The 60,948-nt window shown below is 37.3% G+C and overlaps 1 protein-coding gene across 1 annotated transcript; it reads left to right on the top strand.

Moving 5' to 3' along the window:
• Positions 1–789: 789 nt before the first annotated feature.
• Positions 790–24,680, top strand: LOC115858352 (interferon-induced protein 44). Its single transcript, XM_030866161.2, is given in 6 exon segments — positions 790–981; positions 12,037–12,113; positions 19,084–19,279; positions 19,437–19,586; positions 24,493–24,520; positions 24,523–24,680. Coding segments are annotated over 6 exon segments (801 nt in total).
• The last annotated feature ends 36,268 nt before the right edge of the window (positions 24,681–60,948 follow it).

The following is a 60,948-nucleotide window of genomic DNA, read 5'->3' as shown; positions in this document are numbered from 1 at the left end:
GAAGCACTCATTTTTCTGTTGGTTTGTCTCTCCTGATTTGTACCTGTTCTTGAAATATTCTGGATATGAATTCTCTGTTGCATATACGAATTGGGAATCTCCTCTCCAAATTTGTGAGATGTATTTTCATTCCTACAGGTGTGTCTTTTGATAAGAAATCCTTAATTTTAATATTTTTCACTTTATCAGATTTTATAGTTACTGCTTTTTGCACCCTATTTAAGAATGCTTTGCCTACTCCAAAGTCTGGAAATGTTCCATATAGTTTTCTACTAAAAATGTGGTTTTACCTTTTACATTCAGATTTGTAATCCATTTAGAATTAATTTTTGAGTAGGGTCAAAATTAATTTTTTTCTGTTTGGTCTTCTAATTGACTCAGAACCATTTATTGAATGAATTATCCTTTCTTCACTGTACTGCAGTGTGTGTTTATCATTAATCAGGCGACTGTGTATGTGTGAATCTGTCTCTATAGACTCTATTCTGTTCAACTGGTCAATTTCTCTATCTTTCATCAATCACACACTATCTTAATGATGGTTTTATAACAGTTTTATAATAGTGAGTCCTCCAGTTTGGGTGGTGTTCTTCTTCTGTTCCAGTTATCAATTTATTGCCTCCTGGCTCCAAATTCACTCTTTATTGCCCAGTCTCTGATGAAAATTGTCCTTTTAAATGTTTTCCCTTTGTCAGTTGGTATGAAGTTGAGCATTGTTAGTAGAGGGCACTGGAGAGACATTGCAAGAGAAGGGTTTTGCTTCCCGGTTCTGCAAATGCTGGAGCGTGCATGGCTTCTCCAGGTCCAGCTCCTGCAGCATGCGCAGCTGGCTATTCCAGTAACAGGCTCCTGCAGTACATGGCAGCCAGAAGCACCCAGCAGCCTGCGGCGTTCCCCAATACCCCACCTCGGGTAGTTTTGTGCCAGCATGACTCCAGTGAGACACCGCTGTCTGAGCAACTTTCCCCAGCACCCCAGAGAGTAAATTTCCAGCAATTTCCACCAATGCACGCAACAGGCATTTCTTTGCCATTTAGAAAGCCACTGCCATACTTAAGATCTGGGGTTCTTTGCCCTACTGGGACGTCTGGCTTGTGTTCTAACTCGTCCTAAGGGTATGACTGTTCCTTATATCTGCTATTTATGAAGTTTTTAGTTCTTACTTCTAGACAATCTGTCATTGTTACAACCCTCTGTTACTATAAATAGTTCTTTGTATTAAACTTTCCCAGATTAAATTACAGTGTGGTTTCTTTCTCCTGATTTTATCCAGGTTGACATAATATCTTTAAAATAAAGTCTTCCACTCTGAACATGGTACGTTTTTCCATTTAGTTAGTTCTATTCTTGTACAACATTTGATAGATTTATTACTTTTTTAAACATGCATTGATGTTATTGTAAATGGTATCTTTTATATTTAGTATTAATTTTGTTATTGTTATATAGGAATCTAACTGATTTTTCACAATTTGCCTTTTATTCACTGAACTTGCTAAATTCACATATTATTGCTAACAGTGTGCCTGCACAGTCTTCTGTATTTTTCCACATACACATTTAACACTTATGCAAATCCCTGAATTTACTTTTTCCTTCTAATTCTTATGCCTTTTATTTCTGTAGCTTGACTTATTGCATGTTTACATTTAACACCTTCAATACGAGGTTAAATGGAACTGGTAATAGCAGATACTCTTTCTCCTGGAAAAAAAATTCAGTATTACACCATTAAGGGTGATGCATGCTGTAGTTATTTATCATTAGATACTCTTTATTAGATTAGGAAGGTTCTTTCTATTCCTAGTTTGTTAAGGATTTTATTATTGTTTTAAAATCATGAGTGGGTGTCAAATTTTATTAAGTATTTTCTCTTTGTGTAGATCTTGTTTCAAAACTTTTTGTTTATTAATACGTCAAATTAGTTGCTTTTCTAATGTAAAAACACTCTGCATTACTGCAATGAACCGAAGTCGTTGGGATGTACTATCTTTTTTATTCACTGATAGATTCAATTTCCTAAATACTGTTTAAGATTTTTGTATATATGTTGATAGTGGTTTATAGTTTTCCTTTCTTGTCTTATAATGTCCCTGTCAAGTTTTGTACATAGGTTACTCTGATCTCAAGTTTTGTATCTACGTTAACTGATCTCAAGATTTGGGAAGTGTTCTTGAAAGTTTTGTATAATGTTTGTATTATTCATTCTTCTTATATTTAAAAGATTTCACTAACAGAACTACCTGCGTTTGGGGTTTTCTTTGTGAGATTTTTCTTTTAATTTTTATTTTGCAGTAGTTTAGACTTACAGAAAAGTTGCAGACATAGTACAGAGAGTTCCTATAAAGTTCCTACATACTCTCAACTCAGTTTCCCTTAATATTAACATTTCCCATAATCATAATACAATTATCAAAACTAGGAAATTAACATTGGTATTATACTATTAACTAAATTACAGACATCATTCAAATTTTGTCAGTTTTTCTACTAATACCTTTGTCCCAGGATCCATCTAAGATCACACATTGTATTTAGTTGTCTTCTTAGTCTCCTTCAGTCTGTGACAGTTCTTAATTCTTAATTCTTGTCTTTTATGACCTTGACACTTTTGAAGATTTCTGTTCAGCTTTTTTTTGTAAAATGGCCTTCGATACGACTTTGTCTGATATTTTCTTATGAGTAGATGAAAGTTATGCATTTTACCAAGAATACCATAAAAGTTATATGTTCTTCTCAGTGCATGATAACTAGGAGTACATAATAGCAATATATTTATCCTGTTAATGTTAACCTCAATTACCTAGTTAAGGTGGTGTCTGCAGAATTTGTCTACTTAAGTTACTATTTTTTCCTTCAAAATTAATAAATATCTTGGGGGAGATACTTTGAGACTCTGTAAATGTCCTATTTCTCCTCAAACTTACAACTCATTAATTTTAGCATACATTGATGCATCTTACGGAATTTACCTAATATTGATTTTCTATTTCCCTCATTTTTCCTACACTTATTAATTGGAATTCAGAGCTGTACTTTGTCATTCATTTATTTACATATTAAATTATTTATATCAGGATGAGTTCATGGCTATTTATTTTATTCTATGTGTTATAAACTAATATGATTATTATTTATTTTGCTTCTCAAATTATTTCCCCTTCAGTCATCCTGTGTCTTTTTGACATTTTTTTGGAGCACTGTCTCACGTTCTGGCACCGCAAGATAGTCATTTCTTAGTTGACGGATCTAGGAATATATGTTGCATACTAATCCACACATACACATACATCTATATTTCTGTATCTATCTATTTGTATGTGTGCTTATACCAATTCCTGCAATTCTAATACAGCACTACAGGATTCCTGCTAGCCTTCTTCCTTTTCTTATTTGTAATTTCTTTGGCAAAAAGAAGCATAGTTATTATTATTTATAATATATTTAATTTTCCTTCAATTCTAGTTGGAACAAACATTAATTTATTTCAAAACTGCTAACCCAAACCCCTATTGCTAACACATTTAGTAACTGGAACAAGGTGTTTTACAGTTCTTTTTGTCCTTAGCATTAGAGTATTTAGTCAAAGTACTGTTTTTCTCAGTTACCTAGGTTAGTTCTTTTCTTCTCCCTCCCTCTCCTTCAATGTGGTTCCATCATTTCTGGACACATGGTTAGGTTAAGTTCCTTTGCTACAGTTCATATTGTATTTTGGGTTCCTCCCACATCTTGATTGATTTAAATTGTTTATTTATTTGTTTTGGCATGTGAAACATTACTATAGTTCTACGAGTAAGAGGCAAACCAAAGGACATACTTAGAGAAGTGACGTTCCTTCCTCATACCTACTACTCCTTTTTCAGTCCCCCTTTTACTCTACACCTTCCCCACCCCATTAGTAATCAATCTCTTTAGTTTCTGGTTTAGCATTCCTGTACAGTCATCCCTTGGTATCCCTGGGAGGATTGGTTTCTGGACCCCCAGTAGATACCCAAATCCACAGATGCTCATGTCCTATATATAAAATGGAGTAATATTTGTATATAGCCTATGCACATTCTCTGGAATACTTTAAATCATATCTAGATTACTTATAATAACTAATACAATATAAATGCTATGTAAATAGTAGTAAATACAGTGTAAACACTATGTTGCTGGTGTGTGGCAAGTTCAAGTTTTGTTTTTTGGAACTTTCTGGAATTTGTTTCTGCATATTTTCAATCGACATTTGGTTGAATCTGTGGATGTGGAACCCATGAATATGGAAGGCTGACTATTTCTTTTGCACAAATGAGTGGATACATGTATATTTTCTTACATTCTTTCTTACATGAAAAGTAGATGACTATAGATACTTTTATTTGCACTTACTTTTTTCACTTAATAGTAAATTCTGGAAATTACTTCATATCAGTTCATAGAGATCTTTTTATACAGCATAATTCTCCATTGTGTATTGTACCATTTCTTCACCTGATCTCCTATATATAGGCATTTATGTTGTTTCTAACATTTTGCAATTACAAAGAATGCTGTAATGAATAACCCTGTGTATATGTATTTTTGCATTGTTGGAAGCATATCTTCATGGTAGATTCCTAGAGGTGGGATTGTTGGCCGAAAGGTAAGGACATATGTACTTTTCTTACCTATTGTTCAATTCCCCTCCTGAAAGGCTGTACCAGCTTGCATTCCCACCAGTAATATATGAGTGCTTGTTTCCCTCTAGTTTCACCAACAGAATGTGCCATAATTTAAATTAAAAAAATTTAAATACAAGTGAGAAACGGTATAGCAGCGCTTTCTACATTTTCATTTCTCTAATTATGAGTGTTTTTGAACATCTTTTCATGTGTTCGATGGATATTTTTATAACTTTTTGTCTGTTCATAATTCTTTGTGGAAAGATTTTAAATAAAAGATTTAATTTCTTTATTAGAGAGTGGAAATTTTAAATTTTCTGTTTTTTCTTCTATCAGTTTTAAGTTGGGTTTTTCTAGAAAAATTTCCATTTTATATAGTCAAATATGTTGACGTAAGCTGCTAATAATATCTTTATTATATTTTTAATGTCTTTAGGATTAGGTAAGTAGTGATAGTGATGCCTACTCTTTCATATCTAATGTTGATCATTTGTGTTCTCTACCTCTCATTCTCTCTCTCTCTCATTCTCTTGATCTGTCTTGCTAGGAGTTTATCAGTTTTGTCTTTGCAAAGAATCAACTTATGGCTCATTATACTGTGAGAAAGCCAAGCTACCATGTCAGAGAAAATCAAGACTTCTAGCCAACAGTCCCAGGAAAGCTACTAACCAGCAGCCAGAAACAACTTCCAGCCTTGGGAGTGAGGTCATTTTGGACTTCTGGCTGTTCTACACCCCAGCCAAAATCAAGTGAAGCAGAAGCACTTAATGGTGAATGCATAGAATCCTGATAAATAATTGTCATTGTTTTAACTCAGTAAATGTTAGAGGTACTTTGTTATGCAACAACAGGTAACTGAAACACCAAAACAGAGCTTGTATCACTATCTAAGTTAAATAAGATAATAGTCTACACTAGGGATATTAGAGAGAAAAATATTTTGTAGTGACAGCTTTGCTCATAATTTGGATATGGAGTGAAACAAAAAAGAGAAATTAAGAAGAATTCCTAGGCTTTGTCTGAATAAAGCTAGATGGGTATTGGTATCCTTAACTAAAACAGGAACTACTAGGGGAGAAGTGAGGTCATGTTTGAAGGCAGGTTTTGGTGTAGGCCTGTTAAAAACTTAAATGCTTTTTAGACATCCAGTAGAGATATCAAGTGGTCAGCCTGATGTTCTGGGAAGAGGTCAGGACTGAAGACATGCATTTAAGAGTCCTTGGCATATCAACATAGGTGGTATTTAAAGTAAGGGACTGTTTGTTTTTTTGGTATTGAGTTGTATGTGCTGTTTGTGTATTTTGGAATTTAAGCCCTTGTCATTTGCTCATTTGTGAATATTTTCTCCCAGTCTGTAGGTTGTCTTTTCAACTTGTTTATGGTTTTCTTTGCTGTGCAAAAACTTATAAGTTTGATTAGGTCCTATTTGTTTATTCTTGCTTTTATTTCTTTTGCCTTGGGAGACTGACCTAAGAAAACATTGTTACAATTTATGTCAGAGAATGTTTTGCCTATGTTCTCTTCTAGGAATTTTATGATGTCATGTCTTATATTTAAGTCTTTAAGCCATTTGGAGTTTATTTTTGTGTATGGTGTGAGGGAGTGTTCTAACTTCATTGATTTACATGCGGCTATCCAGCTTTACCAACACCACTTGCTGAAGAGACTGTCTTTTGACCATTGTATATTCTTGCCTCCTTTGTTGAAGATTCATTGACTGTAGGTGTGTGGGTTTATTTCTGGGCTCTCTATTCTGTTCCATTAATCCATATGTCTGTTTTCTGTGCCAATATCATGCTGTTTTGATTACTGTAGCTTTGTAGTATTGTCTGAAGTCTGAGATGGTTATACCTCTAGCTTTGTTGTTTTGGCAATTCTGGGTTTTTTATGGTTCCATATGAATTTTTTGATTATTTGTTCTAGTTCTATGAAAAATGTCATGAGTAAATTGATAGGGATTGAATTAAAGCTGTAGATTGCTTTGGGTAGTATGTCCATTTTAACAATATTAATTCTTTCAGTCCAAGAACATGGGATATCTTTCCATTTCTCTGAATCACCTTCAGTTTCCTTTACCAATGTTTTATAGTTTGCAGCATATAAGTCATTCACCTTTTTGGTCAGATTTATTCCTAAGTATTTTATTTTTTTGATGCAATTTTAAAAGGGATTTTAAAAAATTTTCTCTTTCTGATATTGCATTGTTAGTGTAAAGAACTGCAACAGATTTCTGTGTGTTAATCTTGTATCCTGCTACCTTGCTGAACTTGTTTATCAGTTCTAATAGTTTTTGTGCGGAGTCTTAAGGTTTCATCAAATCAAAAAATGAGCAGAAGACTTAAATACACATTTCTCCAAAGAAGACATAGAGATCTCCAAGAGGCACATGCAAAGATGCTCAACATTGCTAATTATTAGAGAAATACACATTAAAACTACAATGAGGTATCACTTCACACTGGTCAGAATGGCCATCATCAAAAAGTCTACAAATAATGAATGCTGGAGAGGGTGTGGAGAAAAGGGAAACCTCCTACACTGTTGGTGGGAATGTAAATTGATGTAAACACTAAGGAAAACAGTGTGGAGATTCCTTAAAAAAACTAAAAATAGAGTTACCACATGGTCCAGCAATCCCATTCCTGGGCTTATATCTAGAAAAGAGGAACACTCTAATTTGAAAAGATACATGTGCCCCAATGTTCACAGAGGCACTATTTACAATAGCCAAGACATGGAAGCAACCTAAGTGTCCATAGACAGATGAATAGATAATGAAGAGGTGATATATATATATACACAATGGGATATTATTCTGCCTTAAAAAATAATGAAATAATGCTTTTTTCAGCAACATGGATGGACCTAGAGATTATCATACTAAGTGAAGTACGTCAGGCAGAGAAAGACAAATATCATGATATCACTTATTTGTGGAATCTAAAAAAACCGATACAGATTAGCTTATTTACAAAACAGAAACAGACTCACAGACGTAGAAAACAATCTTATGGTTACCAAAGGGGAAAGGGGGCAGGGGAGGGATAAATTAGAAGTTTGGGATTAACAGATACACACTACTATATATAAAATACATAAATAATAAGCACTGACTGTAGAGCATAGGGAACTATACTCAATATCTTGTAATAATCTTTAATGGAAAAAATCTGAAAAAGAATATATTTTTTATATATATATATATATATCACTGAATCACTTTGCTGTGCACTTGAAACTGACACAACATTGTAAATTAACTGTATTTCAATAAAAACACTAATTGTACCATATACAAAAAAAAAAAAAATAGAGTATGGGACCAAATCAAATCATCCAGGATGTGAGAGTGTTAATAGAGAAGTAAATGCAGGTTTGTTAGGGTTCTATTGTTATAAGCAACAATAGTCAATGCTCATTGACTTAAAGAACAGGAATGTGTTACATGGATATCAACAGGGAAACTGGAAGTAGTTTTGTCCAGGAGTCAAGGGAGAAGGGGCCCAGTCAAGCTCCTGTCACGGGGATAGTTTGCTTAGGACACATGCCCTAACTGCTTCAGGACATGTACTGTCCTGCTGCTGGATTCAATGTCCTTGGTCCAATTCTGAAAGTGAAGAGTTCCCCAAATGCCAGAGCATAAATTCCCAACACTCTGGGAGAGGGATTCAGAAATGAATAAATCGATTTAAAGAAAACGATGATTTAACATACTTGAGTTGGAAGAGTGAAATTTGTATCTCTTTTAAATATATTTCTATTTTATGCTCATGATTACTGTGAAAATTTTATTATGCAATATTCTTTTTCATTTAATAATAAAAATATTAAATGTAGTAAAACTGGTAAATTTGACATTTTTCATACCACAGTTTATTGTAGCCCCAAATGTGAAATTACATAAGCATTGTAGACTGTTCTTCCTGAGCCTAAGTCTGAGTATCATATTAAAATCAGTTCACTGTTCATCTACAATGCAGAATAATAAGAAATCAATAAATGAACAGTTGTGTGTTTAATCATAAGGAAAGGAAATTATTTAATCATAGGAAAATATTTTTCATTATTTTTATTTTCTCAAAGAGACATTTTTCTTTAAATATGCTCTACTTTCTCTTTAGAAAATGGGTCACAATGGTCATGACCAGGCTCTTCTTTAACCTTGGGGGTTTCTAAATTGTCATTCACCTGTTTAATTTAATTCATTCTTCAAATGTATATTAAGCAGCTGAGGAATAACAAGCAGAAGTGGAGACTAACCACAGAGGAGAAGGAAGAAAGCCAAGGAAGGAAAAATGCTAAGGAGGAAGAAAATAGAAAAGGAAGGCATTATGGGATGAGGAAGCAAAATAAGTGGAAAGAAAACAAAATGTTCAAAGCAAGACAGTACTGGGAAGCTAGAGACTCTGAGTCTGTGTCTGGAAGAGGCTGCAGAACAACAGGAAGCACGAAGAAGGAGAAGGAAGGCAGGGTCATAACTTTCTGTCCCCCGGGTGAGGCAGCCGTGGCTCTCTGGTCTTCCTAACTACACACAGTGTGGGGGATGCTCACTGCTTTTGGAGGTGGCCCCCCTATTCAGCTACAGGAATAACTCAAGTGACAAAACACTTTGGCCATTTCAGTCTTTAAGGCCTGAGTCTAGGATTTAGAGTCTTACTCTAGGCAGACCTGGGAATCTTTTTTTTTTTCCTGTTTGACTAAAATTTTTTTTAAATTGAAGTATAATTGGCTTACAATGTTATGATAGTTTCAGGTATACAACACAGGAATAAGAAGAGTAAATGGGCAGCAATATGGATGGACCTAGAGAGTAATATACTTAATGAAGTAAGTCAGACAGAGAAAGACAAATATTACATGATATCACTTATATGTGGAATATAAAAAATAAAACTATATGCAAAACTGAAAAAGACTCACAGACATAGAAAATAAACTTGGGGTTACCAAAGGGGAGAGGGAAGAGAGGGTGGACAAAGTAGGGTTATGGGAATAACAGATACAAACTACTATACATAAAATAGATACACAACAAGGATTTACTGTATAGCTCAGGGAATCATACCCCTTATCTTATAATAATCTATAATGGAACATAATCCGCAAAAATACTGAATCACTATACTGTATATCTGAAACTAACACAGTACTGTAAATCAGTTATACTTCAAAAAAAAAAGAAAAAAAAAGGACTGATAGATGAATGGACAAATGATTGAATAAATAAATAAATGCAAAAGGCTAAAAAGTGGTCTCTTTGATCTCAGTCTTGCCCTTTGTGATAGTCAGAAATCTATGATGGCCCCCCCATGACCTACACCCTTGTGTAACTCTCTACCCTTGAGTGTGAGAGAGATCTGAAAATGATGGGATACCACTTCCATGATTAATTTATTGGCTTTAAAAGAGAGATTATCTTCAGTGGGTGGGCTTGATGCAATCAGGTAAACCCTTAAAAGAAAGGGGCTCTCTCTGAAGGAGATTTGACATGAGGGACATTCTGCTGCTGGCCTTGGAGGATTCTGTTGCCACCATGTCTTGTAAGCCTCAGATGAGTGAGACCATTGGCAAGGAACTGGGAGCATCCTCTTGGAGCTGAGAGTGGCCTCAGGCTGGCAGCGAGTAAAGAACAGGGGACCTCAGTCTTACACTTTTTCGGAACTGAATTCTGCCGTAACCGGAAAGAGCTTTCCCAGAGAAAGATGAGACCACTCCTGGCCAACACCTTGAGTGAGAGACCCTGAGGAGAGAATCCACTTGAGCCATACTGGTCTCCTGATCCATGGAAAAACTGTGCCATAATAAATGTGAGTTGTTTCAAAGCCTCTAGGTTTATGGTATTTGTTACAAAGCAAGAAACAACAAATACACTTTTCTTTCTAAGACGTTCAATTTTGACCATGCCACCCCCTGCTTTTAGAGTGTGAATGTTGTCTTCCTGATAAAAATTCAATTTAAATAAGACTTTCCCCCCCCCCCAGGTGTGTATATATATTTTTTATTTTGTACAGTTTATTTATTTTTTTAAACAACTTTATTGGAGTATAACTGCTTTACAATGGTTTGTTAGTTTCTGCTGTATAACAAAGTGAATCAGCTATACATACATACATATATATATATATATATATATATATATCCCTGTATCTCCTCCCTCCTGCGTCTCCCTCCCACCCTCCCTATCCCACCCCTCTAGGTGGACACAAGGCACTGAGCCGATCTCCCTGTGCTATGTGGCTGCTTCCCATCAGCTATCTATTTTACATTTGGTAGTGTATATAACTACATGCCACTCTCTCACTTCGTTCCAGCTTACCCTGCCCCCTCCCCGTGTCCTCAAGTCCATTCTCTATGTCTGCGTCTTTTAAAACCCTGATCACCTCCCTAGCCTCATTGCCTGCCAATCTGATGTTGTCACTCCATTCCAGTCAGACTAAAATAATTGGAGGTCTCATAACACTGTGCTCTCTCTTGCTTCACTTCTTCCTTGTAATTCATGTCTCAGTCTAAACTTTGATCTTTTAGCAAGCTTTTTCCTAGTGCACTAAGACTGGGTGAGGCCACCATCATCCTGGTCCCCAGACAATCTCGTTCTTTCTCCACTTGTAGCCCTCGGCACACTAACATAATTGTCTGTGTACCCGACTGTCTCCCTAACATAATTGTCTGTGTACCCGACTGTCTCCCTGAGTACACAGCATGGTCCCTGAGGGCAGTGGTTTTATCTTACTCAGCATTTTCCTTCCCAGGATCTAAGTCTGTATTGAATGAATGAATGTATAAACAGGAAAAGAGGCCGTACACTGCCTTACGTATGCATTCAGGAAAAGCCAAATCATAAACTGTTTGTTCCAGTGCAGAGTCTGGGTTTTGAATACCAGATGGCTGCACCACTCTATCAGCTCCATTACTTTGGGCAAAGTCTCTTAATGTCCTTAAGTTTTATTTTCATACTCTGAGAAATAGGGATGCTAATAGTGTTTACTGTATGAGATTGTTTTGAGCAGAAACTAGGAAAATGCAGGTAGGTGCACAGTGCCAAATACATAGTTATATGCACAAGAAATTATTAACTATTAATTTTATCGCAATTTTTAATTAATAATTGCCATTTCATGCATGTCTAGATGTGGGCTGCAGAGGGGACCAAAGATCTTTTTCCTGTGCTCAACAGGAATCTTTTTATTTTTTTCTTGTTTTCTGTCTCTTTTTTACTAGAGAAAAAGAAACTTAACAGCAGGTGGCTTGCTGTCTCCTGATTGTTTGCTGCTGTCTCTTTTTTACTAGAGAAAAAGAAACTTAACAGCAGGTGGCTTGCTGTCTCCTGATTTTTTGCTGCTGTGAGTTTCACTTTCCTTTCTTATGAACAGGAAGCCACTGATCTCAGCAGAACCTTCAGTGTCCCAACTGTGGCGGTTCCATAAATCAGAGAGAGCAGTTGAAGCCTCGTCCAACTCTGAAAAACCGGTAAGTGACTTGCTGCCATCCAATGTTTCCTAGCTGTGTGCGAAGAAAGTTGCCCGTTTTTCTTTCTTTGAAAAAAGTTTCAGAGTGAAATCACTGCTAATGATCATGCTTTTCTCTTTCACTGGTTTTGTTTTTTAATTAATATTTCAAAAACAGGGAACTATAGAGAATAAATGAACTCTACTGTAATCTTATACAGTTCTATCTGATTTTTCGAATGATTTGCTTTATTTAATTAGAATGTGGAACTTTTTTTTTCTTTTCTTTTTTTTTTTTTTTGTGCGGTACGCGGGCCTCTCACCGTTGTGGCCTCTCCCGTTGCAGAGCACGGGCTCCGGACGTGCAGGCTCAGCGGCCATGGCTCACGGGCCCAGCCGCTCCGTGGCATCGTTCTCAAGATTGATTTGGCTATTCGGGGTCTTTTGTGTTTCCATACAAATTGCGAAATTTTTTGTTCTACTGCTGTGAAAAATGCCAGTGGTAGTTTGATAGGGATTGCATTGAATCTATAGATTGCTTTGGGTAGTAGAGTCATTTTCACAATGTTGATTCTTCCAGTCCAAGAACATGGTATATCTCTCCATCTATTTGCATCATCTTTAATTTCTTTCATCAGTGTCTTATAATTTTCTGCATACAGGTCTTTTGTCTCCTTAGGTAGGTTTATTCCTAGATATTTTATTCTTTTTCTTGCAATGGTAAATGGGAGTGTTTTCTTGATTTCACTTTCAGATTTTTCATCATTAGTGTATAGGAATGCAAGAGATTTCTGTGCATTAATTTTGTATCCTGCTACTTTACCAAATTCATTGATTAGCTCTAGGAGTTTTCTGGTAGCATCTTTAGGATGCTCTATGTATAGTATCATGTCATCTGCAAAGAGTGACAGCTTTACTTCTTCTTTTCCAATTTGGATTCACTTTATTTCCTTTTCTTCTCTGATTGCTGTGGCTAAAAATTCCAAAACTATGTTGAATAAGAGTGGTGAGAGTGGGCAACCTTGTCTTGTTCCTGGTCTTAGTGGAAATGCTTTCAGTTTTTCACCATTGAGGATGATGTTTGCTGTGGGCTTGTCATATATGGCCTTTATTATGTTGAGGAAAGTTCCCTCTATGCCTACTTTCTGCAGGGTTTTTTTTTATCATAAATGGGTGTTGAATTTTGTCAAAAGCTTTCTCTGCATCTATTGAGATGATCATATGGTTTTTCTCCTTCAATTTGTTAATATGGTTTATCACATTGATAGATTTGCATATATTGAAGAATCCTTGCATTCCTGGAATAAACCCCACTTGATCATGGTGTATGATCCTTTTAATGTGCGGTTGGATTCTGTTTGCCAGTATTTTGTTGAGGATTTTTGCATCTATGTTCATCAGTGATATTGGCCTGTAGTTTTCTTTCTTTGTGACATCCTTGTCTGGTTTTGGTATCAAGGTGATGGTGGCCTCGTAGAAGGAATTTGGGAGTGTTCCTCCCTCTGCTATATTTTGGAAGAGTTTGAGAAGGATAAGTGTTAGCTCTTCTCTAAATGTTTGATAGAATTCGCCTGTGAAGCCATCTGGTCCTGGGCTTTTCTTTGTTGGAAGATTTTTAATCACAGTCTCAATTTCAGTGCTTGTGATTGGCCTGTTTATATTTTCTGTTTCTTCCTGGTTCAGTCTTGGCAGGTTGTGCATTTCTAAGAATTTGTCCATTTCTTCCAGATTGTCCATTTTATTGGCATAGAGTTGCTTGTAGTAATCTCTCATGATCTTTTTTATTTCTGCAGTGTCAGTTGTTACTTCTCCTTTTTCATTTCTAATTCTATTGATTTGAGTCTTCTCCCTTTTCTTCTTGATAAGTCTGGCTAATGGTTTATCTATTTTGTTTATCTTCTCAAAGAACCAGCTTTTAGTTTTATTGATCTTTGCTATTGTTTCCTTCATTTCTTTTTCATTTATTTCTGATCTGATCTTTATGATTTCTTTCCTTCTGCTAGCTTTGGGTTTTTTTTTTTTTTGTTGTTCTTCTTTCTCTAATTGCTTGAAGTGCAAGGTTAGGTTGTTTATTCGAGATGTTTCCTGCTTCTTAAGGTGGGCTTGTATTGCTATAAACTTCCCCCTTAGAACTGCTTTTGCTGCATCCCATAGGTTTTGGGTAGTTGTGTCTCCATTGTCATTTGTTTCTAGGTATGTTTTTATTTCCTCTTTGATTTCCTCAGTGAGCACTTCGTTATTAAGTAGTGTATTGTTTAGCCTCCATGTGTTTGTATTTTTTACAGATCTTTTCCTGTAATTGATATCTAGTCTCATGGCGTTGTGGTCAGAAAAGATACTTGATACAATTTAAATTTTCTTAAATTTACCAAGGCTTGATTTGTGACCCAAGATATGATCTATCCTGGAGAATGTTCCATGAGCACTTGAGAAAAATGTGTATTCTGTTGTTTTTGGATGGAGTGTCCTATAAATATCAATTAAGTTCATCTTGTTTAATGTATCATTTAAAGCTTGTGTTTCCTTATTTATTTTCATTTTGAATGATCTGTCCATTGGTGAAAGTGGGGTGTTAAAGTCCCCTACTATGAATGTGTTACTGTCGATTTCCCCTTTTATGGCTGTTCGTATTTGCCTTATGTATTGAGGTGCTCCTATGTTGGGTGCATAAATATTTACAATTGTTATATCTTCTTCTTGGATCGATCCCTTGATCATTATGTAGTGTCCTTCTTTGTCTCTTTTAATAGTCCTTATTTTAAAGTCTATTTTGTCTGATATGAGAATTGCTACTCCAGCTTTCTTTTGGTTTCCATTTGCATGGAATCTTTTTCCATCCCCTTACTTTCAGTCTGTATGTGTCTCTAGGTCTGAAGTGGGTCTCTTGTAGACAGCATATATAAGGGTCTTGTTTTTGTATCCATTCAGCCAATCTGTGTCTTTTGGTGGGAGAATTTAGTCCATTTACATTTAAGGTAATTATCGATATGTATGTTCCTATTCCTATTTTCTAAATTGTTTTGGGTTCGTTATTGTAGGTCTTTTCCTTCTCTTGTGTTTCTTGTCTAGAGAAGTTTCTTTAGCATTTGTTGTAAAGCTGGTTTGGTGGTGCTGAACTCTCTCAGCTTTTGCTTGTCTGTAAAGGTTTTAATTTCTCCATCAAATCTGAATGAGATCCTTGCTGGGTAGAGTAGTCTTGGTTGCAGGTTTTTCTCCTTCATCACTTTCAGTATGTCCTGCCACTCCCTTCTGGCTTGTAGGGTTTCTGCTGAGAGATCAGCTGTTAACCTTATGGGGATTCCCTTGTGTGTTATTTGGTTTCTTTCCCTTGCTGCTTTTAATATGCTTTCTTTGTATTTAATTTTTGACAGTTTGATTAATATGTGTCTTGGCATATTTCTCCTTGTTTTTATCCTGTATGGGACTCGCTGTGCTTCCTGGACTTGACTAACTATTTCCTTTCCCATATTAGGGAAGTTTTCAACTATAATCTCTTCAAATATTTTCTCAGTCCCTTTCTTTTTCTCTTCTTCTTCTGGAACCCTTATAATTCGAATGTTGGTGCGTTTAATGTTGTCCCAGAGGTCTCTGAGACTGTCCTCAGTTCTTTTCATTCTTTTTTCTTTATTCTGCTCTGCAGTAGTTATTTCCACTATTTTATCTTCCAGGTCACTTATCCGTTCTTCTGCCTCAGTTATTCTGCTATTGATCCCATCTAGAGTACTTTTAATTTCATTTATTGTGTTGTTCATCGTTGCTTGTTTCATCTTTATTTCTTCTAGGTCCTTGTTAACTGTTTCTTGCATTTTGTCCATTCTATTTCCAAGATTTTGGATCATCCTTACTATCATTATTCTGAATTCTTTTTCAGGTAGACTGCCTATTTCCTCTTCATTTGTTAGGTCTGGTGCATTTTTATCTTGCTCCTTTATCTGCTGTGTGTTTTTCTGTCTTCTCATTTTGCTTATCTTACTGTGTTTGGGGTCTCCTTTTTGCAGGCTGCAGGTTCGTAGTTCCCGCTGTTTTTGATGTCTGTCTCCAGTGGCTAAGGTTGGTTCAGTGGGTTGTGTAGGCTTCCTGGTGGAGGGGACTAGTGCCTGTGTTGTGGTGGATGAGGCTGGATCTTGTCTCTCTAGTGGGCAGGTTCACGTCTGGTGGTGTGTTTTGGGGTGTCTGTGGCCTTATTATGATTTTAGGCAGCCTCTCTGCTAATGGGTGGGGTTGTGTTCCTGTTTTGCTAGTTGTTTGGCATAGGTTGTCCAGCACTGTGGCTTGCTGGTCGTTGAGTGAAGCTGGGTGCTGGTGTTAAGATGGAGGTCTCTGGGAGATTTTCACTGTTTGATATTGTGTGGAGCTGGGAGGTCTCTTGTTGACCAATGTCCTGAAGTTGGCTCTCCTACCTCAGAGGCAGAGCCCTGACTCCTGGCTGGAGCACCAAGAGCCTTTCATCCACACGGCTCAGAATAAAAGGGAGAAAAAGTAGAGGGAATTAGTAGAAGTATGAGGAAAGAAAGAAGGAAAGGAGGGAAGGAAGGAAGGAAGGAAGAAAGAAAGAAGCAAAGAAGGAAAGAAGGCAAGAAGGAAGGAAAGGAGGGAGGGAGGAAGGAAGGAAGGAGGGAAAGAAGGAAAAAAGACAGAAAGAAGATACAGTAAAAATAAAATAAAGTATAATAAAGTTATTGAATTAAAAAGGGACGGATAGAACCTTAGGACAAATGTTGGAAGCAAAGCTATACAGACAAAATCTTACACAGAAGCATACACATACACCCTCACAAAAAGAGGTAAAGGGGGAAAAATCATAAATCTTGCTGTCAGAGACCACCTCCTCAATTTGGGGTGATTCATTGTCTAAAGGAGGGAAGGAAGGAAGGAAGGAAAGAAAGAAAGAAAGAAAGAAAGAAAGAAAGAAAGAAAGAAAGAAAGAAAGTAAAGTATAATAAAGTTATTAAAATTAAAATTAATTATTAAAAAATTTTTTTAAAAAAACCATGGACGGATAGAACCCTAGGACAAATGGGGGAAGCAAGACTATACAGACAAGATCTCACACAGGAGCATACACATACACATTCACAAAAAGAGGAAAAGGGAAAAAATCATAGATCTTGCTCCTAAAGTCCACCTCCTCAATTTGGGATCATTCCTTGTCTATTCAGGTATTCCACAGATGAGGGTATATCAAGTTGATTGTGGAGCTTTAATCCGCTGCTTCTGAGGCTGCTGGGAGAGATTTCCCTTTGTCTTCTTTGTTCTCACAGCTCACAGGGGCTCAGCTTTGGATTTGGCCCTGCCTCTGCGTGTAGGTCGCTGGAGGGCGTCTGTTTTTTGTTCAGACAGGACGGGGTTAAAGGAGCCGCTGATTCGGGGGCTCTGGCGCACTCAGGCCGGGGGGGGGGGGGAGGGAGGGGCACGGAGTGCGGGGCGGGCCTGCGGCGGCAGAGGCCGGCGTGACGCCGCACCAGCCCGAGGCCCGCCGTGCGTTCTCCCGGGGAAGTTGTCCCTGGATCCCGGGAACCCGGCAGTGGCGGGCTGCACAGGCTCCGCGGAAGAGAGGTGTGGAGAGTGACCTGTGCTCGCACACAGGCCCCTTGGTGGCGGCAGCAGCAGCCCCAGCGTCTCCCGCCCGTCTCTGAGGTTCGCGCTTTCAGCCGCGGCTCGCGCCCGTCTCTGGGGTTCCTTTAAGCAGCGCTCTTAAACCCCTCTCCTCGCGCACCAGGAAACAAAGAGGGAAGAAAAAGTCTCTTGCCTCTTCGGCATGTGCAGACTTTCCCGCGGACTCCCTCCCGGCTAGCCGTGGCGCACTAACCCCTTCAGGCTATGTTCAAGCCGCCAACCCCAGTCCTCTCCCTGCGCTCCGTCTGAAACCGAAACCCGAACCTCAGCTCGCAGCCCCGCCCACCCCGGCGGGTGAGCAGACAAGGCTCTCGGGCTGGTGAGTGCCCGGTCGGCACCGATCCTCTGTGCGGGAATCTCCCCACTTTGCCCTCCGCAGCCCTGTTGCTGTGCTCTCCTCCGCGGCCCCGAAGCTCCCCGCTCCGCCTCCCGCAGTCTCCGCCCGCGAAGGGGCTTCTAGTGTGTGGAAACTTTTCCTCCTTCACAGCTCCCTCCCACTGGTGCAGGTGCCGTCCCTATTCTTTTGTCTCTGTTTTTTCTTTTTTTCTTTTGCCCTACCCAGGTACATGGGGAGTTTCCTGCCTTTTGGGAGGTCTGAGGTCTTCTGCCAGCGTTCAGTAGGTGTTCTGTAGGAGTTGTTCCACGTGTAGATGTATTTCTGGTGTATCTGTGGGGAGGAAGGTGATCTCCGCGTCTTACTCTTCCGCCATCTTCAAGGTCCCCCCTCTCTACTATAGGTTTTGTCAATAAAATTCGTAGTGCAAATTACAGCAGGTAACTTGTGGATCACCAAGAACAAGTTATATTTATAATCATAAAATATTTCATAATAGTAATGTTAAAACAAAAATAGCACTGAGTGGATGAAAGACATTTCTAATGTTTTTATATACTTGAAAGGAAATAATTATTTGGCTGAATGTCTACACTTTTGCTTAGAATTCTTACAGCTATGGCTGGTTTCAACTACTTCAGGGCAGGGGTGGTTGGCAGGTGGGGAATACCTATCATGAACTTCAAGAACATGTTAGAAATTTTCTACCTCTATAAACCTCAAAAGTCACATATTATGTTGTGGTTTTTGAAGTTTATTATTGATAATTTATTTTCATGTTTAACATAATTGCTCTTTATTCCAAGGTTTATATATGCTTAAATCTGAAAGGTTTTATGTCTGATTGTCTTTAGTTAAAACTGTTACTCTTACTTCTTTTACAATAGGATTTGAGATAAGATATTTTCGTGTCTTTTTAAACAAGATACTAATCAAAAATAAATAATAACATATGAGAAAAAAGACTGAATTCTTGGAAAATTTATGGTAGAGTCTTGTGACCTAACCTTAGTCAACTGTTTAACTTGTCTTGTCTAAACAGGCTCAAGGAGAACTTATTGTCTGCTATAAGAACTTCCGAACCATATGGAGGCCTGGTTCACCAAATACGAATTCTGCTTTTGGGTCCAATTGGAGCTGGGAAGTCTAGCTTTTTCAACTCAGTGAACTCTGTTTTCCGAGGCCGTGTAACAAACCAGGCCTTGGTGGGGTCTAAGACAACTGGGGTATCTGAAAACGTGAGTCTGTTCTAGGTCACTCAGCCTTTGCTTCTTTGTTCAAGTTAATTATATTTGAAAAGTCTTTTGCTGATCAATTTCATTACATGTAGACTTCATTTCAATTCACAGTTTTTTAGAAAATGAACTTTTAAAGTTACTTTTTTTTCCTCTGCAGTACAGAACATATTTCATTAAGGATGGGAAGGATGGCAACACCCGGCCATTTATTCTGTGTGACTCAATGGGGCTGAGTGAGAAAGGAGAAGGGTTGTGCATGGATGACATACCCTATATCTTAGAAGGCTGAATTCCTGACAGATACCAGGTAAGATTTGGCTAATTATTGAGAAAGTATAATTGATACTTGAAATGTTTATTTTTGCCCACTATCGACAATATTAGACTCTAGTGCACTGGCATTTATTTTATTAAACTACACTTGTTCAAGATATTTTTCTGTTTTTTGACATTTTATTTTATAAAGAATTAAAACATCCATAGGGTTCTTCTGTCATAGTTGTTATAACAACTCTGAATGTTGTTATACATTCAATTGCTTTTGGCTATGTGAAACAGAAGTCTAACTACATCAATTTACTCACAAGGGTGATTTTTCTTATGTAACAGAAAGTTTGAAGGTAGGCCGCTTTGGGCAAGTGTGGAAAGTTATTAATTTCATGTGTCCTTCTGACTTTCTGTTCTGAGATCCTCAGCATAAGGCTATGGATGTAATGTTTGCCCCCCACCCTCCATTCACATGTTGAAGCCTTAATCCATAGTGTGATGATGTTTGGAGACAGAGCAAGTTTGGGAGGTGATTAGGTCATGACGGTGAAGCCCTCATGAATGCAATTAGTGCCCTTGTGAGAAAGAACACAAGAGAGATGACCTCTCTTGCAGCCATATGAGGATACAGCAAGAAGTTGGCTGTCTACACACCAGGGTCTAACCACACACAAAATTTACCAGCACCTTGATCTTGGATTTCCTAGCTTCCAGAACTATGAGAAATAAAAGTTTGTTGTTTAAGTAAACCAATACGGTAACTTGTTATAGCAGCCCAAGCTGACTAAGACATGTGGTTTTCATCTTTATATTCTCAAGATGTTCATGCTAAGCACTGTTGGTATTCCAGGCAAGAGGAAGGAAGAGATGAAAGAGAAAAGCTACTTTAGTCTGCCTTTTAAAAAAACTTTCCGGTTCCTTTTTATAAACATTTAGATCTTAAGTTAATTATTAATTCACCTTGTTCCAAATGAATAGGCGAATGTGCTAACATATTTTATTGAAAGTTGTATCTTTCCCTTCTAAATATGGGTATTTAGTTTTGCAATCTATAGTTTGTCCTATTAATGTATTTTTCAATTCCTTTATAATATTGCTTTTATTACCATATTGTCTAATTGTTTTAATTGCCATAACAATCAGTTATGTCTTGATAACCAACTGGATGTCATATTCATTATTCATTTCTCACATGTTTTGGACTATTTTATACATATACTTTTCCTTTTCTAAATGAACTTGTTAGTGTTTTATTTGATTGTTTGTATTTGTGTTTGACTTGTTGGTGCTTTGATTGAAATTACATTAAAATTATATATTGAGTGTTGATATACATCTTTACATATCCAGTGTTTTTATCCAGAAACAGAGCATGCTTTATTTTTATATTCATGCAAACTTCTTTCATTCTTTAAAGTTATCTTGTAGAGGTAGTTAAGTTTATTTTAAAATATTCTTTAAAAGAAATATTTATTTAGAGAATGTTAAACCTATGCAAAAGTGGACAAAACAATTTAATGAATTTGCATTTACATAGCTTCAACAATTTTTTATTTATAGCCAATCTTGTTTCATCTGTGCCTACCCACTTTCTCCTCTCCTGTATTATTTGGAAGAAGATCTGAGAAGTCATAATATTTCATCCATAAATGAATATGCATTTAAATATATATATTTAAATTAAATATATATACACATAAGGTCATATGTGTCTTTTATTAAATATAGGCATGATATGCTTATCACATTTAAAAGTAATAGCTGCTCTTAATGTATCAAATATTACCCATTTCTATTTCTCTTTTAAGTATCATGCACCTTTTATAACAGTTTGTTCAAAAAATTATTCAAATAAATCTATACAGCCTCTTTTCCTTTTTTATTTCTTTTATTTTTTTGAAGGAACATGCTAGGTTTATTAAAAGGGTGACAAGAACAGAATACATAATTACATTTGTTTAAACGTTTTAATTGGAGTATAATTGCTTTACAATGATGAGTTAGTTTCTGCTTTATAACAAAGTGAATCAGTTATACATATATACATATCCCCATATCTCTTCCCTCTTGCATCTCCCTTCCTCCCACACACCCTATCCCACCCCTCTAGGTGGTCACAAACCACCTAGCTGATCTCCCTGTACTATGTGTCTGCTTCCCACTAGCTATCTATTTTACATTTGGTACTGTATATATATCTATATATACACTATCACTCTCTCACTTTGTCCCAGCTTACCCTTCCCTCTCCCCATGTCCTCAAGTCCATTCTCTAGTAGGTATGCATCTTTATTCCCGTCTTGCCCCTAAGTTCTTCATGACCATTTTTTTTTTTTTGATTCCATATATATATGTGTTAGCATACGGTATTTGTTTTTCTCTTTCTGACTTACTTCACTCTGTATGAGAGACTCTATGTCCATCCACCTCACTACAAATAACTCAGTTTCGTTTCTTTTTATGGCTGGGTAATATTCCATTGTATATATGTGCCACATCTTCTTTATCCATTCATCTGTCAGTGGACACTTAGGTTGCTTCCATGTCCTGGCTATTGTAAATAGAGCTACAATGAACATTGTAGTACATGACTCTTTTTGAATTATGGTTTTCTCAGGGTATGTGCCCAGTAGTGGGATTGCTGGGTCATATGGTAGTTCTATTTTTAGTTTTTTAAGGAACCTCCATACTGTTCTCCATAGTGGCTGTATCAATTTACATTCCCACTAACAGTGTATGAGGGTTCACTTTTCTCCACACCCTCTCCAGCATTTATTGTTTGTAGATTTTTTGATGATGCCCATTCTGACTGATGTGAGATGATATCACATTGTAGTTTTGATTTGCATTTCTCTAATGATTAATGATGTTGAGCATTCTTTCATGTGTTAGTTGGCAATCTGTATATCTTCATCGGAGAAATGTCTATTTAGGCCTTCTGCCCATTTTTGGATTGGGTTGTTTGTTTTTTTGATATTGAGCTCCATGAGCTGCTTGTAATTTTTGGAGATTGATCCTTTGTCAGTTGCTTCATTTGCAAATATTTTCTCCCATTCTGAGGGTTGTCTTTTCATCTTGTTTATGGTTTCCTTTGTTGTGCGAAAGCTTTTAGGTTTCATTAGGTCCCATTTGTTTACTTTCATTTTTATTTCCATTTCTCTAGGAGGTGGGTCAAAAAGGATCTTGCGTGATTTATGTCATTGAGTGTTCTGCCTATGTTTTTCTCTGAGTGTTTGATAGTGTCTGGACTTACATTTAGGTCTATAATCCATTTTGAGTTTATTTTTGTGTATGGTCTTGTGGAGTATTCTAATTTCATTCTTTTACATGTAGCTGTCCAGTTTTCCCAGCACCACTTATTGAAGAGGCTGTCTTTTCTCTATTGTATATTCTTGCCTCCTTTATCAAAGATAAGGTGACCATATGTGGGTGGGTTTATCTCTGGGCTTTCTATCCTGTCCTTTGATCTATATTTCTGTTTTTGTGCCAGTACCATACTGTCTTGATTACTGTAGCTTTGTAGTACAGTCGGAAGTCTGAGAGCCTGATTCCTCCAGCTCCGTTTTTCTTTCTCAAGTATGATAAATAGAAATGATTAAAAATAATATGCTTTGAAAGTTTAGAGAAGGAAAAAATTGTATTAAAGTGGATGGGGAAGATTTCATTCCTGGGGTGGTACTGGGAAATGGCTTTCAAGGAGGAGGACTACTTCAGTAAGTGAAGGGACAAAAAGGCGAAAATATTGAGGCCCTGGGGGCAACATAAATCAATACATCAATGAAGGAAAAGGCAGCGTGTATGGGAAGCATGGAGTCATTTAGTTTAGCGGAGGGCTGGATCTTTGGAGGGAGAGAGAAAGTGAGAAAGTTACATTTGCATGAAGTGGTTTTATTAATTAGGTGCATTATGTGGAATCACAGCAATGTTTTTTGAAAGAGTAATGATGTGACCAAAGTTAAGCTTCACAAAAATTAATTAATTAATCTGCTGCCCATGTGCACAATAGACTGGAGTCAAAAAGAACCTGGAGGTGGAAACAACAGTTGGGAGGATATAATGATAGCTAATATTAGTTGAGCACTAAATATGTGATAGATTTTCTTTTTTTTTTTACATCTTTATTGGAGTATAATTGCTTTACAATGGTGTGTTAGTTTCTGCTTTATAACAAAGTGAATCAGTTATACATATACATTATGTTCCCATATCTCTTCCCTCTTGCATCTCCCTCCTTCCCACCCTCCCTATCCCACCCCTCTAGTGGTCACAAAGCACCGAGGTGATCTCCCTGTGCTATGCAGCTGCTTCCCACTAGCTATCTATTTTACGTTTGGTAGTGTATATACGTCCATGCCACTCTGTGATAGATTTTCTTATTCAATACTTATAACAACCTTATGAGATGGATACTGTCATTACCACGTTTGATAGATAAACAAAAACACACAGAGTAAAGCATTTGCCAGTTTACTGACAATGTTAGGAAGTGACAGAGCCCTACTTTGAACCCAGGCAGTGTGGTTCCACAAATAAACTAGTCTAAGCATGAATTAAACATCAACATTAAACTAGTCTAGTAAAATAGACTTATCCTGAGAATAACCTTTAAAAGGAAGCTGAAGGAAATGATAGATTCTAATATAAGGGTGTTAAAAATTCTTCAATTTCAGAGTAGTTTGTATGGATCTATTAGTTATCTTTAGTTTGTAACTCATATTGAATCTATTATGTGTGTTCTAAATGAAAATTAGCAGTGATATTAGAACTTGACTTGCGAAGTTCTTGAAGAAATTCCTTTATGGGGCCAGATCTCTGTCTCCACATTCTCCAACAGGACAAGTATTGCCAAGCTCCTACTTTTTGATATTACTTTCATAATTTATATCAACATAAAATTGTATTTTCCACTGTTTTAAGATTTCTGGGTTTTAAATTCTGTATTGCAGCTAGAGGCAGTTCACAGAGAACTTGGATTTGTTCTTCTGACATCTTTGTGGTTAGTAATTATACGTCAGAGTGGGAGCTGGAGCCTGTCATGGACGTTCTGAACCTCTCTGCATTGAGACAGATGCTGTGGGCTGCAGATGACTTCTTAGAGGATTTGCCTCTTGAGGAAACAAGTAGATGTTTTTGAGGTGTAGAAGCTTGAAGGTGTCAGCTACATGGCTACTTCCGGTTTGGGTACATCCTAGAGGATCTATACTACTTCTCATCCCCCTTGTCTTATTTTAAAATGAAATATTTGAAATGATTGACCTCTGTCATTCCCACTGTCTGAACATCCCAAGTAGTATCCTTGCCCTCTTCTGTTAAAATGGGCTTTGCTGCTTGGGACCCAGAATGGGATTTGCTCAGCATTGTTTCTGATCAGATGTGATCTTTGATTATCGGTTCTTCCTTCAGACCTTATACTTCCACTGTTATTGACTTGACTTTTCAATGCCTCTCCCTTGTCAAAGTCCCTCTTAATGCAGTGTGGTCAGTTCTGGGTAGAGGTGTGTGCCTTTCCTGTTTATGACCTCAGATTTTAGTGTTATGTGTATTTTCTCTTATCAGCCTGTGCATAGTACACACTGCACTGTTCCAATCAAAGATCAGACAGAAGTATCAATCTAAACTCAAATCTTATTTTAGCTTGTGGGAAATCAGAGTATCATATCATCTCTAGTTCTCTCTCACTCACAAACTCCTGGGAAACTCTCACACTACTACTTTTGCTGTCCTGACTCTGCCATCTTGGTTTTTCTATTCCTTCTCTTCCTCATTGTGCATGCATTCCCAAAGTCAGGGTTGGCTTAGACCTCCTGTAGCCCAATGTTTCTTCTTCCTATTGGTTGATTTTCCCCAAATAATCCATCAAGAATACTTTGTTTCTCTTTACTAAGAGATCAGAGGAAAGAAATGATCAGGTGTAAGTAAAGAAAATAAGTGAATGCTTTGCATATTAAAAAGTTTTTAATCTCATCATAGAAGAGTAAACAGTGCAAGATGAGAAAACATAGGAAAAAGAGAAGTAGTTGAACCTGAGGGGGGTATTTTATTTAAGTCTGGAATGAAGTTACACATACAAGATCATAATACCTACAAAGAGGAACAGGACCATTTAAAGTCATTAATTGTAAAAAAAAATTATAATTTATTTTAAAATTATGTTCTGTATCTGTGAAAAATTAAAGTTTCTTTTTGTAAAAACCGAGTCTAACTTGAGTGTGTGCATGTGTGTGTGTGTGGTATGTGCATGTGATTCTGGCAAAGCTTATTTTAATATGACTTGTCAGCATCTTCTGATCTTCACCCAGGTCATCTTAATTTTGCTTTCTTATGTTACTTCTAACGTGCTTGATTTTATTCTCTTTGGGCCCCAGTTAACATTGTATTCTTTAACCTAAAGCCATTTTTATTTGAATATCTGAACACTTCTTCAAGGATGTGGCAATTAATATTAATGAGTTCCAGAGGACTAAAACTGAGAGGGACTATAGTTTGATTACTCTGTGAATTACGACTATTTTAATTTCAAGTGACAAAACTCAACCTAAACTACATGAATAAAAAAGAGGACTATAGTACTGGATCAAGTAATCCAACAATAGAAAAGGCTGGGATTGAATTGAATTGGCCTCAGGAATTGTTGAATCTAGGGATTCAAAAGCTATTCTTTCTCTCTTTCTCTCTTTCACACACACACATACACACACACATACACCACAGCCTTTTGAGTCCTTCTTTCTGTGATAGCTGTCATTCTCTCACGCTAGCAATCTTGATAAATCCTTCATCTTTTGAGTCCAAGCTTCAGCAGGCTGGCATTCATTCAGTCTTGTGACCTGAAAAGAAAGGACTTTTCTAGTTTCATTGTGAAATACTCCCCCAAAACGACTGCAATTGATCCAGCTCAAGTCATACACCTAACCTCCCTCCCCCAGGAATAATTACTTTACCAAGAAGAGCAAGGAAGTATGATCAGCCCATCTTAGGTCATGTCTGCCCAGGAAGAGTGATTTATTATTATTAGAAGAAAGTTAATCATGGACATGGCTACTGTTGGATTAACTGAGCTGGAGAGACACTGTAATATGTATCTCATAGATCAGGAAGTTTTGTATCTAGTTCCTCATTTAGATTAAAAAGTTTGCTAAAAAATCTTATTAGTAAGTCTAAAATGGTTAAATTAAGAAAAACTTTTTAAACTTTAATAAAAAGCATTTTGTTGAAGTACCATATACACATAAAAAGTGCATGGTTCAAAAGTACAATATATAGCTGGATTTATTTTTACAAACTTTACAAATCCATGAAATTAGAACTCACATTAAAAATAGAACATCACCAGCATCAAATAAGTCCCGTTTATGCCAGGTCTAGTTATCTAGGATATCCACTGTTCAGACCTTTAATTGCAACATTATCTACGATCATACCTAGAATACCCACTATTCTGACTTCTAATTGGGTAGATTGGTCTTGTTCTTATTTATCCCTCACATAAATAGTATTATGCACTATTTATTCTTCTGGTCTGATTTTAATATGATAATGTATTATTGCACAATGATAAAGATTATTCATTCTCATCTATTCTACCTTTGATGGGCAGCTGGGTAGTTTCCAGTTTGGCACTATTACAAATAGTGTTACTACAAACATTCCAGCATATGCCTTTGTAGAACATATGGAAACATTTCTGTTGGATATATATCTAGGACAGAATTGCTGTGTCATGGAGTGTGTACATGTTTAGCTTTACTCGATAATACCAGCCCCTTTTTAAAAGATATTTGAAAAATGTTTTGATTTTATCTAAAAATTTAATGAGTCAAGACTTCCAAATTTTTAAAACTTCATCTCAAATTTAATATATTTAATTTCTGATTTTATCAATTCTATTGTTTGACTAAACCTTCCTGAGTATTGAAAGATTCTTACAGATCTAGTATCTTGATCTTAGAATCATAGTGAACCTAAAGTTATTCTAAATTTCCAAATATATGATGAAAATGTATTAAGATTTCAACTTAAATCCACAAGTTCAAATTAAGTACTTAATTAGATATTTTAAATGAGAGATATAAGAAATTTGACCTATCAGTACTTTATTTTTGGTTAACTCTTGCTGCCTAAGAAGCCATGTCAAACTTTAGTGCCTTCAATAAGAATCACTTATTATCATCTGTGTCTGAGTCTGGCTAAAGTTTGGTTATCCCAGCTTGGGATCAGCTGAAAGGTTATACTTCAGGCTATGGCTGCCGGGGTATGTTGACTAGGGCTGTTCCACTCCATATCGGTGCATTCTGAAACTGATAAGACAGTAGCTTCCTAGGGACAGCTCTTCCTGTTGTGTGGCAGAATTGCAAGAAGGCAAGGGGAGCCATGCAATGTCCCTTAAAGCCTAAGTGTACAACTAACACATCATCACTTCTGCCCACTTGCCATTGGCCAAAGCGAGTTATATGGGCAAACCAAAACCAAGGGGCTGAAAAATTCACCCCTCTCTCCCAGTGAGGTCATGGCAAGTGTGTGACTGCAGAAGAGAGTGAAGAATTGAGACCAATAATTATGTATGTATATGTCTATCTAGTATATACATATAATATACCATATTATACAATTTGTTTTCCATTCCCATATCAAAAGAAAGCCAGGATTAGTTTACTTGCTCATGGGACTAACAACAGTATACATTCTCTATCCTCCCTCAAAGATACTTATATTCTCTAGTATACTGTCATAACCTAATAAGACAAGATTTATACTTGATCATTATCAAAAGTCAGTTGCTTCATAACGATGATACTACCATGATAGCTTCCCTAAAGGAAAAGAAAGCCAGGGAAAAAATGAGAATTGTGATAGTTTATTCAGTTCAATTTTGAGTGAAAAACATGGGCTGTAATCAGAAGAGACTTTCCAAAGACAGTACATAATATATGCCAGGGCTTACTACTTAGAATGAGGCTCAATGGCTTTTAAGGCTATTTGAATCTTGGAGGGTACATATGTTGACCTAAGTTGTTATTATCCTTTATATATCAAGTGACCAAAGAGAAATCTGAGTTTGAATGGGATCTGGAACAAAAGAGACTTTGATATATTTACAAAGGAAGAGCTATAGCTCAAGTAGCAAAATCAAGTCCATGTAATGTTGTCACATGGATTATTTTGAAAATATCTGCTATGCAGACATATGCAGACTAAATTCTCAGGAAGAAGTCTATAACTGCTCTCACTTGGTGACTACTGAGATATTTGGACCTGCAAGTAACCTGATGGCAATAGCTAGATGTAGTCACTCCAAGAGACCTTTGTTGTCCTGAAATTGGGCTTTGATAGAAATAGCTCCCATCACTGAAAGACATCAAATATCCATTATATTATAGGTAATGACAGAGAGCTATTCCAATAATGATGGATCAGATCCAATGATGGATAACATAGAAATGGAATAGTAACTAGATGTGACTCTGGGAAAGTACATGGTATCCATGAACAGGATACAGCCCCACCTTTGGAATAGAGGACAGAACCACCAGAAGAATTCTTAGTTTCTTGTTAAAAAGGGTGAACCTATGACTTTTCTCCTACTAAAGTAACACTTTAGGATTGGACAATTACAAATACCACTGTGAGGAGAATTAAATTATGGAAATATGTGGAAATTCTGTGGAAGAATTACAGTGGGTCATATCAATGACCACCAGATAAAACCTGGCTGCTGGCTCATACGAGGTTAGAATACAAAGACTGATGCATTGGTCTATTCCTTGGATGTTATCTCCTTGGGTACATAAAATAAATGGGGATATTTTTACTTGAGCTATAAATATTGGATGGAACAATGACATCCTCCTTTACGGAAATTACTGATGTGATAATATGCTATCCGGATTGTGAATGGGAAAAGAATTTCCAAAAGATGACTTTGGGTAAGATTCCTCAAGGGCAGGGAATAGCAGTTGACAACACTGGACCCTTACTGGTAGCCCAGGTGGCTTCAACTGGGTCCTGACTAGAATAACCACATATTAGACTTTGACTTTGCTTATCCTTTGGGTGTAACTATGGCTGAGGATACTATTAAAGATTTGGAACAATACAACGTGAATAAACTCAGTCTCCTAAGTTACATTTTATCAGTCAAAGTATACTTTTCACTGTTGCCTGTGTACAAAAATGAGCTAAGAGACATAACATCATATGGACTTACCAAATTCCATATCACACATATAGCAGCAGTTTGAAAAATACCTGGAATGGGTAATTAAAATATATGTTGATAAAGACTGGTGATGCTAAGGGAATGAAGAAATGGCTGCCATGACTGGGTCAATCTAACATAGAAAAACCATTGGGGGGTAGTTCCTATGTGAATGTAGGGGTAAAGATAACAGTGATGATGCAATCACACAACTCCAACAGAAATTTTTTTTCTTTTCTTTCTTTTCTCTTCTCTTCTCTTCCCTTCTCTTCTTTTCTTTTCTTTAATATGGAATGCTTCACAAATTTGCCTGTCGTACTTGCACAGGGGCCATCCTAATGTCCAATTTTAGTTGGAACAGAAAATTTATTTTATCTTGCCAGATTCACCTGTATTGTGTTCAAGACTACACTACCATATCCCAGCAAAGGGAGGCATTGATACTCAGAAAACTAGTTCAATTTCTCTGAATTTGACTGGCATCTTGGTAAAAAACACAATGGACTTGACAGTGACGCCCCTCATGTGTCCTTAACTAGGACTGACTGTAAGTGCTGCCCTGTTGGTGACACGTAGGATGGTCCCATCACTACTTGTCTTTCCTTCTTGCTGGGAGTGGACAGAAGGGGAAGCCTTGGCAGAGTGATTCCAGCTATCTGCCCTTGAGGTAAACAGTATAGAGACACACCCAGGGAATGAAATATGGTAATAAGTAAGTAACAAATGAAAGCAAAGGGGGAATTGTGGCAGATGGAAAGAAAGTACATAAAATCTACAGTGTTGCATCACTTTTTTCCTGAGTGTCTCAGAGCGAGAGAAAAACACTTTTAACTGTTTCTCCCAGATATAATACCAAGTTATTGCTAATTCAGAGAGAAGAGCCTGGATTTTCTCCCCTCTCTGGGAAATAGAATGACACTGAAGCCAAACTACAAGACTAACCTAAGAACTCTGGTTTAGTTATTTACTGAAAAGACATCAACTACCCTTGATGATCCACCTCAATAGGAGTTAGTTGCAATTCTAATTTGAGTCACATTTTGTTGATTATATTCATCATATTGGTTTTATCATGTCTTGGAGAAGGAGCCTACCTTCAAACTGAGAAGGATATGTTGTGACTCTAAGCTCGGTGTGGGTCTGAAGGGAGATATGTCACCACTGGATTTCCAGTAGGTCAGAGTCTCCTTTTCTCTTTTGACTAAATCAGATATAAATGTGGAAGGAACATTAAATAAGTAGGGTAGTCAGGAAATCAGAATGGTGTCCAAAAGAGTGAATTATGCCTGACTTGATGAGTAAGTATCACTGATGGAATTTGTCTCTGAAACTTTGAAAAGGGTGATTATGAAAAGCCTACTCCTATTAAATTGAACTGCAGCTAGGAGTCAACAGTTTCAGCTGATGATCTCCTAGAATAGCAATATTTTAGGTGTCTCTTATATATTTGAATAACACTCATAGCACAAGCAGTTAATGGCAACTATACTTGTAGTGGATTAACTAAAACTGGTCCCAACATACCAAGAGAGATTTGGGAGCCTTGGGAATCAGACTTGGTGTGTTGAATCGAGTGCAGATGGCTTTTCTGGAAGCTCACCACCATACTGAGAGGAATTTTAACTCAGATAGGGACACTGGAGTCCTCTCTCAGGAAACTTGTCTTGCTAGGTAGGCCATCTAAAAGATGATGAAGTTATCTGAAATTGAAAGAGAAGAAAAGGGGCTGAGGGAGAGGGAAAGCAGTAGCTGGGTGGAATAGAGGCTTAGGCTATGGAATCACTAGGGTCAACCTAATATGGCAAGCCATCACTGGGAATGCAGTCTTTTACTGCTACTTCCTCATAATCAGTGTACCCACTTTTAAAACAAGGTCATGTCCCTCACAGTAAAATTGATTGAGATTGGACAGGATCAGGATCAACCACCTCCTCCTAATGGGAAGCAGATGCTACCTAGAAGCTTCTATCAGTAAAAACTTATTTTTATTTATGGTATTTTTGTTTTGATGGCTGGCATATACCTATATGTATTTTTATCCAGACCAAAGGCAACCAAAATTTACAGAGCAGTGGCCTCTGGTGACTTCTCCAGCTATGGGAAAATATATGGCATACAGAAAATGTCCTTTTTACTGGAAAGGGTGGTAAAATGTCACAGTAGTATTATTAATGTGTGGTGTACTAGGCATCATTTAAAATCCTACCATAACTATCTAGTGTAATAAAGGATACACAGGCTCATTCATAGATGTAGATGAAAATAAAACTTACAAAGACAATGAACCTCCAGGATGAAATGATTCCCCCCACCCTAATTTGGTGTATTACCCATGGAAACTAATTACCCATGGAAACTAATTTTTCATGTTGGGAAGGTTATACATTCAATATCTATCAATACATATAAAAATATAGTAATATTGTACTACAAGTAATAGTGGATAAAAGAATAAAATAGTCCACCTGGTTCATCTATGTTGTTGCATGTGTCAATAGTTCCTTCTTTTTACTGCTGAGTAGTATTCCATTGTGTGGATATACCACATCTCTTTGATTATTCACCTGTCAATAGACTTTTGTTTCCAATAAAGTTGAAGATATGCAGACAGACCTGATAAACTAGCAACTTGACTCAGTTGTATATCTTAGGGACAATTTTTATATGTGAATCAAAAGATGTGTGTAGGGCTTCCCTGGTGGCGCAGTGGTTGAGAGTCCGCCTGCCGATGCAGGGGACACGGGTTCGTGCCCCGGTCTGGGAGGATCCCACATGCCGCGGATCGGTTGTCCTGTGGGCCATGGCCGCTGGGCCTGCGCGTCCGTAGCCTGTGCTCCGCGGCGGGAGAGGCCGCGGCGGTGAGAGGCCCGCGTACCGCAAAAAAAAAAAAAAAAAAAAGTGTGTAAGAATGTGTGTAGTAGCCTTATTCATAACAGTCCCAAACTGAAGACAACCCCCATGCCTATCAATAGTAGAATAGATAATAAATTATGGTATATTACATAGAGCATTTCATTTTACGTAGCAATAAAAATTAAAGAACTGTAACGATGTACAACAGTATAGATAAATATTACAAATATAATATTGACCAAAAGGAGAAAGACATGAATGAATCTGTACACTATGAATAGATTTATATAACTCTCACAAAAGTTCTAAACAAAAGAAAGGGAATGATGATCATAAAAATGAAGATGGTAATTACCTTCCAAGGTGGAGGGGGTGTTGTGAAGGGTGAGTAGCTCATCTGGTGCTTCTGCAGGACCTAAAAGTGTCCTTTGTTTGGGTCAGGGTGGTGGTGAAATGGATGTTTGCTTTATTATTATTTTTGAGTTGAATACTTGTATTTTATGTACTTTCCCGCATGTACTGTATATTTCATAATTAACACAGAAAAAAAGAAGTAATATCACACACAAACTTTGGAATTAGACAAAATTGGGTCTAAATCCTTATTATGCCACATAATCTGCGATCTTTTAAAAATCTTTAATTTCTCCATCTTACAGATGAGGATGGTAACACTTTATTCACAGATGTGTTGTAAGAACAAATTTAGGTAATATATATAACTAAATTATTAGTGTAGGCAATTAGAAACACAAACCTAGGTTCTGAAGGACATTGCCAATCTTATAACAAAAAAGTAATAATTAACTATCAGTGTCTCTATTGTAAATTTAATTTTATTGTAGTTGAAAACAAAGATAAGATTTGGACTTGGTAACTCATAAGAAAACAAAAGAGACTTAAAATTGAATTGTCAGTTTTTTCTTTCTTTCTTTTCTGTTTGTTTCATATGCAGTTTTAAAGAAAATACACCATTGGCTTCAAGAGCATACTGCATCTCGATTCAAAATCTGAAATAGCAAATAGAAACATATTAAATGGCTTGATCATGTCTGCCCCCTAGTGGTCAATGCTCTACTAAATGAAGAGGCTGCTGAAGGTTGAATCTGGAAGCTTGAATAAAAACAAAGACTTCTAATTCTTAAAAGAAAACTATCACAACAGAAAAATTTTTAAACGTGTAATTTTGTTAGAGGTATGCAATATTGAATTGGAAGATAATTTTCTCCTGGTGTGGAATATATGATAGTATTTGGAAATGCTGTGTTCTGTGCTACATTTTGTTATTCCTGGCATTATATAAGACGTATTATTGATGTATTTTTGCAATTTAAGCTACTATTAATCTATCCTATTTTAGTATGTTTGTCAACCTGTAGAATATAAATTTGAATGTATAATACTCAAGACTTATGGTGATCAATGAACACATGAAGTGGGTACTATTGCCTTTTGCTTTTCAAAAATGTTATCCCCAATTACATTATTTTGGTTAATGAGGTTTGAACCCGTGTATACATGAGTTAACTTGTGCAGTCAAATTACACTCCTGTAGGGCTTCCCTGGTGGCACAGTGGTTGAGAGTCCGCCTGCCGATGCAAGGAACACGGGTTTGTGCCCCGGTCCAGGAAGGTCCCACATGCCGCAGAGCGGCTGGGCCCGTGAGCCATGGCCGCTGAGCCTGCGCGTCCGGAGCCTGTGCTCCGCAACGGGAGAGGCCACAACAGTGAGAGGCCCACATACCAAAAAAAAAAAAAAAAATTACAGTCCTGTAGAACAGAAGACACATTATGCTTCAAGAGCCATCTTCCTTCCATTTTAATTTATATTTGATTTAGCATTATTCTATATGAATAAAGAGTTTGCAAATTAGTTACTATAGTACCTTGCTACAAAAATCATGACAATGTGCCGTTTCCCTGGCAATTCTTCCTTCAGAGATTTACAATGAATTCCCTTCAGTTACATGGTATTATGTCCAAACTTCTTAGGACAGTTTTCCTAAACTGGTCATATTTGATCTCACACAATTAAGCAAGAGCTCCACTGAGTGAATTCCCTTTCCTGACTATTTTACATGCATTGTCCTATCTCCCATGCTGTTGTTTATACTTTGGGACAGTGACTTAATTTCTATTTATAATACATGGTTTTCTCATCTGGCAAATGGGGATAATTATAGTACATACCTCAGAGAGTTGTTTTGAGGATTAAATGAGAGAGTATATGTAAAGCACTTTTTGAAAAGTGTCAGAAACACAGTAAGCAGTAAATAAATGCCTATTATTATTCATCTTGCCCTTGTGTAATATTCTACCCCATACACCTCTCTACCACCTGACAATCAGGAATTGATTTCTCGGAGATTGGTTCAAGATGGCAGAGTAGACAGACATGCTCTCACTCCCTCTTGCGAGAGCACTGGAATCACAACTAATGGCTCAACACTAATCCACAGAAAGACACTGGAACTCACCAAAAAAGATAACCCACATCCAAAGACAAAGGAGAAGCCACAATGAGATGGTAAGAGGGGCACAATCACAATAAAATCAAATCCCATAACTACTGGGTGGGTGACTCACAAACTGGGGAACACTTATACCACAGAAGTCCACCCACTGGAATGAAGGTTCTCAGCCCCACGTCAGGCTTCCTAATCTGGGGGCCTGGCAACGGGAGAAGGAATTCCTAGAGAATCAGACTTTGAAGGCTAGTGGGATTTGATTGCAGGACTTCAACAGGACTGGGGGAAACAGAAACTCCACTCTCGGAGGGCACACACAAAGTAGTGTGCGCATCGGGACCCAGGGGAAAGAGCAGTAACCCCATAGAAGACTGAACCAGACCTACTGTCTAGTGTTGGAGGGTCTCCTGCAGAGGCAGGGGCTGGCTGTGTCTCACCGTGAGGACAAGGACACTGGCAACAGGGGTTCTGGGAAGTGCTCCTTGGCATGAGTCCTCCTGGAGTCTGTTATTGACCCTGCCAAGGAGCCCGGGTAGGCTCCAGTGCTGGGTCACCTCAGGCCAAACAACCAGTAGGGAGGGAACTCAGCCCCACCCATCAGCAGACAAGCAGAGTAAAGTTTTACTGAGCTCTGCCCAACAGAGCAACAGCTAGCTCTACCCACCACTAGTCTCTCCCATCAGAAAGCTTGCACAAGCCTCTTAGATAGCCTCATCCACCAGAGAGCAGACAGCAGAAGCAAGAAGAACTACAATCCTGCAGCCTGTGGAACAAAAACCACATTCACAGAAAGATAGACAAGATGAAAAGGCAGAGGGCTGTGTACCAGATGAAGGAACAAGATAAAACCCCAGAAAAAAAACTAAATGAAGTGGAGATAGGCAAACTTCCAGAAAAAGAATTCAGAATAATGATAGTGAAGATGACCCAGGACCTCGGAAAAAGGATGGAGGCAAAGATCGAGAAGATGCAAGAAATGTTTAAAAAAGACCTAGAAAAATTAAAGAACAAACAAACAGAGAAGAACAATACAATAACTGAAATGAAAAATACACTAGAAGGAATCAATATCAGAATAACTGAGAAAGAAGAAGAGATAAGTGACCTGGAAGAGAGAATGGTGATATTCACTGCTGTGCAACAGGATAAAGAAAAAAGAATGAAAAGAAATGAAGACAGCCTAAGAGACCTCTGGGACAACATTAAACACAACAACATTTGCATTATAGGGGTCCAAGAAGGAGAAGAGAGAGAGAAAGGACCCGAGAAAATATTTGAAAAGATTATAGTCAAAAACTTCCCTAACGTGGGGAAGGAAATAGCCACTGAAGTCCAGGAAGCACAGAGAGTCCCATACAGGATAAACCTAAAGAGAAACACACTGAGACACATAGTAATCAAACTGGCAAAAATTAAAGACAAAGAAAAATTATTGAAAGCAGCAAGGGAAAAACAACAAATAACATACAAGAGAACTCCCATAAAGTTAACAGCTGATTTCTCAGCAGAAACGCTACAAGCCAGAAGGGAGTGGCATGATATACTTAGAGTGATGAAAGAGAAAAATCTAAAACCAGGATTACTCTACCTGGCAAGGATCTCATTTAGATTTGATGGAGAAATCAAAAGCTTTACAGACAAGCAAAAGCTAAAAGAATTCAGCACCACCAAACCAGCTCTACAACAAATGCTAAGGGAAATTCTCTAAGTGAGAAACACAAGAGAAGAAAAGGACCTACAAAAAAAAAAAACCCAAAACAATTTAAAAAATAGTAATAGGAACATACATATCGATAATTACTTTAAACATGAATGGAATAAATGCTCCAACCAAAAGACACAGGCTCACTAAATGGATACAAAAACAAGACCCATAAATATACTGTCTACAAGAGACCCACTTCAGACCTAGGGACGCATACATGGAAATGATGTGTCACATACATGGAAAAAGATATTCCATGCAAATGGAAATCAAAAGAAAGCTGGAGTAGCAATTCTTATATCAGACAAAATAGACTTTAAAACAAAGACTATTACAAGAGACAAAGAAGGACACTACATAATGACCAAGGGATCAATCCAAGAAGAAGATATAACAATTATTAATATATATGCACCCAACATAGGATCACCTCAATACATAAGGCAACTGCTAACAGCTATAGAAGAGGAAATCAACAGTAACACAATAATACTGGGAGACTTTAACACATCACTTACACCAATGGACAGATCATCCAAAATGAAAATTAATAAGGAAACACAAGCTTTAAATGACACAATAGACTAGATAGATTTAATTGATATTTATAGGACATTCCATCCCAAAACAGCAGGTTACACTTTCTTCTCAAGTGCACAATGAACATTCTCCAGGATAGGTCACATCTTGGGTCACAAATCAAGCCTCAGTAAATTTAAGAAAATTGAAATCATATCAAGCATCTTTTCTGACCACAAGCTATGAGATTAGAAATCAATTACAGGGAAAAAAATGTAAAAAAACACAAACACATGGTGGCTAAACAATGCATTAGTAAATAACCAAGAGATCACTGAAGAAATCAAAGAGGAAATCAAAAAATACCTTGAGATAAATGACAATGAAAACACAACGATCCAAAACCTATGGGATGCAGCAAAAGCAGTTCTAAGAGGGAAGTTTAAAGCAATAGAATCCTACCTCAAGCAACAATAAACATCTCAAATAAACTATCTAACCTTACACCTAAACAAACTAGAGAAAGAAGAACAAACAAAACCTAAAGTTAGTAGAAGGAAAGAAATCATAAAGATCAGAGCAGAAATAAATGAAATAGAAAGAAAGAAAACAATAGCAAAGATCAATAAAACTAAAAGCTGGTTCTTTGAGAAGATAAACAAAATTGATAAACCATTAGCCAGACTCATCAAGAAAAAGAGGGAGAGGACTCATATCAATAAAATTAGAAATGAAAATGGAGAAGTTACAATGGACACCGCAGAAATACAAAGCATCCTAAGAGACTACTACAAGCAACTCTATGCCAATAAAATGGACAACCTGGAAGAAATGGACAAATTCTTAGAAAGGTATAACCTTTCAAGACTGAACCAGGAAGAAATAGAAAATACGAACAGACCAATCACAAGTAATGAAATTGAGACTGTGATTAAAAATCTTCCAACAAACAAAAGTCCAGGACCAGATGGCTTCACAGGTGAATTCTATCAAACATTTAGAGAAGAGCTAACAACAATCCTTCTCAAACTCTTCCAAAAAATTGCAGAGGAAGGAACACTCCCAAACGCATTCTATGAGGCTGCCATCACCCTGATACCAAAACCAGACAAAGATACTACCAAAAAAGAAAATTGCAGACCAATATCACTGATGAATATAGATGCAAAAATCCTCAACAAAATACTAGCAATCAGAATCCAACAACACATTAAAAAGATCATATTGGGCCTCCCTGGTGGCACAGTGGTTGAGAGTCTGCCTGCTGATGCAGGGGACATGGGTTTGTGACCTGGTCCGGGAGGATTTCACATGCTGTGGAGCGGCTGGGCCCGTGGCCATGGCTGCTGAGCCTGTGCTTCCAGAGCCTGTGCTCTATAGCGGGAGAGGCCAAAACGGTAAGAGGCCCGCGTACCACAAAAAAAAGAATACAAATTGGAAAAGAAGAAGTAAAACTGTCACTGTTTGCAGATGACATGATACTATGCATAGAGAATCCTAAAGATGCCACCAGAAAACCACTAGAGCTAATCAATGAATTTGGTAAAGTTGCAGGATACAAGATTAATGCACAGAAATCTCTTGCATTCCTATACACTAATGCTGAAAAATCTGAAAGAGAAATTAAGGAAACACTCCCATTTACCATTGCAACAAAAAGAATAAAATACCTAGGAATAAACCCACCTAGGGAGACAGAAGACCTGTATGCAGAAAACTATAAGACACTGATGAAAGAAATTAAAGATGATACAAACAGATAGAGAGATATACCATGTTCTTGGATTGGAAGGATCAATGATGTAAGAATGACTATATTACCCAAAGCAATCTACAGTTTCAATGCAATCCCTATCAAATTACCAATGGCATGTTTTACAGGACTAGAACAAAAAATCTTAAAATTTGTGTGGAGACACAAAAGACCCTGAATAGCCAAAGCAGTCTTGAGGGAAAAAAATGGAGCTGGAGGAATCAGACTCCCTGACTTCAGCCTATACTACCAAGCTACAGTAATCAAGACAATATGGTATTTGCACAAAAACAGAAATATAGATCAATGGAACAGGATAGAAAGCCCAGAGATAAACCCACACACTGATGATCAAGTAATCTATGACAAAAGAGGCAAGGATATACAATGGAGAAAAGACAGTCTCTTCAATAAGTGGTGCTGGGAAAACTGGACAGCTACATGTAAAAGAATGAAATTAGAATACTCACTAACACCATACATGGAAATAAACTCAAAATGGATTAGACACCTAAATGTAAGACTGGACACTATAGCACTCTTAGAGGAAAACATAGGAAGAACACTCTTTGACATAAATCACAGCAAGATCTTTTTTGATCCACTTCGTAGAGTAATGGAAATAAAAACAAAAATAAACAAATGGGACCTAGTGAAACTTAAATGTTTTTGCACAGCAAAGAAAACTACAAACAAATCAAAAAGACAACCCTCAGAATGGGAGAAAATATTTGCAAATGAATGAATGGACAAGGATTAATCTCCAAAATATATAAACAGCTCATGTAGCTCAATATTAAAAAATCAAACAACCCAATCCAAAAATGGGCAGAAGACCTAAGTAGACATTTCTCCAAGGAATACATACAGAGAGCCAAGAAGCACATGAAAAGCTGGTCAACATCATTAATTATTAGAGAAATGCAAATCAAAAGTACAATGAGGTATCACCTCACACCGGTTGGAATGGGCATCATCAGAAAATCTACAAACAACAAGTGCTGGAGAGGGTGTGGAGAAAAGGGAACCCTCTTGCACTGTTGGTGGGAATGTAAATTGATACAGCCACTATGGAGAACAGTATGGAAATTCCCCAAAAAAGTAAAAAGAGAACTACCATATGACCCAGCAATCCTACTACTGGGCATATACCCTGAGAGAACCATAATTTAAAAAGACACATGCACCCCAATGTTCATTACAGCACTATTTACAATAGCCAGGACATGGAAGCAACCTAAATGCCCATCGACAGATGAGTGGATAAGGAAAATGTGGTACATATATACAATGGAATATTACTCAGCCATAAAAAGAAACGAAATTGGGTCATTTGTAGCTATGTGGATGGAGCTAGAAAGTGTCATACAGAGTGAAGTAAGTCAGAAAGAGAAAAACAAATATCGTATATTAACGCATATCTGTGGAACCTAGAAAAATGGTACAGATGAACCGGTTTGCGGGGCAAAAATTGAGACACAGATGTAGAGAACAAACATATGGACACCAAGGGGGGAAAGTGACGGGGGGTTGGTGGTGGTGTGATGAATTGGGAGATTGGGATTGACATATATACACTAATATGTATGAAATGGATGACTAATAAGAACTTGCTCTATAAAAAATAAATAAGATTAAATAAAAAATAAGAATTGATTTCTCTGTCATTTGCATTCTGCTGACTTTTTGTGGATACTGTTCAAGCATTATCACACTATATGTAAATTATTTAGCTATATGTCCATGTACCTGGCACACTGCTCTTTGTGGGTAGTTCAATTAGTACAGTTTCTGCACATAATAGAGGTTCAATAATGTTTGGGGAGTTTAAATGAAATGATTAGAAAACATGAAGATTGATGGGATGTGAACCTGATTCATGAAAATCAGTTGAGAACAACAACAAAACAACTACAGTAGACCCTTGAACAACACAGGTTTGAACTGTACAGGTCCACTGACACGCAGATCTTTTTCAATAAATATACTGGAAATTTTGGGGGAGATTTGCACCAATTTGAAAAAACTTGCAGACAAAACCGTGTAGTCTAGAAATATCAAAAAAAAAATGAAGAAAATGTTAAGTATGTCATGAATGCATAAAATATATATAGATACTAGTCTATTTTATCATTTACAACCATCAAATATGCACAAATGTATTATAAAAAGTTAACATTTATCAAAACTTATTCATAAAACACTTACAGACTATACTTGGTGCCATTTGCCGCCAAGAGAAATGTAAACAAATGTAAAGATGCGGTTTTAAACTGTAACTGTGTAAAATTAACTGCAGTACATACTGTGCTATCATATCAATTTCATAGCCACCTCCTGTTTCTGTTTAGGTGAGCTCAGGTGTTGCGAGTATTGTGTAAAATGCCAAGTGATGCTAATCATCTCTGCATGTGCAGCTCCTCGCTGGTAAATTTCGTATCGCGGTAAAAAGTGATCTCTCCCAGTTCTTGCATGGTTTTCATCATGTTTAGTGCAATACTGTAAACCTCAAATAACACCATGGGATCCACACAAAGTGCCACTAGTGAGGCTGGAAGTGCTCCCAAGAAGCAGAGAAAAGTCATGATATTACAAGGAAAAGTTGAATTGCTGGGTATGTACCCTAGATTGAGGTCTGCAGCTGCTGTTGCCTGCCATTTTAAGATAAATGAATCCAGCAGAAGGACCACTGTAAAAAAAAGGAAAGGAAAATCGTGAAGCCATCGCTGCAGCTACATCAGCAGGCAGGAAAACCTTGCACTTTTTGCAAAATACCTTTTTATCTTGTATTGAAAATGCAGCTTTTATGTGGGTGCAGGCTTATCTACAGACTCTAAAATGATTTAAAAAAAAAGCGAAATCATTATATGACAACCAAAAGCCAAAGGAAGGTGAAGGATCTAAAGCTGTAGAATTTAATGCCAGCAAAGGATGGTTTGATAATTTTAAGAAGAGGTGTGGCTTAAAAAATATCAAGATAACAGGAAAACCAGCTTCTGCTGACCAAGAGGCAGCAGACGAATTCCCAGACGCCATTAAGAAAATCATTGAGGAGAAAGTATTCTCCTGAATGGGTTTTTAATGCAGATGAAAGTGCCCTATTCTGGGGAAAAAAATGCCACAGAAGGCATTTATTTGTAAGGAAGAAAAGTGAGCACTAGGATTTAAGGCAGGAAGGGATAGGCTAACTCTACAGCTTGTGCAAATGCTGTCGGGTTTATGAGAAGTACTGCCCTTATCTATAAAGCTGCTAATATCTGAGCCTTGAAGGGAAAAGATAAACACCAGCTGTCAGTCTTGGTTGTACATCAAGAAGGCCTGGACCATGAGAATTCTTTTTCTGGATTGGTTCCATCGATGATTTGTCCCTGAAGGAAATACCTTGCCTGTAAGTGGTTGCCTTTTAAAGTTCTTTTGATATTGGACAAGGCCCCTGGCTACACAGAGCCTCATGAGTTCAACACCAAAGTTGCTGAAGTGGTCTCCTTGCCACCAAACACAACGTCTCAAAGTCAGCCTCTAGATTAGGGGGTTGGAAAGACCTTTAAGGCTCATCACACACAGTATGCTATGGAAAGGATTGTCAGTGCTATGGAAGAGAACCCTGATAGAGAGAACATCATGAAAGTCTGGAAGGATTACACCTTCCACTGAAGATGTCATTGTTATTATAGAAAAAGTTGTGAAAGCCATCAAGCCCCAAACAATAAATTCCTGCTGGAGAAAACTCTGTCCAGATGTTGTGCATGACTTCACAGGATTTATGACAGAACCAATCAAGGAAATCTTGAGATTGTGGCTATGACAAAAAGGTGGGAAGTAAAGGCTTTCAAAATATGGACCTTGGAGAAATTCAAGAGCTAATAGACACCACACCAGAGGAATTAACAGAAAACGACTGAATGCCTCTGAACCAGTGGCAGACAATGCGGAAGAAGATGTAGAAGAAGCAGGTGCCAGCAAACAAACTGACGTTGGACCTTCCGTCGGAAGGGTTCCGATTTTTCAAGACTGCTTTTCATTCTTTTACGATGTGGATGGACCCTTCTATGAAATGGGTCCTGGAGCTAAAGTGAAAAACAGTAGGGGGATTGATTCCATCTTGAAACAGTTTTAGAGAAATGAAAAAGCAAAAGTCAGACAGAAATTACCATGTAGTTCCATAAAGTTACACGGAGTGTGCCTGCCTCTCCTGCCCTCCCCCTCCCCCTCCTCCATCTCTTCCCTCTCTGCCGCTGCTGAGGTAGCAAGACCAACCCCTCCTCCCCCGCAGCCTTCTCAACGTGGAGACAACAAGGGTGAAGACCTTTATGATGATCCACTTAACGAAGAGTAAATGATCATCATGCCGTACAGTTAATAAACTTATCTGCTGTGTACGTGTGAGTATCTTCATGTGAAAATCTAGTAACCGTATGACAGGAACCATAGGAGACATTTTGTGTCATCATCATCAACATCACCTGAGTATTCATCGGGTAGAACATGGTGCACCAGACTTGTATTGAAGTGGACAGCGTATCTTACATAGGCATAAGGTTAGTAATATTTAACATAAAATTGACAGTGTGTTAGTTTTCTTACTGTTTTATAACTTTGCTTTCAAAGAATTACATTACCATACAGTATGCCTCTCTCTCTCATTATTGGAAAAACTGTGTATCAGCCTATCATCACAGGTAGGTGGTTTCTAAAAAAAAAAGTAACAATGTTTCTAATACTGTATTATGAATAAGACTATAGTATTGTATGCCATAAAATTTTATAATGATTCATTCACTAGTGCATAGGCTAGGCTACCATGAAGCAATCATACTGCCGCTTCTTCATTGTCAATGCACAAATCATTATACTTATAAATAAATATGCATTTTTCACATTATCTTTTCATTTTGAAGTCTAGTGATAGTAATACACAGAACATCTATTGTGTTTTGTATCATATAGGAAAATATTGATGTACCTACTGTCAGACAGATGATTCATCCTGTAAACAAACCATGTAAACTTATAGTATCGATAAATACAGTACAGTACTGTATTTTTCTTCCATATAATTTTCTTAATTTCTTTATTTCTTAATAAAATTTTCTTTTCTCTAGCTTACTTTATTGAATGAATACAGTATATAAAACATATAACATACAAAATATGTGTTAACTGTTTATGTTATTGGTAAGACTTCCACTAACAATAGGTTATTTGTAGTTAAGTTTTGGGGGAATCAAAAGTTATACTCAAATTTTCATCTGTGTGTGTGGTCTTGGCACCCCTAACCCCCGCGTTGTTCAAGGGTCAGCTGTACTTTTAAATGTAGAGGACCAAGGTAGGGAAAGGCAAAGAAAGGTGGAGCAAAGTCAGTCTTAATGGCCATCTGTACTTATCAGACTCCTGGCAGAAAATAGAAGCAACTCTGGGTTTTTTAAGCAAAGTGATGGGAATGCTGAGAAGTTAAATGAAGGATAGAGAAACAAGCCATAGGTTAGCCATTTAGGGGAGCCAAAGCTTTATCTTTGCTGATTTTAAGTTTTCATCTGGGGTTCCTTAACAAAAAGATTTACAAGAGGAAAATAGTTTATTTACCTGTGCTGTGCACATCATGGAGGAGAAACCTCAATGAAAAGTAACTCAGAACTGTGGCTTAGAACTCCAGCTTCTATCGCATCTTCAACAAAGAACAATACATTTGTAGAGAAATGGCAGGACAAAGGAAAGCAGTTTTAGGCTTCTAAGGATGGCAAACTGTGGGAAGGTAAATATTTAGGAGGGAACTAATAAAGTGAGGTTTGTTTGCAGATTGCTCTGGTGCTGTCTCTGAGCTGATAAGAGTCTGTCTCCAGTAAAGGGAGAATTTATATCCTGCCTTCATACAGAAAAGGGGAGGGTAGAGAGAGCGTTTCCTGCTTCTTAGCTGTCTTTAACTCAAAATAATTTTTATGTCAGAGAGGTATATTTGGAGTGACATATCCTGATTTCCTTCAGGTGAAAGAGGAAGCTGCTACCACCCTTAGGGCAGAGAGGACAATGTGATGAGATGGTGTTACCAGAACCAAGAAGCCAAAGCTCTTTGGAGGAAATTCAACTAAGTGGGGGCTTCCTGGTGAGAAGTGAAACCGCACAGGGTGGACTGTCCTGTGGAAGCTGGAGACATGAAGACATAGTTGCTGTCAGAGGTCACACACAAGAGTGAGAAAGGAGCAGACAGAGCCCTGATCTCTGCATTACTGACCTCCAGTCTCTAGCAGGTATCTCCCACTGGCCAAACTCAGCTGTAAACTAGCTGAGGTAGGAGCCTTGATAAAGCAGTCTGCAGGGGTAGGCTTTTCTATGATATGGAGTGGAATTGGATGCAAGCCTGAGGAATAGATCTGAAGGTAAAAGTACAGCTGACCATCTTCTAACTTCTTTTCTTCCTCACAATTTACATTCCTACCTCTGTTTTTCTGGCCATTCCTAAACACAGGGAAACTCTTCATGCCTTTACTACTATTCCTGCAGCACAGAACACAATCGCTATGCTTTTTTTCTGTTAGAATTTAACCAATTGTTCAAAGCCCAGTCGGAATGCCACACCATTTCAAAACTTTTCTCTTACTCTCAGTTAAATAGTGTATTCCATCGGTACTTTATGGTCCTTTGATTATGTTTCTCTTGTAGCAGTAATTTTTGCCTTACAGTATAGTGATTTATGTATAGGTCCTTTTCTCTTAATATTAAAAACATATTTGGCTATTGCCTAACTAAAAATCCCCACAGGTTCAACACTTTCTTTAGTGCCAAAATCAGTGTGGACTGTGAACTGTGAGCATATTACCCAGGACGGTATTGCCTCCATTTATAGCCCAGGGACCATGGCACATACTGTCTCCCTCTGGACACCAGGAAGGACTTCCATTAGCTCAGAAATGGGAGCTAACTTTCTCCCTGAGGCATGGAGAGATTGAAACTACAATGGATGTCAACATTTTGTCCTCACCCTCTTTGGAGAATTCACCATCCTGGCATGAGTCTAATTTATTTAGGGAAAAAAAAAGTGCATTGATTTTTTTTTTAAAAGATCATTTTCTTCTTCCAAATACAGAAGGTTTCCATCTATTTTTCAAAACAAGGCTACAGAGGGTGAGAAAGTTATGGCCAATATGCTTTTCCTTAACCAGTGGTTTTGATTTATTAACACAAATGTTAGGGTTGGTCAGTAACCACGGTATCTGTAGCTTCAAACCACATATTTCCCAGTGCATTGAACTACAATTTTCCAAGCATTGTAGGAGGAGATAAATTCACCTGTTTAATACCATTCTTTATTGAGCATCCATGTACCATGAACTGTGCAAGGGTCTTGGGTAGGTCATTCTGGACAAAGTTCGGTCACTCTGATAGCTGGATGGTGAACCAGTTGCTTTCAAGGATGTGGACTGGAGCTGTTGAGGGCCCAGCTTAGTTTAAAATGACATAGTCTAACTGCATCATAGCAATGCCAAGGGCATGCATTTCAACATACAGTCCTCAGTCATTCCAAGATCTCAGTATCTAGAACCTTGCAACTATTCTGTAATTTCCACAAACTTGAGATATTCTTCAGGAGTCTCAGACCATTGGTTTTTGAGACTCGTTCCTTTACTGTTCTAATTTTCCTTTCCCAGGCATATTTTGTTTTTAAAACATTTAGCATTCATCTGGGCTACATTTTCTATGCATGGAAAATATGCTTACCCTGAAAATCATGTAAATCGTAAGTTATAAGAGTGGGCTCCTAGCTGTATTCAAGAAAATTGATTCCTTCCAACCTTCATAATTATTATTCATTAGAATCTCCACTGTGTAGGGTATTGTTCCAGATTCTAGAGTTTGAGGGGGTGTAACATTAAAATTGTACTCTGGAAGCATAGGGTCAACATTTTGCTCTATTGTTAAGTAGCTCTGCGATTTGAGGTTAACTTCTTTACTTCTGTAAGATTTAGTTCTTTCATTTGTAAAGTTAGGAGCTTGGACTTCACAAGATTAATTCTAAGCTCTTTTCCAGGTCTGAAAATCTATGATATTATAATGATAAAAATCCTGATATAAATATTTTCATATATGGGACAGGCAGTTAAAACTATAAAGTATATCCCTCTGACACATGAGGTTCTAAGTGATATAACTTGATTTTGAAAGTATCTTCACTGTGCGAGTGATGGGAGAAATCCTTAAAAAAAGACATTGACACCTGTAAGTTACAAACCATCCTTCTGTGACTTTTCTCTCACCTTTTCATAGTTTTCTATTCGAAGCAAGTGTTATCACAATTTGTGGCCAAGTAGAATCAAAGTAGGATATAAAAATCGATCCATGTTTATACTGTTTTCATACATCATTTAAAATTACCAAATGATGCACCAAATATCTGTAATTGGGTCCAGTCTGTCATTTATGGGCTCAAATGACAACACTGTATGTCCAGAGAAGCGAGAATATCATATCATTACTTCAACCAGGTTAAGTCTGTGACCAAGAAGAGACAAGTTCATAACTGGCAATGAAACCTGGGCAGGGGGAGGAGAGGAGAATGACAGTCCATGCGGAGAGTGAGAAGAAGGCAGAGCAGGGGGAGAGACGACTGGGGAAACTGGGAACCCGATTGCACTGAGAAAGAATGATCTCACAGCTCCCTGGGAGCTTCAACAAGTGATCGTTGATCAGGATGATGGCTAGATGGCTCTGTTCAGCTGCTCATTTCATGTTTTCTCTTTTTTGCTATTAGGCACAAAATGAATCGGTTGCATTAGAGCCAGTGTAAATCATAAAACCACAATACATTAACTATGGTTTCCCTGCACAACATTTATTATTGTTGTTTTCCCTTAATGCCAGTTATTGTACATATATTGCAGAAATTTAGAATAATAGACAGGATTATGAGACAAAGACACATAAGGTCTAACTGTAATCCATCCACTCTTTTGAATCATCATTTATTAATATACATGACACTTCAGGGTAATCAAATCCCCTTACCAAAATCAAAGATAAGGAAAGTGATCAGTGCACTGTAAAACTAAGTTTAAATATCTGAAGAAAAACATCATTTACTTCATTCTTCTCAGGTGCCTGCCACAAAGTACCTGCATATGCCAGCAGTGGAGAATCAGGGGTCTTGGCTCTATCAGCCTTCTACAAAAACTGCCTCCATCTCTGAGAGTCCTTCCTAAAAATTACTAATTAAGAGGGTTTCTACCTAGGCTCAAATGGGTGACCCACTGTTCTAATGTGGTATTTTCTTGCAGGAGTTATGAAAATGCATCAGAAAAGGCACTCACACTTAAATGCTCAAGTGATTTCCACTCAATGTTCCAAAATTATTTAATGGGAAAATACAGTCTTTTAAAAAACAATCCTGGAATAAATGGATAAACAAATGCATGGGGAAAAGAAACTCTACCTCACCCCATATGCAAACATCAACTCAAAATTAGTCATAAAGTTAAATGTTAGAGCTAAAATTATTAAATTTCTAAAAGAGAGCTTTAAGACAAAATCTTTATGACATTGGGTTAGGCAGATTTCTTAAGAGGATCCAAAAATCACATAAGAGAAAAAAAAATGGAAAACTGATTAGATCAAAATTTGTTCAATTTCTTTGAACCTCATTAAGAAAGCCACAGACTGAGAGAAAAAAATTGAAACTATATCCACAAAAGGCTGATATCCAGAAAAGTAAACAAAGACCTTATCCAGAGCATATAAAAGACTCTTAAAGAGAAGAAAAATTTTAAATGGGCAAAAGGTTTGACAGACACTTCACGAAAGTGGCCAATAATCACAAAGTACGATCCACATCAGTAGTCATCAAGAAGATGCAATGAAAACTTTAGTGAGATACCACTACGGACTCACCTGAATGACTCAAGTGAAGAAGATGGACAACACTTCTGACAAAGATGTGAAGCAACTGAGACTCCCATACCTTGCTGTGGAAATTCAAAATAGCACATTAACTTAGGAAGATAGTATGGTATCATCTTATGATATTAAACATATATTATTATCTGATCCAGCAATCCCACTCTAGGTATTTATCTAATGGGATGAAAACATATGTCCATACAAAGACTTGTATACTCATGTTTATTGCAGCATTTTCTATAATAGAAAAACCCATCAACTGATGAATGAATAAACAAATTGTGGTATATGTAGCATATCTATATGATAGTTCTTTTTATGACTTGACTGGATCATGAGATGTCCAGATGTCTTGTTAGGCATTATTTCTGGTTATGTCTGTGAGACTATTTCAAGAAGAGATTAGCATTTGAATCAATAGACTGAATGAGGTGCATTGCCCTCCCCAACATGAGTAGGTATATTCCAATCTATTGAGGGCTTCAATAGGATTAAAAGGTGGAGGAAGGGGGGATTTGCCCTCTCTGCCAACTGAATCCTTAATTAAGCTATTAAATTTAAATTTTGTAAAGTAAACTCATCCACAAAGAAAACCCCATTCCCAGGTGAGTTCTTCAAAATATCTTACATACTTTTACACACAGAAAGGATAAAGTGGGAATACTTCCAAACTTGTTTTATGAGGTCATAACAAAATTAATTTCAAAATATGTCAAAGATAAAACAATAAAATTAAATGCCAATATTTGCCACTATCACAGTATATCTCTTTAAATCTTCTTTAATTTTGCAAAGTATTATAGTTTTCATTGTACAAATTTGGTCCCTTATTTTTGCTTAATTTATTCCTAAGTATTTCATATCTTGATGTTCTAGTAAATGCTGTTAGTTTCTAATTTTACTTTAAAATTTTAAATTGTGATTATACAGTAATAAAGTTGATTTTTGTATTATTGACTGTGTCCTTGCTAACTTTATTTATTAGTTCTAGTAGCTTTTGTATAAATTCATTGAAATTTACTGTGTATATGATAATGTCCTGGGCAAATAAAGACAGTTTTTAGTCTTCCTTTCCAATATTTATGCCTTGCCTTTATCAATCAATCCTCTATCTCTATCTATCTATCTATCTATCATCTATCTGTCTATCCATCCATCCATCTATCTATCTACTATCTATCTTTGCCTGGTGAAACTTGCTAGCTAAGACCTCCATCAGAAGGTTGAACAGAAGAAGTAGTGAGATAGACATCCATTTGTGATCTTAGCTAGAAAGCTTTGAACCTTTCACTTTCAAAAATATTAGCTGCAGGTTTTTCAAAGATGCCTTTTATCATGTTGAAGGAGTTCCCTTTTACTCCTAGTTTTCAAAGTTTTTTATCATAAATGGGAATTGAATTTTGTCTACTTTTCCCCCCTTCATCTGTTGTGATGATCATAAGGGTTTTTTTCCCCTTTATTTTATTTATATGGTGATTGATTTATTTTTGAACGTTGAACTGATCCCTTATTATCAGTATAAGCCATTCTTGGCCATTATGCATTTTTCCATTTATATATTTATAAATTTGTGGCTTTGTTTATGGGAATTTGGTATGTAGTTCTTTTTTCTGGAGATGTGTTTTGTCTGATTTTGGTACTGTTACATGAATTGGAAAATGTTCTCTCCTCTTTGCTTTTCTGAAACAGTTTTTGTAGGATTAGTATTATTTTTCCTTAAATGTTTGCTAGAATTTACCATTGAATCCTTCTGGGCCTGGTACTTTCTTTGTGGTAAGGATTTTGATTATAAATTCTAATTCTGTAATTGTTATAGGACAATTTATGTTTTCTATTTCATTTTGGATATCTTTCCATAAGTCATATCTTTCAAGTATATTGTCCACAGGCCAACATTACTGGCATAAAGCTGTTCATAATATTTCCTTATTATTCTTTTAAAATGAAACTAAGGTCTACAGTGATGCATCTCTGTTTTGATTTTTCTTTTCTTTTTGATCAGTCTAGCTAGATTTTAATCAATTTTATCAATCATTACAAATAATAAGCTTTGGTTCTACTGATTTTATCCTTTGCTTTTCTATATTCTATTTACTTGGTTTGTACTCTTATCTTTTGTTATTTATTTACTTTTACTTACTTTGAGTTTAATTTGTGCTACTTTTTCTTGGTATGTATCACTAGGGTTTTATCAGTTTTACTAGTCATTTAAAAAATTGCTTTTGGTTTTGTTGATCTTATCCATTATGTTTTTGTGTTCTATTTCTCTGATTTCTGCTTTTATCTTTACTATTTCTTTCCTTATACTTCACCATGTATGAGCCTATTCCTCTATTGGAATAGTGACAGATCTATTCCGTCTATGAAAGTATTACTTGTTGTGGAAGATGTTTCAAGTTAACAGCCTTTTTTAAGGTTAATTAAAGAGTTTCTAGAATTTCCATGAATCAAAACACATGCCTATGACTAGTTTACAGCAAGGCCTGCCTTTAAGAAATCAACTAACCATATATTGAAGTTTTCTACTTCCACAATTTGGGGAAATAAACATTCTATGGTTACTGAAAAGTAGTAAGTAATAGTGGAGAGAGAAAGATGGAGGTAATTCAGTTTTGAGTACTTTGTCTTGGAGCTCAATATCTGCATGAAAACATGATAGAAGGGACAATTGAGGGTATCCAACAGCAATTCAGACGTGAGTAGTTATCATAGATTTATAGTCTCTCAATGGTATTTTACCTTCTAAAGGTGTCCTTGGGACAAAATTCTGTTCTTATGTAGGTCATAGTTTGGACTCCTCTGTGGCACACAATTACATTATCTCTGCTATTGTAAAGTGCATTCCTTGGACACTCAGTGAAAATATACTTTATACTAGGAAGACGTCTCCCAGGATTTCGAGCCTAAAGTCACTTTTTGTTGGAATGAAGCAGACAGATTTATCATTTGGCAATCCTAGTAGAAAAAGACTTGAGACAACTATTTCCTTTAACAAGAGAAAAAAAAACAAACAGTTCTACCTCTGGTTTTAAGAGAGTATCTTACATCAGAACAAACTTCCTGTCTTGGAACAAACAATAAAAATTGGACACAATAAGAAAAGAAACAATAAATAAAAACATCTATTTAAAAGCACTGGAGAGAAACAAAGTCAACCAGAAATAAGAAAAAAATATACCAAGGTGAGCTCTTCTTTCTCTGCATCTTTTACTCCTTGAGGCACTCGATGATTAACAGTTTTAAAGGTCAAAAGCTAAATAAAAGCAGAGGCTTAAAGCTTGATTTAGTCTCACTGGGCTAGTAATATAAAAAGGAATTCAGAGATAACAAGGAACTCATCACTTCATGGGAAATGCCCTGAAGAAAATCGAACTATGGAGAAGTGAAACCGTCTATCTGCTTGGCTTTTGGCCTCATACTGTATTACACAATGACGAAGGACTCTACTTTGAAGAACCTTAGCTTGTTTTCTGTGTATATACCTAGGGCTTTTCAACTCTTTGTTTGGACCTAGCCTCCAGATACCTGAGATTTGTAAGGGGTATACCTAATACAAGCCCTCCCTTTTTTGCATGTGTAGTTCAAGGTGAACTAACACACCATGGGAACAGCAGTAAGGGAAGCTCAAGATTCTTGCGAGCAGTGTCTGACGATGAACGGACTAAATGTATGAGGAAGAAAGAGCAGCAGATTTTGAGAGTGAGGGTCTGGCTGCACTGGTTCTGTTTGCCCTGGAAGCCCATTCATTGGTGTCTCGGGTTGGAGACTCTACCAAGGACTTCGAAGCACCTCGCCTCTCTTTCATCAGTTTTGATCTTCAGGTAAGAGTCAGCAACCTTTTCTTGTAGAGGTCAGTTAGTAATATTTACAGCTTAATGGACCATGTAGCCTCTGTTGCAACTGCTGAGTTCTGCTGGTGTATTACTAAAGCAGCCAGAGACAAAAAGTAAATCATTGGGAATGGCTGTGTTCCAATAACATTTTACTTATGGACACTGATATTTAAATTTCTTATAGTTTTCATGCATGATGAAATATTCTTCTTCTTCTTCTATTTTCCTCCACCATTTAAAATATAAAAAAAACATTCTTCACTTGCAGGCTGTACAAAATTGGCCCATGGCTGGTGTTTGCTGACCCTGTCTTAGGGCATCAAGTCCTTCCTGATATTCAGGATCCTCAGGAGATTCAGTACTCTTTTCCCATAACAACAGTATTATGGTAATATGGGGTTTCGGGGAAATATTCTGCAGACAATCTGTTCCTGGAATCAATTTCAGCCGCTTAATAACCACCTCGTCATCAAGGAAGAGAAGATGGCTTGTCGGTTTTGTGGTTATTCTCAGTGTTTGCTCCAGAAATAACTTGCTTGATTTTTCTCCTTCTTTAAGTGGCAGACACTGAACATGAATGAGAAATGATTTAATATGATGTACTGTTCTGCCAAGAAGGGAATGTGGAATGAGACATGATTTTTTGGTTGTTGTTGAAATTTTACCATTGTTAACGAATGATTTCTACTTATGAACAAGTCTAAGACTTGACTAGATTCTTTCACACGTTCAGTAATGAAGTAAGTGACTGGTTGTCTGGCTGAAACAGCACTACGAATACCGACATTTATCCTTTCTCTATGAGTCGAGCCAGAGAATAGTCTGAAATATGAGGAAATTAAAACAGAAAGACAGGGGAAATGACAATAAAATGATAAAGACATTTGATAATACACATCCAACTGTGAGTAAGGTTGTTATAGTTCAGAAATTTACATGAAAGTTAAAAAATAACTAGAAATTCACCCCCAAGATTATAATCAGTTTACGCAAGTCTTTTTAATTCAAATGGGAAAGTGTTACAAATGCATTTCAGGTGTCTATAAGGACACCCCAGTTCCAAGACATGTTTCCAACTTTGGAAAAGGAAAACCAAAGCTGATGTGTACAGCAAATTTGGGAAATGATTTCCTTGCCTCTATCAGAAACTGCATTCTGTTTCCTCCCTGAAAGAGTACTTCTAGCAAAGGAATTAATTCTGCAGAGTTTCTCTAACAAAAAAACGCTTAAGATGAAACATCCCAGTATGGGGGCAAGAGGTTGCTTCAGAGAAGATACCTTCAGCAAGCAGTGGAGTATTTGAGTGAAAAGACTCACAACTGGCTCCCAAATAATTATAAACTTGTCCAAGTCAAGCAAGAGTTTTAGAAAAGCTATTAATTGATAGGACCAGTAGATGGCATCAATAAGTCAGGATAGACTCAAGGCTCAAGGAAAGAAAAAGGGCAATTTGGTAACTCCTTACTTTCATGTCTAACCCTTCTGTCTAAGCTAGTGCTATTTGCCTCCCTGATCCTATTTGACACTCTGAGCTACTGCTTCAATTTTAGTCCACACTCAGCAAAGGTCCATGAGCACATGCTGAGGGACTTAGGACAAAAAACCCAGTGAAATGATGTGCTCAGAAGAGAGTTATATTTACCATTATAATTTTCCTGCTTCTGTCCCCATGTTCATTTTCCTTCCTTCTTCCCTCCCTTCCTCCATCTCTTCCTCTGTACCTTAGGTGCAAATATCTGACTTATATTCTGCTCACCAACATCACAGGTTGAAAATCCCTCTCTCTCTTTTTAAAAAAATTTTCCCTCTTTTCCTGGACTTCCAAACTGATCTCTCCATAGGTATTTACGGAATGTAGTTGATATCTATGCTTGACAGGGTATGTACATATGTAAAATATGTAATGTTTTGTGCATGTATATATTTTTAATTTTTATGAAAAGTATTAGATTGTTGATTTTTGTTTCTTGTCTTTCCTTTTTCACTCAACAATATGTTTCTCAAAAATGTTCAAGTTGCTGTTACTTCTAACTGCTACCTACTATTATTCCATAGTATTTACCTGCTATATTTTAATTGGCTATTCCTTTAGTGATGGACAAAACTAGACCTTGGTTGTTTGGGGGTAATCTTCTATTTTTCTCTTTCCTTCTCTCAGGGCATGGTCAGACTTTAGAAAAAATACATTTTGTAAAACAGCTTTTAAAAATGTGATAAACAGTGAATAAAACTGAGGAAACACGGTGTTTGTTGGGAAAAGCATTCTCAGTCTCTGCTACATATTGGCTCGGTTCCTTTAAGACTTCTAGAAGAGCTTTCTGATTCTCATTATTACTAATTTTTACATTTTTTTTTACCAAGTACAAGTATAAAAACCAAGGAGATATTTGAATTCATTCCACTCTTAGATTTATTTTCTCTTCTTCTAACAATGTATTTTGAACAGAGAACAAAAATGAGAATGTTACAAAATTAACATAACTGGTTTGTGTTTTATAATCAACATCATGGCTATTTCTAATCTTACACCCCTCTCCATTTTTAATGGAAAATGCAGCATTAAACACTGGTAAACTATCTGTGCCAGACAGACAGGCAATACCATATTCTTTGATGGTACAAACTGAACTGTGCTCCTCTAAATTCGTGTTGAAGTCCTAACTCTCCACGAGACTGTATTGGAGACAGGGCATTTAAGGTGATTAAAGTTAAATGAGGGCACAAAGGCAGAACCGCAGTTCTCTAGAGCTGGTACTCCGATAAGAGGAGGAGGACATACAGAGTGTACTCTGCACCATGTGAGGACCCAGCAGGACGGCAGCCTTCTGCAAGCCAGAAGGAGGGCCCCCTCCAGCATCTGACCTACTGGTACTCCGATCTCAGACTTCCAGCCTCCAGAACTCTGTGAAAATAAATTTCTGTTGTTTAAGCCACTCAGTCTATGATATTTTGTCATGGCAGCCCAAGCTGACTAATGCAAAGGCGCAGATAATAAATATTTCAGGCTTGTGTGCCAGGACCATCATTACAAGGCTTACTCCGGAATGCCTTTCTAAGGTGACAGTTGGCTGAGAAATCAATCATGAGCAGGATCCAGTTATGCAAAACTCAAGGTGGTCCTGGCAGTGAAAACAGTAAGTGCAAAGTCCTCAAGGTGGCAGAGGTGGCATCCAGCTTGTGGCAGGGGTTCGGGGGGCTCAGGACAACAACAAAAGGACCAGTGTGTCTGGCTTAGAATCTGGTGTAAGAGTGTGAGATGTATGAGATAAGGAAGGATAATGAGGAGGGTGAGAACTTGGAAAGGACCTTGGATTTTAGCCTAAGGGTTGTGGGACACTTTTGGAGTGTGTGTGTGTGTGTGTGTGTGTGTGTGTGTTTAACTTTGTATTTCTTTGGAGCACTTTAAAGTCTGAAAGTAACTTGATCTGATTTATGTTTAAAAAAATCACTTTGGCTACTAAATGGAGAGGAAACTGGGAGTCTAGTTAGTAGACAATTGTAAACTTGGAATATCGATGCTGGAAAGCGTGGGTAGATTTCAGACATTATTTACATGCTAAATCATCAGGGTTTGTTGATAGATTATGAATAGAGGGCAAGAGAAAGACAGGATGACACATCGTTTTTTGGTTTCAATAACAACAAGAGGGGTGGGAAAAATAGAGAAGGAATAGCATCTTTTTCGAGGGGAGGGAGGCAAGAGTTTATTTTGGAAATGTTGCATATAAGATGCTTATTAGAAATGCATGGAATTATTGTGCATGTAGTTATATATACAAGTCCACATCTCAGTAGAGAATGGAGGTTGGTGTGTTACCTTCAGCATAGAGACGGAAGAAAAGCCATAAGACTGAGTGGAAGCCCTTAGAGCAGGAGTGAGCAAGAGAAAAGAGAAAAAGAGGGCCCAGGATTGAGCATGGGGACATTTATAGGCTGAGCAGTGGAGGAAGAGCCATCAAAGGGCATGAAGAAGAAGCTTCTAGGAAGGTAGGAAAAACACTTACCACAAGATGGCAGTCATTTTGGAAAAGGTCAGAGAAGGAAAAAAAGGCCAATTGCTTTGAATGTTGATAAGAAGTTGTGAAGAATGAAGACAGATAGTGACCATTGGATTTGTCAATGGAGGTGGTCAGTGGACCTGACAAGAGCTGTTTCTCTAAGAGAAGAGGATGGAAGCCCCAATGGACCATGTTGAGGAGAGAGTGAAGGTTTGGATTTGGAGGTTAAGAAGGAAATAAGATGAGCACTGAACTTGCCTCATAAGATCTGAGACTGAAGTTGATCTCTGTCATGTACTAACTGAACCATCTGGGAAAAATCACTTAATTTCTTTGAATTTCATTTTGCTTCTCTGTAAATTGGGGATAAAATGCTACACACAAGGGTAGTTATGGAGATTAAATAAAACAATGTAGGCTAAGTGCACATAATAGACAAGTATTTACCTTTTCCTCTCATATTCTCTTCCCTTGATCTAACCCTTCTGTAGGTAATGAATGTTTCCAATGTAAGGATCCACAGGTGGCCTTAGCAAGTGCCACGAAACTCGGGTTGTGAGTACAGAAACTACTAAAAAAGACTTTGCTGCTCTAGTTTCCTCACCTGTTCTTGAGGTGCAGTAAGTATAAAGGTCTATACCTTGGTCTCTGAGGGCCACCAACCTGGGAAAGCAGGAGGATATTTGCAACATATCCTGACAACTCCACTTTGGATCTATCAAAACGTTCTGATCTAAGGTCTATCCACATCTCAGATGGACTTTCCTACAGTCTATGAGTGACAAGAGAACATGTATAAGTCAAGGATGATGCACTTTCACCCAGAAAAGCAAGGTTGGCATTGTCAAGTGGAAATCTGAGGATTTCTAGGAGCTTGTAGTATGTTGCTATCTAATTGCATTGCACATGCCCTTACCCCCACAGTAGAAAAATGGGTTGAGAGGAACCATCCAATGGTCTTCCTTGAGTCTTCTACAGTGCTGCTTCCCCCAGGAGATTCTGTTTCCTAGCAAGTCACACTGATGTCACAATCAAAAGAAAGTGAGTTATAATGGAAAAGAATATAAAAAAAGAAATGTATATATATGTGTAACTGAGTCACTTTGTTGTACAGAAGATAGTGGGACAACATTGTAAATCAACTATACTTCAATTAAAAAAATAGAAATAAACTTTTAAGGAGATAGGAAAAAAAAAAAAAAAAAAAAAGAAAGTGAGTTATTCCAGTTGAGGGACCTGCCAACATTTTACCTTCCTTGAAGCATGTCTCCTTCTTTCTCTGTCCTTCTCCACCCCTGCACCTGTCATCAGGAAAAAATATTCTCTTTAAGCTTCATAATTAAAAAATGCTTTACTAATTAAAATATTTGTTTGTGTAGTAACAATAACTAATTACACCCAGCCTGATGAGTTGTATATCACATTTCAGCCAAGTAGAACTCAAAACAGCTGAGCTATTAAATCCTGATAAGTGATAATGGAAAAGACTGCACAGCCTTAACCCTAGTGATGTTGCCAGCAGCACTATAATTATAATTTCCTCTTTCATTAAGGACCATAATTTGCCATTGATTTTTATGTAAAATGCCATTGACTTCAATGGGAATTCCTTATGCATAGCAAAGGGAAAATATGGCCTTTGTTATTTCCTGGAATGTTTCTAAAACTTTCATTCTTTATGGTATAATTGGATGCCATATCACACAAATTTTCATCTTATTCTTTGTATTTTATCTTCTGTTAGAAAATATACATAAAGTTACTACAATTCAGCTTAGAATGTTTGTCATTTTTGAAAAAAGGTAGTATAGGATCATGTTCCCAAGAGAATTATAACACAAGTCATGTCTGTATGAAGATAGATTTGAGTTCAAGAGAACAATCTTTACAGAATCTACAGAATCCCTTTTCCCAATTTCATGACACATTTTGCCCTGTTTTATTGTTGTTTTTGTTTATTTGTGCATATGTCTGTGTGTGTGTGTGTGTATTGATAATGTCTGAAGTCTGTGAACTTCCTGGGTTATTTTTACATGGGACATGAGACATGTTAGAAAGAAGGCAAATTCCCTTTTCCTCCCAACTACCCACTCACCATTCCAGACAGCCATCCTTCCACAGCCCCACCTCCTGGCTCCTCTTAAGACTAAACACAGATCCTTGCACCTAGATGCCTTTTGTTACAAGGGCACAACCACAAGCATGGTGCCAAAAATACTATAATGACCATCAAGCTTTTGGTTCATTTCATTTGCTATCAAAGCATAGAGCTGAAGAATGGTAACATTATATTCTTGTCAGTATTCTTTATGTCCCCTCCCTCTTTTACTTTTCTTTTTTCTTTTCTTTTTCCTTTCCTTTCCTTTCCTTCCCCTCCCTCTCTCCCTTCCTCCCTCCCTTCCTTCTTCCCTTCCTTCCGTCCTTTCTTGCTTTCTCTCTTTCCCTTTTCCCCTGGTAAGTGCTTGATTCTCACTATTGAGAGAATTATACACTGTCACCTTGTTAGTTAAAGCCAGGGCAGGAGTAATCGTCATTGTGCGAGGCAGCACCCGCTCTCTAGAGCTTACTGACCATCGTATAAGAAGATCCTGGGGATTACTGTTGGCTCTGGATCCCACCTTTAGGAGTGATGCTGGCTCCAGGCCCATGCACTGTGTGGGGGGAAGTGGAACATAGTTCTCCCTTGCTTATGATTTTCTAAAGCAAAGCATGTCCATGCAGTTCAGGGAAATGTGGCTTTATGAGCGTGTATCAGTCCGAGTATGCACAGATTTCAGCCCTGCCACTGTCTCAACAATGAATGGGGACAAGTTACCCAAACATTCTGGGCAAAGTTACTGACTATTATTACAAGCTAAGGGTTAAGAATCAAGTGACTCTAAGGTCTTAGGTCATCAGCTTTTGTTGTTTAACAAACGAATCAAAAATTTAGGTGTCAAACAATTTATTCCTGCCCATGGGTGGCCTGGGGGTGAACAGATCTAGGGTGAGTGCAACGGGCGGCTCTGCTTCAAGCTGTGGATTCCGCTGGAATTGGCTGCTCTCAGAGAGCTTAACCCAGATCTGCTCCATGTGCGTTTATTCTGGGCCCAAGCTGAAGGGGCAGCAGCTAACTCTGGGGAAGCTCTTCTTAGGGTGATATCAGAGGCACAGTGAGTAAGCACAATTTCCCAAGTGCCTGCTCAGCCTTGTTTTGTGTCACATCTGCTAACAAACTGTTGGTCAAATCAGGTGGTGTGGCTTTTCCTGAAGTGGGGCATGGAAGATAAACAACTATTTGTTAACAATGAGATTAAAAGCAGAACTAATTTTCTCTAGGTAGTTATGTTTCCATTTTATATATTGGTACCTTCAGAGAGGAGGGCTTCAAAAGAATACGTTTTGGGGGGAATTTCTAAAATTGTGGAGATGGGGTGTTGAGAATAAATGAAAAACAAGGCTTTCAAAATATGAATTAAATGAAAACCATGGAAAATTTCCCTGTAAAGATTTTAGTGTTTCTTTCTTTCTTTTAAAATTTTTTTCAATTGTTTTGATAATATTCATGGACTAGGTAAATCATTAGAAGCTGTGCTAATGGGTCCAGAGAAGATAGATGTACACAAGAAATTTGGAGTAGAATTTTAGAGTGAAGCATTAGTATCCCATTTTATATAATGCTGTCTTATCAGAAACAGCAGCATATATTAATTTTCACAGAATATATAATCATTTGTACAAAAATATAACTTTATTTTCTTATAGCTGATCTTTATTTCTATTTCAAGCCATATCCCATCTGACGACAGGGAAGGTTTTTCTTTTCCTCCTTACACTTGCAGGTAAATTCAGTCCAATTCAGGGATTATTTTGAAGATCATTTCAAGTTTTTTTTTTTTTTAACAACTTTTTTGGAGCATAATTGCTTTACAATGGTGTGTTAGTTTCTGCTGTATAACAAAGTGAATCAGTTGTATATATACATACATCCTCATATCTCCTCCCTCTTGTGTCTCCCTTCCACCCTCCCTATCCCACCCCTCTAGGTGGACACAAAGCAGCGAGCTGATCTCCCTGTGCTATGCGGCTGCTTCCCACTAGCTATCTATTGTACATTTGGTAGTGTATATATGTCCATGCCACTCTCTCGCTTTGTCACAGCTTACCCTTCCCCCTCCCTGTGTCCTCAAGTCCATTCTCTATGTCTGAGTCTTT

The sequence above is a fragment of the Globicephala melas genome, chromosome 1 (genome assembly GCF_963455315.2).
Source record: "Globicephala melas chromosome 1, mGloMel1.2, whole genome shotgun sequence".
Taxonomy (NCBI): domain Eukaryota; kingdom Metazoa; phylum Chordata; class Mammalia; order Artiodactyla; family Delphinidae; genus Globicephala; species Globicephala melas.
Note: the sequence above shows the minus strand (reverse complement) of the source record. Positions and strands in the feature narration are given on the sequence as shown.